Below are 72,089 nucleotides of genomic sequence, written 5' to 3'. Positions count from 1 at the left end.
AAATAGAGTATTCATTTTCTGGGGATCACCCCAATATTTGTTAAATTTTTCCCTCATTTTTTAACCCATTAGAATAATTTGTTGGTCATCACTAACCAGCATTTCATCCAACATGATAGAAATGTGTTAACAATCTCTTGAAAATGCATGTTAGATGTGAAATACAAAGAGCCAATTATTCTCAAAGTTGTGACATATAAATAGGACAAGCAAGTAGCAAATTTCTTCACATTTTTCCAATCAACAGAAATAGAAAGCATCCACCCATATCGGACCTAAAACTCTCATAAGATTCTTCATAACTCTAAAAAACATATTGGAACAAGCAAGCAGTGCCAATCATAAGATAAGTGGAGTTCCACCTAGTTGCAACATGAAGACATAGGGACGTTTTGGTGCTAAGTTTAGCATCAACAACAAGGTCTTTAAATTTCTTTAGTGTTTATGGACTGTTCCTAATGTAACAGATACAATCTCTAACTTTCTTAACAGAGTTATGCATTTCTTTCAAACCCATCAGACACAACAAAATTAATTACATGTTCTATACACCTCATATGAAAATATTAACATTTACAAACATCAGTGCCCGAAGAAATTATTTTTTTCTTAAATGCAACAATAGCAGTGTTATTATTACCAGCATTATCCATAGTCACTGTGAAAACATTCTTAAGACGCCAACAAAGTAAGCAATTTTCAAGTGTTTTACTTATGTAGTCCCCTTTATGCCCACAAACAGGTATAAGATTAATGATTCATTTATGAAGAATCCAATTATTATCTATCTAATGACAGGTAACACACATATAATTAACACATTGAATACTAGTCCATGGGTCTGTTGTGATACTAACTCTTTGACTCCCATTTTTCAAAATATTTTTCAACTTCAATCTTTCATTAAGAAACGTTTATAGCAATACCTATTAAAAAGTCCATCTAGAAGGAATATGAAACTTTGGGCATGGAACACTCATAAATCTCTTAAACCCCATACTCTCAACATACTTAAAAGGAAATTAATCTGCAATGAGAATATAAGACAGTTCTTTCCTAATATCATCTTGATTAAATTTCCATACCCCCAAATTTCCCTTCCCCTCATTTTCATTATGACATGCAAAAACAGATATAGAGTTGACATGGATTGTCTTGTATCTTTACTATGAGGGTTCTTAAGACATGAAAGAATGTGGGCTCTAAGTATAGAAGCCCTATTAACTTTAGTATCAGAATTATAAAATTTTGCACAATACAAGAATTTAGCCATAAGTAATTTTCCATATTCATCAACTAGCGCTAAAAATGATCCCAAACTTTAGATGTAACAGGAATTTACTTATGTGTTTTTATCAACTGGATTACGTCCAGTAGCAGCAGGATTAGCATCTTCTTGTTTCTACTAAGAAGGCTTAGATGAGCCCTCAGCAATAGTAACATATTGCTCTTGCTAAGTTGAAAGGGGTAATTCAGGAGATGAGCCATTAACCCCCTCAACAAAAGCAATAACAACTTGATGTTGGTCAAGGTTTGACATCTGTGTGAGCAAAGAACCACATTTAATAAATACAGAGGTATCAAGGAACCACCTAGATAATTATCATCCAAACCACTTTCATTTTAAGTTTTAAACATTTTATTCATGAAAAATCACTTTTATTTAGGCACAGAAGCAAACAATTGACCAAACAGGGCATTTAATATATACCGAGGCATCACTTAATAACTTCCAAACCACTTTCATTTTGTATGTTTTAAACATTTGAAACCTGATAGGCAATGACATTAAATCAATATAGAGGCATCGCTTGATACCTTCCAAACCACTTTCATTTTGTATGTTTTAAAATTTTGAAACATGATAGGCTGATAGCATATAAACCAACAAACAGACATAGACAATCATAATTGTCAAATTCACAGAATACAAAGCAATCCATCAAACAATTACAACTACTATTCAATAAAGATTATAAGGAATGTACATACCCAGAAGATGCAACCCAAACAACAGGTTAGATCAAGTGATTCAAGTGACTCAGTCTGAGATTTGGGGCCAAGAATCCAACAGTCAGGGGCTTCCACCATAAAAGATTCACTCATTCACTTATTGAGTGAATCTTTTAAATTTTTGCAGACATGCCATGAAGATAAAAAAAAGGCAAAATTCATTAGATTAAATAAAGACAACTTAGACAAATGAGTAACTAGTAAGTAGTCCACAAATCAAAACCCCTAAAAATATAATTACATGTTCTTGTAAAATCAAAGCCAAAGCCGAAAGAGTTTTTCATAAATCCCAGTTTAGAACATTGAGAAAAGAAATAAACCATATCAATTACAGGGATAATTCAAAAAATTAGAACAAACAAACATAAATCGCAATGTAAGAACAAGAAAAAACTGAAAAATAAATAAGTATTACCTGATAATTGTATGGACATCCATAAATTCCACATTTTGCATATGAAAAGGAAAAAAGATTATCAAATAGGGCAGAAATCAAAATCCTAAAACAAAAATATTGAAATAAAACCTCTATGACCGAGGATAATCGAAGATATAGTCACACAATGTTTAAAAAACTCAGTGAGATACTGAGACTTTCAGAGATTATCAGTTCAGTCTTGTTTAGGATCGCATCGAAGGTTGATATCCATAATTTTTTTTTGATTCCATGCACAAAACAATTGATGAATACACAGATTAGGACTAAACAAAGACTCTATTTTGTTAGATCTAAAGTGAATCAGTGAGAAACTAAGAAAAAATATTATTTAGGGTTAGGATTTTCATAGGAGAGTTCGAGAGAGAGAGAGGTTGCAGGTGAGTGTAAGAGAGGTTAAATGATTTAGGGTTTGGGAAAATTATAAGGTGGTTTAAATATGTAGGGGTAGGCGATGTCGTTTTAGGGTAGATTAAGGAGATATTAAAATGACATAGTTTAGGAGACTTGATTCAATCGGTTTTTTGGTTGGTTCAGTTTTACAAACCCTCAAACCAAATCATAAACCAAAGTCCATACTTCCCTTATTTTGAAACCAAACTAATCCAAAATCACCGAACAATTGAGAACCAAAGTAAATTTCGGTATGGTTCGGTCTGGTTTTTCAGTTTGGTTTGGTTTATGCTCACCCCTAGTTGAGTTTATATGTACTAGGGAGAATATTATATTATTTTGTTGATATTACCACAAAATTGCCATTATAATCAAATTCGATGTTTTTATGAAATTGCCATGAAAATCGATTAGGAAGCATGTTAAGAGCTAGATTAATGTGTTTTGTATGCTTAATTTCAGAATCCTGGTATATTAAAACCAATAGAGTGCATGTTTAGGTTGTTTTTAAGGTTATTTGCCATGAATATATTTGTTTATAGGCTACTGTAAGCTTTAAACACTCTTTAATTGGCATATTTGCATACTTTGTTATGTTTTTTTCGTTGTTCTTAATTTTTACACGAAAAACGTAGCTGAAACAAGGGAAAACGGAGCTGAAATGTATGAAAAGTGACCTACTGTCCCCATACTCCAGACGTCGTCGCTGCCATCCCGAACTGCCGGCGCCAGCAATACACAGTGCCTCCACCGACACTATGGGTGGCGGCACCATGTTTTCATCCCCCTTCCCATAATCAAATACCAGATCCATAGACTTTGATCCAGACTTGAAATTAGGTTTCCGGGCTCGTTTGGGCTCGGATTAGGCCAAGTTTGATCAAGACGAAGGGAATTTACTGTATTTTATTCTGGTTTAATTCCATAAAAGATTACAACCTATACATAAAGTTTTATTTTAATCACCACTTCTAAAAGTTGCCATATAAAACCATAACCTTTTATTATTTTACAAATATATCATTTTAGTGTATTTTTATTGACTAAATTCTTCACTAAACCATTAATGAAAGACTCAAATTATAAATTGACACCAAATATTATTATCTTTCAATTAGAGTATGTAGGATTATAAATTTTTAATCAGAAAAAATATACCAAATTTTACTTCAGTGATATATTTGAAACAAAATGAAAGGTCGTGACTAGAGGTGGCCATGGGCCGGGTCAGCCCGTGAACCGACCCGGAACCGGCCCGATTAAACCAGGCTCGGAACCGTTCAAACCCGCGACCGAACTAAAACCGGCCCGGAACCGGCCGGTTCCAAATTTTTTGAACTGTAAACTGGCGGTTCCGGGTCGAAACCGGCGGTTAAAGAGTCGAACCCGTCGATAAAAATTATTTAATTTTAATATATATATATATATATAATTTAAATATATATAATTTAAATATATATATATATATATATATATATATATTATTTTAAATTTTTATAGTTATCTTATATTTTATATTTATATATATTATATTATGTATTTATATAATATTATCTCATATATTTATTATACGATCCATCAAATCACACCACAATATTATAATCTACCATAATCAAACATCAAATTGACAGATCTATTACTGAACTAAATAAAAACAGCAAAATAAAAAAAGATCAACACCCATTTGCATTTTGGAGCATTGCTCACGGTCACTTCTTGACCAAATGCAAAACTGATTTGCAAAAGATTGCAAACGGTCACCTGACCGTTTGCAATCTTTTGCAAAATGATAAAAAATAAAATTATATATAACAGTTAAATTATTAACAATGACACTATAATTTTAATAAATATAAATTGTAATGGTAACATTACCTATTTTTAATTTATAATATATTTTAATTAACATATACATGATAAAATTGAATCAAAAATTTAATATTATGAATTTGTAAAAGATTTTATAAAGATTATAAATAAAATTTAATAGCTCTATAAAAACCCACTACACTAATTAATTATATTTTCACTACAATTATTTTAAATATCTCATCAATTCTCAAAATTCTTACATTCTTAACTATTCCGATTTATTTTATTCAATTAAAAATTATGGCCAATTTGAGTGAAAATTATGAAAATCTTATGGGTGAGTTACAAGATGACTATCCAAATAATCAAGATGAAGCTTATAGTGACAGAGTTGTGGATGAACAATCACAAAATGTTCAAATTCCACTAGAGCAAGTGCAAAAAAGAGATACCCAATCCGATATGTTTTTGGTACACTTTAAAAAGAAAAAAAAATCGGATGGTTCTATGGAAGCTATATGCAACTATTGCGCTCAAAGTTACAAACATAAAGTTGGAGGTGGTTATGGCATATTACAACGACATTTGAAGAGCAAACATCCAACGCAAATAGGTAATCAAAAGACGCAAACTCAAATGTCTAGGTATGGAGATTCTTCTTCTTCAATTTTATTTAAATATTCCAATGAAAAAAATAAAATAGAATTAGCTAAAATGATTAGTATGGAACATTTGGCTTTTAGTTTTGGTGAAAAAGTTGGTTTTGTTAATTATTGTCAAAATGCATTAAACCCTTCTGCAAAACGTATACCTAGAAATACCTTAAAAAGAATAATTTTTAAACTATAGCAAGAAGGAAAAAATGATTTAAAAAAAATTCTTTTTAAACTTTGATGGACAAGTTTCAATTTGTAGTGATATATGGAGTGATCATTGGTAAAAACATTCTTACATGGGAATAACTTGTCATTGGGTTGATGCAAATTGCCTTTTACAAAAAAGAATAATTGCATATAGAGTTTTTGATGAACGTCATACCGCCGATAATATTTTTCGAATAATTCAAAATATTTTACAAGAATATAATTTAATAAAAAAAAAATTTCGGTGTCATTTGATAATGCCGCGGCAAATACCGGTTCAATTAATGATTTACAAAATATTTGTCAACCAAATATTGGTGGTAAAGTTTTTCATATTAGATGTGCATGTCATGTTTTAAATTTATGTGTAAAAGATGGTATTAAGTCACTTGAAATTTATATTGCACTAATTAAAAAAGCACTTTCATATTTATGGACACATCCACAAACAATGAAATCTTGGTTTAAATTTTGTAAAGAAAATAAAAAAAGACCTAAATTTTTTTCAAAAGATGTTCCAACTCGTTGGAATTCAACTTATGAATTACTCAAAGAGTCATATGAATATAAACAATTATTATGTACATTTATTTCTAATAATGTAGAGCAAAATAATTTATATCCACAAAATTGGAGTGTTTGTACAACACTTTTGGATATGTTAAAAGTTTTTAATGATGCAACTTATATTTTAAGAGGTGAGTATTATCCGACAAGTCATTTATTATTAATTGAATGTATTAATATTGCCGGTGCATTTAAAGAATATGAAAATGAATTTGTTTTAAGAGAATCTATTCAATTAATGAAAAAAAATGGTTAAATTATTTTAAAGAAATTCCATTAATTAATCTTGTTGCATGTATTTTAGACCCTAAATGTAAAATAGATGGGTTACATGATTATTAAAATGCTTATTATGATTGTTTAGAACTTGATGCTACTTCCAATAATTTTAATAATATTATCGAAATTGATAAACAAATTAATGATGCTAAAAAAATATTAGTTGATATTTATGTTGAATATAATGCTATTTATGGAGTTTCATGCAATTCTTTAAGTTCTAATATTGTTCAAGTTCGGGAAGATTTCGAAAAAATTAGTGTGGGTGATCTATTAATTATGCAAAGGCATAAAAGATCTAGAGGGTCATCCAGTTTTTCCGATTTATCTCCCGAACTTGATTTTTATCTAACAACTACTTTTGAGTTTAGTGGTAGTAAATCAGGTAAAGATTTTCCAGTACTTGAATGGTGGAGTCGACATCAAAATACGTTTTCAATTTTATCAAAAATTACAAAACATATTTTATCAAGTCCGACCTCACCAGTTGCGGTTGAACAAGCTTTTAGTGCCGGTGGACATATATTAGATGAGAAACGTTCAAGCATAGCTCCTGATTCATTAGAAGCTAAAACTTGCCTAGATGATTGGAACAAGGCATCAATAAGAATTCAAGAATTTATCAAAGAATCTGACGATGATTTATTCGATATTACCACCGATGGAACTACAACTTCCGGTTTATTAAGTGATTAAGAATTTTTTAGATAAAATGTAATAGAACTACATAAGCTTTGATTCCTCTAAATCCAAGAGGATACGTAGGCAATTTATGTTTTTGATAAAATTAATAAAATATCAAAAAAATAAGTTTCAAGCTCTTTTATTGTATTTGTTTTTCAATTAATAAAATAAAAATAAAGTTTGTTATAAATTTCAATTAAATTATGCTTTCTTATTTTTGAATTCTCTATTTTTAATCATTTTTTTACTGCTATATAAAGTTAATATATATGTATTATTTAATTTTATATAATTAAATTTTGTCTTAGTTAATTTTTCGGTTAATATAATATTTAAGAAATTTAACTTTTTTTTTATTTTTTTTACAATATAATCTTCGCGCGTTATTTTATTATTAACTTATACTTCTTAGCTTTTAAAATTAAATTTTAGTTTTATTTTAATTTTTTTTCGAACCTTCCAAAACCCGGAACCGGCCCGGAACCGTCACTTAGGCGGTTCCGGGCCGGTTCCATTTTTTCTTGAACCGCGACCCGGCGGTTCTGAACCGGAACCTGCAGGTTGTCACGACCCGAAATCTCGAGTCGAGACCGGCGCTAGGGAATGGGAGTGGTTGCTCCGAAACCCGTAGCAAGCCTTAAAAAAACACTATAAATTTTTTCGCTTTGAAAATAGACATGTATGAAATATTTATTAAATAACTGATGAGACAAAACATCAGAGTTTAAATGCGCTTTAAAACATTTGTATACAATAAGACTATACTAATCTACTGCGGACAACTAGAACTTAAAACCTTCTATACAGTCTTTTACCAAAATAGACTTCCGAGAAATAAACATTCGAAAGCCTCCTTCAAAATTGGACCAGCTTTCCCTGAAAATGTTTGGAGGAGTGGGTCAGTATAAAACTGAGTGAGTTCATGCTGTTACAAATAAGTATTACATAAAGTGAAAACCGTTTTATATTTAAAATAACTTTATGTATTTTCGAAAACCTTTGAAAACATTTAAAAAACCATTGAAGCTTGAACTCACACTTAACATATTTTGACAAGACATTCCATATCAATAAAAGTCAACCATTCACCTTGACTTTTAAATCGAAAACACATTTCTCAATTCCATACATCTATCATTGATGGAAAAACTAACAGATGTAATATACACACATATTACTATGGGATCGATAGCATAGCTAACCGATCAACCATATTCACCTGACATCGATAGCACAGCCAACCGATGTAACACACACAAATAAACTGACATCGATAGCACAGCCAACCGATGTAACACACACAAATAAACTGACATCGATAGCACAGCCAACCGATGTAACATACATACACACACACACACACAATATTATGGGACCGATAGCACAGCCAACTGATCAACCATATTCACCTGAGACCGATAGCACAGCCAACCGATCTAACACACACACACAAACAATATTATGGGACCGATAGCACAGCCAACCGATCAACCATATTCACCTGAGACCGATAGCACAGCCAACCGATCTTTCCTAATCGCCTGAGACCGATAGCACAGCCAACCGATCTTTCCTAATCGCCTGAGACCGATAGCACAGCCAACCGATCTTTCCTAATCGCCTGAGACCGATACCACAGCCAACCGATCTTTCCCAATCGCCTGAGATCGATAGCACAGCCAACCGATCTTTCCTAATCGCCTGAGACCGATAGCACAGCCAACCGATCTTTCCTAATCGCCTGACATCGATAGCACAGCCAACCGATGTAACACACACATAAACTGACATCGATAGCGAAGCCAACCGATGTAACACACACAATCCTGACATCGATAGCGAAGCCAACCGATGTAACACACACACACAATCCTGACATCAATAGCGAAGCCAACCGATGTAACACACACACACACAATATCCTGACATCGATAGCGAAGCCAACCGATGTAACACACACACACAATCCTGACATCGATAGCAAAGTCAACCGATGTAACACACACACACAATCCTGACATCGATAGCGAAGCCAACCGATGTAACACACACACACACACAATCCTGACATCGATAGCAAAGTCAACCGATGTAACACACATTCAAGCATAAGCAAATGCATAAAAATTCTCAAAACTATGTGTGTACCTTTGTATATCAAAATAATATATACATATAGTATATACATAAAACATACATCCATACAAGGCATGTAAACATATAACACCGCAACACATATATCACGCAGTATGTTAAAATATGAGACTTTACGAATACCGAAATGTAAAAACATGTACTCACAGAAACCGTTTAACTACGGTATTACTCCGTCAAGGCTCCTTAAGATAAACTCCGTTAATTCCCTTGGTCCTCCGACCCGATAGCTCGACAACTTGTCGAATCTAGTTAGGATCAAAATATTAATTCTCTTAATTAATAAAATCCTAACTCTAGAATTAATTCTATACCATCTTAATTTAATTTAATTAATTAATTCCAACTCCCGAATAATTTCTTATTTAATAAGGCTATATTTTTATTCATGCAATTTTTCTTTACTTATCTCTTTTTACACATAAAACCATTTTTCAGAAATATTCATTTAAATATTTTTCATGAATATACTTTAATATATAAAATATATTTCTTTATATAGAATAATACTTTCCACTTCAAGATTATTTATTTAAATTTATTAAAACAGCCCCGCATTAGCTTACATTCCACTTTTGGTTAAAATACCAAAATACCCTCAAACTTTTCAAAATTAACAGTTTAGGTCCTTTCATAAATCAATAAATTTCAAAATCAACAAAATAATTTTATCTTAAATTATTAACTTATATAATCTGGAATCTTTGGCTAACATACCATGTAATCCCTCAATTTTGGAAAAAGTGCAATTTAACTCAAAAACTCTAGTTTTCGGCAAACATATCCAATTCTTTCCAAAAATCATCAAGCTCGTCTAAAATCCAAAAAAATCATTTCACATCAGATTATATACATCAATAATCTGGAAATATGGTTAAATACTGGTTGATCCTTCATTTTTACAAAAGTTACATTTTAACCCCTAAACTTTAAATTTTGACAATCAAGTCCAAATCTAACCAAATTCAGTAAATCATCAAATCTCAAACTCAGAATCCCAACTATGGTTTGATCACTCCGGTCACCAAGTTCCGGTCACCGGATTCCAGTCAAACTCCGATGAGCTTTAAAAACCGTTAAAACGTTCAAAAATCATTTTTACACAATTTTAATCACCCAAAAATCAACCAATACATATTTTAATTTAATATTTTTAAAACAGCAGCCCCTAAATCAAAATAAATTATTTTCTATAGTTTTGATAATTTTTTAAACCATTTAAATTATCAAAACTGAACTCGATTTAAACAACCTTCAAAATTCATCAATTAAACATTTTAATTCCACAAATATTTAACATATAATTTATTAGATAACAACATCAGCCCAGAAATATAAATCAAATCAATTTTTCATATTTTTAACAATTTTAAGCATTTAAAACACTTAAAAATCGAAACCCATCTTTAATTAATAATACCCACAATTTTTAATATTTTTAATCCATAAAAATCAACCTTTTAAAACATATTTAAAAATAATATTTAACATCAGCTCATAACTTAAAATTAATTTAATTTTCCATATATAAAAATTAATTCAAACCGAATATATCAAAACTATACACAAAAACCGAATTAAACACAATTAAACCGCAAATTTCAACAACTAAAACACATACTTTAAGCTTATTAAACATCAAAAAATAAACACAAAGATTTGAGCTAGCAATTATATCTTGATCCTACATGCAATTGTAGATTACTAATTAGCGGGTGATTTCCAACGTTTTTCGTTGAGGAATTATTGAGAAATAACAAATAAATAATATAGCTAAGGGTAAATGGTGAGTTGAGAGCATTCAACAATGGAGGTAAAAGAAATTTGCTGAAAATGAAGTGGGGAAGAAGACTTACGATATTTATTAGTTTAGGCAAAATTACAAGTTTGCCCTTGTGGCAATTTCGTAAATAAAAGTAACTTTTGCAATATTCGAAATTAAACTTTCTCAATAATTTTCGAATAGTATTTCATGAATAACAACCTCCAAATTATTATCTCGGGATGTCTATTTTATTTTATAATAAATTTTCTTTATTAATTCTGCAGTCCAATTGCAGTCCGGCTAAAATATACTTTTTCGTCCAAAAATTCTCAAATTTATTCCTTGGACTCCAAATATATTAATAAGCTTACTCGATTATTTAAATTCTCAATTTGAACTTAAATAATACGTTTCCTTAGTCCTAGTTACCTAAATCCTGACGAACCCAGCGGTTCGATTTGAGCTGCATTGTTCTTTAAATTTCTGCACTGTTTCTCATTCAAATTTTATGAAATAAAATTCATAAAACCGAAGAGGACGTCGATAGCTTCGATTTGACATATAGATCATCGAATTCTGATGTCGGAATAGGAAGATATGAATTTTGGAAGTTAGTCATTCCAAAATTGTCATATTATTATACTTATCCAAAATAATTTCTTATGATTCCAATATTTTTATAGGCTTCCCTAAATATTTAAATTCTCCATTTAAATTTAAATATCACTTCTTATAATCCCGATCGTCCAAATTACGACATATAGCTTAATTTAATAATTCAAAATTCCGGGTTATTACATTCTCCCCTCCTTAAAATAATTCGTCCTCGAATTATAATATCACTTATACTCCAACATTTTCTTTTCCACATCATCAATACTTCTTTGGAGACTTTTCCATTTAAGTCTCAGAAGGTTTCATACCATGTTGTTCATTACTCTATACACATATCTCCTTATTTAGGCCTTACAAGGTATATTTTCCTTGTCCTATTCCTTTCTTTACATTACAGAGCCGATGTCTCAGCGTACTTACTTTTAAAACTTATTTAATTAAAATCACTTTGTTTTTTTCACTTATAAAATCATGCCATAATTGTGCACCGGTGTGATGACTTCTCTCATCACCAAGAGTTGCAATGACATTCGTCTTTTCTTTTCAACATACATAATGTACATGATGCATGTCCTAATAGTGAACACAATATGGATGTAGTGATGCAATTCTATTCGTGCCAATGCAATACCGGCATAAATCGTCTCCGGGCACAATCATGTGTTCATAAAACATTCCTTTTTCATTAAACACATTTGTTTTTATAAAAATGGCGTCATCGTAATTTTCTATAGACATAGGGCTCTGTGAAATCACTTATTCCAAAAGCTTTTTATCGTCACTTCTCTTATTTGCCTTGAAGTTTGGTTTCCATAACCAAAACATTCATCTCTAACTTCGTTCAGTTGTGAGGGGTCGGGAAATTTACCAAATTGGATTAATGTGCTTTCCAGTTGTCTTACACCGTCGACAACTTGCACAAAATTCCTGTCTCTCTGACTCAACAGTCCTATAAACTGAGGTCATAATCCCTTCACAAACATGGGGTTTACTCCGACTCGATCTGTCATCAAGTCTGGAGCAAATATGCTCAATCGATTAAACTCGGTAACATATTCTTATACAGATCTGTTACTTCGAGTTAACGATAACAATTTGTCTGGATTACCTTCCATTACTGCTAACGGTAGGAAGAAATCCTTCAATCGAGTCACAAACTCTGCCCATGTTATATGACCCATTACTGGTCCAATTACTTGTCGAAACCAATCCTTGGCTGGACCTTTCATCGACATCTCCATTAACAACATTGTCTGTCTTTCGTTAGCTTGAAGTTTACGAGCATTTTGCTCGACTTCTTCCAAAAAGTCTAACGCATCACTTGATCCATCAAAATCTTTTGGGTTCAGTTTTGCGTATGCTAACACCAGATCTCTATCAACATTTCTCTCTTCTCGTTGATGCTGGTGTTGCATCCACTGCCCCATTATTAACACACAACTCCACAAATCAGTAACTTATGTTACCAAATGATTTATATCAATATTGGGTTGTTGCGGCATTCCCAGTGCCTGCACATTCCCGGCTTGATATACTCTAGGTCCTTTTCGACCTCTACCTTGTCCACGGCCTCTATCCGCCGGTTGAACTGGTACACGTTCATTATCTAAGGCTTCTCCTAAAATCTCGTTTAATCGTCGTGCGCCTGCACGCACTCGCGTATTTCTTTGCTCGGCCATTTTAAAGCACAAAGAAATCTAAACGTGTTCTCAAAAACATGATATACGTATCATGTTCGCAAAGTCTTTATCATATACGTAGTCGCGTCTTATTCTTACTTTACGTATTAGGCTCTAATAACAATTTTATTTGTCTATGTCATATATGGCTATATTTCACGTGTTCTATACGTTTCGTATACACTATTCCATTGCATGCACACAACAATCAATCACATTACATGCACATAATCAAATCATAGCCATCACCAATACATAAAAATTAGGTTCAAAGAAAACCCAATTCATTTATGATTTACTCCATCATAACACATACCATAAGCCTCGAGAGTGTACTACTCTACATAGACTAAACAACAATCAAAGCATATAATCATTCAATTAACAATTCACAACGCACATATCACCATATGTCATACATATAAGCCATATCCTAATGATAATCAACTCATTTAGGAATTCTCGGTTAAAGCACATAACGCAAGTCTCGTGAGTATATCTCTCTACGCAGACTTTATCATATTCGAAAGCATATCACTCCTTTCAGTGATCACGCTATAATCATACCACATCAATTAGTCAATCATACTCATAATAAACACACATTTCATAGATAGTACGAGTCTCGAGAGTATACAACTTCTCGCAGACTATATACTCGGAAGCGTAATGCTTACTCGAGTAAACACAAACATATATTATGTTAACTCACACATCTAACACATATCCTGACACCACACATAGGACAGGACGTTTTGAAAATCATTTGAAAAACCGATGAAAACGATGAAAACGTTTAAAAGACATGACTGGAAATCCTATAATCCGCAATAGTTCCTAACTTAACCTAGTGACATTATACATTACTCCTAGGTTCACACAACATCTACACAGACTAGCAGTGGTATCTCTGACCAACTGCACTCAATTCACATATTAGTAGAGGTAACTGGACCAACTGCTCTGATACCACCTTTGTCACAACCCGAAATCTCGAGTCGAGACCGGCGCTAGGGAATGGGAGTGGTTGCTCCAAAACCCGTAGTAAGCCTAAAAAAAACACTATAAATTTTTTCGCTTTGAAAATAGACATGTATGAAATATTTATTAAATAACTGATGAGACAAAACATCAGAGTTTAAATGCGCTTTAAAATATTTGTATACAATAAGACTATACTAGTCTACTGCGGACAACTAGAACTTAAAACCTTCTATACAGTCTTTTACCAAAATAGACTTCCGAGAAATAAACATTCGAAAGCCTCCTTCAAAATTGGACCAGCTTTCCCTGAAAATGTTTGGAGGAGTGGGTCAGTATAAAACTGAGTGAGTTCATGCTTTTACAAATAAGTATTACATAAAGTGAAAACCGTTTTATATTTAAAATAACTTTATGTATTTTCGAAAACCTTTGAAAACATTTTAAAAACCATTGAATCTTGAACTCACACTTAACATATTTTGACAAGACATTCCATATCAATAAAAGCCAACCATTCACCTTGACTTTTAAATCGAAAACACATTTCTCAATTCCATACATCTATCATTGATGGCAAAACTAACAGATGTAATATACACACATATTACTATGGGATCGATAGCATAGCTAACCGATCAACCATATTAACCTGACATCGATAGCACAGCCAACCGATGTAACACACACAAATAAACTGACATCGATAGCACAGCCAACCGATGTAACACACACAAATAAACTGACATCGATAGCACAGCCAACCGATGTAACATACACACACACACACACACAATATTATGGGACCGATAGCACAGCCAACCGATCAACCATATTCACCTGAGACCGATAGCACAGCCAACCGATCTAACACACACACACAAACAATATTATGGGACCGATAGCACAGCCAACCGATCAACCAAATTCACCTGAGACCGATAGCACAGCCAACCGATCTTTCCTAATCGCCTGAGACCGATAGCACAGCCAACCGATCTTTCCTAATCGCCTGAGAACGATAGCACAGCCAACCGATCTTTCCTAATCGCCTGAGACCGATACCACAGCCAACCGAACTTTCCTAATCGCCTGAGACCGATAGCACAGCCAACCGATCTTTCCTAATCGCCTGAGACCGATAGCACAGCCAACCGATCTTTCCTAATCGCCTGACATCGATAGCACAGCCAACCGATGTAACACACACATAAATTGACATCGATAGCGAAGCCAACCGATGTAACACACACAATCCTGACATCGATAGCGAAGCCAACCGATGTAACACACACACACACAATCCTGACATCGATAGCGAAGCCAACCGATGTAACACACACACACAATCCTGACATCGATAGCGAAGCCAACCGATGTAACACACACACACACAATCCTGACATCGATAGCAAAGCCAACCGATGTAACACACACACACAATCCTGACATCGATAGCGAAGCCAACCGATGTAACACACACACACACAATCCTGACATCGATAGCAAAGTCAACCGATGTAACACACATTCAAGCATAAGCAAATGCATAAAAATTCTCAAAACTATGTGTGTACCTTTGTATATCAAAATAATATATACATATAGTATATACATAAAACATACATCCATACAAGGCATGTAAACATATAACACCGCAACACATATATCACGCAGTATGTTAAAATATGAGACTTTACGAATACCGAAATGTAAAAACATGTACTCACAGAAATCGTTTAACTACGGTATTACTCCGTCAATGCTCCTTAAGATAAACTCCGTTAATTCCCTTGTTCCTCCGACCCGATAGCTCGACAACTTGTCGAATCTAGTTAGGATCAAAATATTAATTCTCTTAATTAATAAAATCCTAACTCTAGAATTAATTCTATACCATCTTAATTTAATTTAATTAATTAATTCCAACTCCCAAATAATTTCTTATTTAATAAGGCTATATTTTTGTTCATGCAATTTTTCTTTACTTATCTCTTTTTACACATAAAACCATTTTTCAGAAATATTCATTTAAATATTTCATTTTTCATGAATATACTTTAATATATAAAATATATTTCTTTATATAGAATAATACTTTCCACTTCAAAATTTATTTATTTAAATTTATTAAAACAATCCCGCATTAGCTTACATTCCTCTTTTGGTTAAAATACCAAAATACCCACAAACTTTTCAAAATTAACCGTTTAGGTCCTTTCATAAATCAATAAATTTCAAAATCAACAAAATCATTTTATCTTAGATTATTAACTTATATAATCTGGAATCTTTGGCTAACATACCATGTAATCCCTCAATTTTGGAAAAAGTACAATTTAACTCAAAAACTCTAGTTTTCGGCAAACATATCCAATTCTTTCCAAAAATCATCAAGCTCGTCTAAAATCCAAAAAAATCATTTCACGTCAGATTATATACATCAATAATCTGGAAATATGGTTAAATACTGGTTGGTCCTTCATTTTTACAAAAGTTAAATTTTAACCCCTAAACTTTAAATTTTGACAATCAAGTCCAAATCTAACCAAATTCAGTAAATCATCAAATCTCAAACTCAGAATCCCAACTATGGTTTGATCACTCCGGTCACCAAGTTCCGGTCATCGGATTCCGGTCAAACTCCGATGAGCTTTAAAAACCGTTAAAACGTTCAAAAATCATTTTTTCACAATTTTAATCACCCAAAAATCAACCAATACATATTTTAATTTAATATTTTTAAAACAGCAGCCCCTAAATCAAAATAAATTATTTTCTATAGTTTTGATAATTTTTTAAACCATTTAAATCATCAAAACCGAACTCGATTTAAACAACCTTCAAAATTCATCAATTAGACATTTTAATTCCACAAATATTTAACATAAAATTTATTAGATAACAACATCAGCCCAGAAATATAAATCAAATCAATTTTTCATATTTTTAACAATTTTAAGCATTTAAAACACTTAAAAGCCGAAACCCATCTTTAATTAATAATACCCACAATTTTTAATATTTTTAATCCATAAAAATCAACCTTTTAAAACATATTTAAAAATAATATTTAACATCAGCCCATAACTTAAAATTAATTTAATTTTCCATATATAAAAATTAATTCAAACCGAATATATCAAAACTATACACAAAAACCGAATTAAACACAATTAAACCGCAAATTTCAACAACCAAAACACATACTTTAAGCTTATTAAACATCAGAAAATAAACACAAAGATTTGAGCTAGCAATTATACCTTGATCCTACATGCATTTGTAGATTAGTAATTAGCGGGTGATTTCTAACGTTTTTCGTTGAGGAATTATTGAGAAATAACAATAAAATAATATAGCTAAGGGTAAATGGTGAGTTGAAAGCATTCAACAATGGAGGTAAAAGAAATTTGCTGGAAATGAAGTGGGGAAGAAGACTTAGGATATTTATTAGTTTAGGCAAAATTACAAGTTTGCCCTTATGGCAATTTCGTAAATAAAAGTAACTTTTGCAATATTCGAAATTAAACTTTCTCAATAATTTTCGAATAGTATTTCATGAATAATAATCTCCAAATTATTATCTCGGGATGTCTATTTTATTTTATAATAAATTTTCTTTATTAATTCTGCAGTCCAATTGCAGTCCGGCTAAAATATACTTTTTCGTCCAAAAATTCTCAAATTTATTCCTTGGACTCCAAATATATTAATAAGCTTACTCGACTATTTAAATTCTCAATTTGAACTTAAATAATATGTTTCCTTAGTCCTAGTTACCTAAATCCTGACGAACCCAGCGGTTCGATTTGAGCTGCATTGTTCTTTAAATTTCTGCACTGTTTCTCATTCAAATTTTATGAAATAAAATTTATAAAATTGAAGAGGACGTCGATAGCTTCGATTTGACATATAGATCATCGAATTCTGATGTCGGAATAGGAAGATATGAATTTTGGAAGTTAGTCATTCCAAAATTGTCATATTATTATACTTATCCAAAATAATTTCTTATGATTCCAATATTTTTATAGGCTTCCCTAAATATTTAAATTCTCCATTTAAATTTAAATATCACTTCTTATAATCCCGATCGTCCAAATTACGACATATAGCTTAATTTAATAATTCAAAATTCCGGGTTATTACACAGGTTATGAACCGTGGCCACCTCAACTCGTGACTTTAAATGCCAACTTTTAAAAGTCGTGATTAAAATGAAACTTCGTGCAAAGGTCGTGATTTTTTTTATGTAATTAACCCTTTTATTTTTATGCACTGTAGCAAGCTAGACCCGATGTAATCAGAAACTCGAAGTCCATTGATGTAACATAAAATATTAACCGGGCCCATGAGCCCGTAACCGGAAAACCCAGCCACATTAGGCCGAGTTCAGGGACCACCCAATCTAATAATAGACCCCGATTAAAATCGATAGAACTGTATCGACGAGATGAACAACATCCGTGCTCTGCCTAAGAACCAATTCTAACCACACCTACAGTCAAGCACGTGCGAGTGCAATGCACTCAAAAGTCAACGAGGTTTAAAAGTATTCCTCACCTTCTCTGCATACCAACTGCCTGTGAGCACGTTTGCAATGTTTACTGCTTTCCAAATGTATGCCAAATTCAGTATTAACAGGTTAAGCGACTAATCACGTAAATTAGTGTCACGGCCTAAAATCTCGGGCCGTGGCCAGCGCTAGGAAATGGAAATGGTAGTTCCGAAACCCATAGCAAGCCTTAAAATATACCATTAAATTTTTTCAAGCTTAGCGTTTAGTAACATTTGAAAACATTTTCATATTAGCATTTCCAAGCTTAGCGTTTACAGACATTTGAAAACTTTATATGGAACCCTGGTCTTATTATGCGATGTCTCACATCGGCATAGCCCTTTTCACTTTCAAAATAAATGGTTAAAGCGGAATTTCAAAGCCATATATACATATCAAAATATAGGCAAATCATTTTGAAAACCGTTTTAAACTACTTTTATACATAAGGGCCCTGACAACTGCAGCACTACTGATAGACTTCCTCTTACAAATCATACTTCAAGTACAGGCTTCTAGACAGAGTTAGGAGTCTGTCATACCAACAGACTATATATACCTGAAAACACACACTATTGGGAGGTCAGTTGAAACTGAGTGAGTTCATAAGTTTATAAATGCATATTTAGTAAAAACATTTAATCCATGTAATCAAATCAATCAATTATATGCATCCACGTAAAATCTTATGAATGAAACCCTAAACCTCAACTTATCTTATCTTATCCCACTCCAAACCAATTCCGTTAATCCAATCAATTTCCTTAGTCCAATCCATTCACTTCCTTAATAAGTTATGATTTCTCATTCCTGATGGTTTATTCCCGAGATGGCTCTACCGAGTTAACTATTACCATATAGTATATTTCCGAGATGACTCAACCGAGTTAAACAAGTACTATCTCTTTTGTCCAATCCATGAGGTGAGTCCCGAGAGCTTCGCTCAATCGAGTTTAACTCCCTAGACAAAGGTCCCAATATGTCTCTAACGAGTTTAACCTATGCCTGTCGTGTTCTCGAGAAATTGTTTGCCGGCTTCTGACACTCTGATTTCTAATGCTTATAGAACCTTTAATCGTAGGTGATCACACAGTTCCTATTGCCGCTCAATAAGAAAGCTCGTTTCATCGGATTCATGCAGGTTTCAAATCCATGATGTATTTGAAACAAGGCATTTCATTTAAAATAACTCTATGCGAACATATAAAACATTTACGCAAGAAGAAATGCATTTAAATACTGCAAATGCAAACATCCACAATAAACTCACAACTTGCTTTTCCCCAAAATCTTAGATTAAACGATTATTTGCGTCAAAATCCCTGCGATCCTTACCCGTCAGTAGATCGCCTCACCGGATCTAAGACAATCGTCAAATAATGCTCGAGTAAGAATCTATTTCTATAGACATATTAAACTCGAGGTGAACACGTATTTATAAGTTATCGTGTTTTATTTGCGTTTTTTTATTTGTTTTTATTTGTTCGTTTATCGATAAAATTATATTATATTCCTTTCTTGCCTTTAGGTTTAACAATTAAACCTAATATCCAATCATTATTTGATTTACTTATCAAATAATTAACCACGTATAAAATTTCGATGTTTAACGTTTTAGCGCATTTATTACATCGACTAGCTAGCGTTGTATCAAATAGCTCATTATATCATATTTACTTTACCTCATTCATCGTATCCATTTAATACTTCAAAGTCCTCTTAACAAATGGTTTTTAAACTCAATTTAAAACCAAATGGCATCGTATAGCAAAAAACGCCACTTAAAGCGTTTTTGCATTTTTAGCGTTATTTGATTTTCCTTATCAAATAACCTATCATTCTATCTCAATTGACATTAACTAATGCCTTAATTCCATATAGGCAAACTCACTTTATAATAGCTTACACTTTGCTTTTAAAGCCTTATAGCACTTAATCGCAAAAACGTCTAACTATGGTATTCGAACTTAATTTGAATTGTCAAACCGTCGAGCTAAGCTTTCTCCATCGAAAACCACTCCCCCTCTTCCCCATAGGGACCACGTAAGCAGCCCCTCTTATCTACCATTGCTGCCCCGTCGGAGCAGAGTACAACTCCATTCACGGCGGAAATTCTGCCGTAGCAGAATTCTGCTACGGTGGCAGCAATTCTGCCATGGATGGCATAATTTCGTTGCTCACCGAGTTAGGACATGGCTGGCCAGAGTATCGCCGGATCTAGGGGCAACCTACACTTTAATTTAACACCAAAAACTCTCACAACTCACCCCTCAATCCATTTCATACATCAATTAAATCATAGGTACAAAAAATCATCAAAATCCATTATGAATCCTAATCATTCAAATCCATACATCTCCAAAATTAATCCATCAAAGCTAAAATTGATGAGTTATAATTCTTCACCTTTGCTTGGAGTTTTGGTGATGAAATACTTAAGCTATGGTGATGATGGTGGTTCGGCCAAGTTATCTTAATGAAATGAAAGAGATGATGATGATAACTACTTCATAATGAAGTATTGGCTAAAATTCCACTTAGAAATAACTTCCTTAGGAAGTTTGTGCCTAAGAGTCCACTTTACCTCAAACGTCAAACCGACGTGCTTAATTCTGAAAACGACTTTATATCATACTTTTCCGATAAATTCTCATTTTTATTTCACGAATCTTAACGTGAAATTTAATAGCTAGGGATTTATATCTTGTCCTTATTTTTTTTCTTCTTTAATCACGCTAATAACTAATTTATCATATAATAATTTCCATTTATTATTTTACGATGAATTTACTTCCTTATTTCGATTTTCATTCTTAATCCCAATCTCTATTCCGATCTACTTGACCTAAATTCTCAATTTAGATATGAAGTACGATCTAACTTATCAAAATACTTTTAGGATTATTACAATTAGCTAAATCAAATCAATTCCATTTAATCACTTAGACATCTTAAGACTGCTATGAAAAATGTAGTAAATGGTTGTATAGGGCATTCAAGATCACCTAATAAAATCAATCAAACTTAGAGTCGCGGTTTAGGCTTTGTGCATGTAATCAATCCAGACCAGCAAGACATTTGTTATTTGTTGGAAACCGCAAGGTTTAGATGTATGCTTAGGAGAATTTGCTACTGGCTTTTGATGACCACTCCAAATCAAATCATATGTGCGTCAAACGTGTTTACTGCTTTTCCAAACTTGTTTATATTTCCAACACTATATCCTATGAACTGCTATTGTAAGTTGAGATAAGAATAAACAAATATTTCCATTCAATAAAACTATTAACTGATAAGCCAAGCATATATGTCTCAGGGAGGTTCGCGAACTCTATCTTTTACTCCGATCCATGATAATCTTACCCATAAGCGAGTAAGGTAATCTAGTTAGTATATAAGGCACTTTCTAGTTGAGCTAGGTGGCAACTCCATTTTTGAAACCTTTCCAGGTCCGAAGTCGGCCATAAGCCTAGACTAGCGGTCCCAAAACCCCGCTTTGCTCACAGTGGCAACTTCACTGGGATTAGAATCAACTACTTTATAAACATAAGACACAAAAATATTTTCAGAATTGTTTTCAAAAATACTTTTCATGGAGCTAAACCGCACGGCTTGCGCCTTATTGATCACAAGTTTTATTTACCATACATATTCCCACCTGTTGCATCTTCTCTTATCACCTATTATCTATCCCCGATACTCATAGCCAATCTCACGCTCTAGCGTTGCACTCCAACGTCCAGAACGTCTTATGCAGAGTAGTATCATTTGCAGCCTAGTACCTTGGTCGTTTAAACTAGTGATTGAAATATATCAACCTGTGGGAGCCTAAAACTGGTTAAAAACCAAAAAGTCATGCCTAAGCCCACATGCATTCAAGCCTAGACAATACCCTCTAGGAACATACCTAATGTAACAATTGTATTTGGGGAAATGTTCTTAATGTAATGATTCTAAATCCAAGTTTTCAAAACACTTTTATTTCAATCTCAATCTTTGTCAGGCCTAACAATATTTTCTAGTTTTCAAAACCAAATTTTAAAAATATCTTGTTTGGCCAGACCTAATAGAACAAATTCGATCAAGTGAAACTCCTTCGCTTGATCAAACCTCCAATAACCAATCTAGTGAGAACTCCTTTCACTAGATCAAACCACCAGGCTAAATTACTCTCCAGATTTAAAAAAGGTAGATCCACATTTACATGTTTACACTCATTCTAGAAAGGGATAAGTAATCATCACCTGAAAGAAAACACTGTTAGGGGGTCAGAAAACGGTTAGTTCATATAATACTGTAGAAAATTAATCAAAAGAAATACCTTTATATGCATCCAAATACTGAACCAAATGAAACCCTATGTTTGTTATGTTTCATACTCATTTATTTCTTATTCAAATTTTTCTTTCAATTACGATCATACCGATGCGATTAGGATCATACCGATGCGATTCAAAGTTTAGTTGTTGGTCCCAAGTCCCAGGATAGTTCGACCGAGTTAATTGGGCAGATGTAGGTCCCAGGATAGTTCACCGGGTTAACTTTGTATCTCGCTTAATGCAGTCTCGAGATAGTTCACCGAGTTAACTAGCATTAATCATTTTCTGATGCAGTCCCAATATAAATCAACCGAGTTAAACTAGCATCATCCGATCTTAAAGGGGGATTCATTATGGCTTTATAACTTATTCATTATTGGTTGAACATTATGTATATATAATGTACTATCAATCATAGCTTATGTTTATTGAGTTTGTTATAACTGGTGTACACGGAGTTCTATTAATGCCCAATAGTTAGCTTGTTCCATCGGATCTATATTAGGTTTTATAATATTTAGTGCATTATGAAGTTCATAAAAGCATTTCATAAAATGATGCAAGTATTAATAAACTACATTATAAATATAAACTCACCACTTGCTATTCATAATTTCTAACAAAGCAAAGTGACTTTACATTCCTTGAGTTCCAGGTCCCATTGGTAATTGCCTCTCCGGGTCTACGCAAATATGATAACTACTCGTAATTAAAACGTATACTAATCCAAAGACACATCGATCATCAATCATATGATAAATAAATTTTGTTGCATCATATCTATCCTGAAATAAAACGATAGCCTTTAAACTAACAATTTTGTTTATTAAATAACAGCAGTCCGAATTATATATATTAGCTATCCAATTAGCTAAAATAAATTGATTATAAAGTTGGTTTGATAAATAATTAATTATATTACTTTTTCATGATTTATCATTAATCTAAACTCGAAACATCAATTTATTACTCAAATCATGAATGAGCTAAATGTTTTTTTAGCTAAAACTAGTTTTCCCAAAACAATCTAAATCGTCGACTTTGTGATATTAAAACAATTAGTTAAAACAGCCCAACTCCCTAATAAAATTGACAATCTTAAAGTTAAGAGTGCCGTCCACAATATATTTTTAGACCTTAAACCGAGAATAGCATTCTATGGTGTCGGAAATAGGTCATTAAGTTGGTTACTTAAAGCTGTCAAAACAGCCTACTATGGGCTGCTCTTTGAGCTTATAAACATGCATATAAAGTATTCGTAATCTAAAACGATTCTGACATTTATATACTCCATAATTCCATCTATAATTATCGTGAAGACTTCAACTCGTTTCGATATATAGTTAGTTCACAATAAATTCATAAAATTGGATCTTTAACATGTTTGGATTATTTTCTTTAAACTTTCTATTTTTCACTCAACTTCAAACTTCAATAACTTTTAATCTAAGTTAACAACATTACTATTAGTTTACTCAAAACTCATCTATGCAATACCATATATATAATCCATTCATTTCCGAGTTAAATTCACTATGGTTAGAGGTCAATTTTTATAGGCAAAGTAGCCTTTGAAGCAAGCATTATTTCATTTTCAGTTTTGACTTAACTATCTCACCTTCTTCATCAATCAACCCAGCCATTTCTAACTATACAAATCCTAATCCGACTATCACATCTCACTCTTCGTATATCTCTTACGATATACAACTCAAACCTTATCAAAAATAATCACTCAAAGTCGTCCAAAACTGAGTTGAAACTCAACCCCTTAGGCTGGTTGGGACTGTATTTTTGCAGTCCTTGTTATCACCTTCCCCAACTCTGCTCAGGGAGCAGAGTTGGCCGACTCCAATGGAGGTTTCTCTGCTAAAAGAGCAAAGCCTCCATCTTCCCTAGAGTAGATAGAGCTTCTGCTCCAACGAGAAGAGGTTCTACTCCTTAGAGCAGAGCTCGTGTTCTGCTCTTGATAAGCAGGAACAAGGCTTTTCGGTTTCCATTCCGACAAGCTTGTTCGATGTATAATCCGTTTATAGTTCAGACAACAACACTGCCCTAAAAACCCTCCCCCAAACACATCAATTAATCTCAGATTTCCAGCAGCATGTAGAGTAAAAAATTCGATCATCTTAAACTCAGCAAACAGCCCTCAATTCTTAACCGAATTCAAAACAATTTATTTTACCTTGATCTTATGTGAGTTGGCTTTGAAATAGATCTTGAATCACTAAAATCGATGGCTGAATCGCTGAGTTATTGATGCCACCGTGGTGAGAGCTCTAAGTTTAATGGTGATATCGTGAAGTTTCGGTGAAGAAGATGAACTTTGGGGTTTTCTATTTTCTTTTGATCTCTGATTATAATTTGGCTTGTTAAAGAAATTAAAGAGGTGGAGTTCCAAGTGTTTTAATTTCATTGGCCTTGTAGGGACAAATGACCAAATAGGTTCTTAAATTAAGCACCTCTTGTTCTTAAATTCTTAGACTTTCAATCCTTTTAATTTAATTCGAATTTGTTTTATAATTAAACGGAACCTTGACGATTTCTATTTATCGATAAACAATGGACTCTTCCGCATTATTTTTTTATCCGGGTCTAATAATTAATTTATATCATTTTCTTTTTCGGTAATTAAAGTTGCGATTAATTAAACATTTCCGTCCAATTTATAAAGTTTAATATTAGCTCCATAATTTTATTTTAAGAACTTTATTGTGAAATTTATTAGCTCGGGACTTTCATTTATTTTATATTAATTTATTGATTTTTCTTTAATCCGTTAAATTCCAATATATCGAATGATACATTGCACACAATTTATTATTTTACGATAATTTTAATAGACCGCTTTGGTCTAACTCTTATTTCTTGAACTTAATTCTGACGTCCTTGATTAATTTCTCGTACTTATGCCTCATGGCAACTTACTTGGTACTTTCAGAAGTACGGGTTATTAGAATATTATTTTCAATGATCATTTCATATGCATGTATGACATTAGGTCCATCAAAACTTATGCATTCAATATTGGTACAAAGGAAAGTCCTAGAAAAATTTATGTTTCCAGTTATCTTACCCCTTATGCGAGAAAGAGAGTTGAACAAGTCATTCTGAAGAGAAATCGGTATACGAGTGGTCTTACAACGACATGCTCGGGATCGACAGGGAAATAGCAGAACACTATCTGCCCATGAAACCAAACGCGAAGCCAATAAAACAGAAGTTTCGGAGACTCAGACGCGAGTGGGCATCCTTACTGAAAGATGAGGTGAAGAAACAGCTTGAGGCAAAGTTTCTAGAAGTGGTCTAATACCCAGAATGGCTAGCAAACATACTCAATTACAAAAATCTGCATGGAATAATTGATAACAGGGTACAACCGCTTGAAACAGGAAATATCTCAATTGTACAAATTATTGAATGAACCGGTTAAACATATCTTTTTTTATATATGCATATCGTAATTATTAACAAGCACATGTTCCTAAAAAGGCTAGACAAAGGATCATGAATTTTTACAACAAAAATATTTGAGACAATAGAACAAAAAATTCAAAAAAGCTTTTCAAAAAGCAAAATTTCCTCAAGCATTTTCCAATTGCTCTATGTAAAATGTTGAAATGCGCATAAACTGCCATAAAAACAAGCACAAGTCTGCCAGGATAAACAGCACCGCCTGGACAAAACTGAATTAAAGACCAGACTATTCATCAAAGCATCCAGTTTCCCTGACCAGAAAACTTAACGCTCTGATGAGGGGAAAACACAAAGCACAGACGCAAGTAGAAGAGCTCACTCCACTAGGAAAGTGGAAAACAAGGCAAAGTTTTGCAAAATTGTGCCCCACAAACATAAGAACCAACAGGCGTCAGGCCACTACCTTCAAAATGCAACATCAATCAGCGGGCGGCAAACCCACGTTCTCTAGAAACACACAGAATAGGCGACATGCCTTCACTACACAGAGAAGAAATTCGAACAACAGGAGCCATCAAAACCATCGCAACAGGCGTCAAGCCTCTATTTAGGGAACCTCCCTCCAGGAACACCATGCTCTGAGCCTCCATTTTACACCAGAATCAGAACAGGCGCCAGTCTTACTACAAAATTAAGAAAGGCGCCAAGCTCACTACGGAACAAGAACAAGCATCGGGCCTCAGCTTTAAAAGCCTACACCAAAAATAGGGGGCACCGGGTCCCCAAGAACCGGAAATCATAGGGCATAAAGTCGACACAAACAAGAAAGCAGGGGGCATCAGGTCCCCACCAGCTAGAAAGCAGGGGTTATCAGATCCCCACTAGCCAGAAAGTAGGCAGCCAACTAGAATCCTGGGCATATCAGATCTACTATAGCTAGAAATCAGGGGGTATCAGGTCTCCACTAGCCATAATTTAAGGGATGGAATTCTCCCTTAACTCAAATGTTACGCCCACACTATATCATGCATATGCATTCATGCATTTTATTCATTTTCAACAGTAGTGAGCATATGAGTGAAAATATATAAATTATACATATTAATTATGAATTAAATAGAAGATATTATTATGATATGTAAAAATGAGAATAAAATATAATAAGACTCAACAGCACTAAAATAAAGGTAATTGAACTTATCGATAAGGGCTTAATTGAAAGAATTAAAAGTTAGGGGATTGAATTGTGTTTAGGTGAAAAACAAATAAGTTTGATATATTTTGTTAATAAAATAATAAAAAATAGAGAAATGATAAGATAAGGTTTATCATATGGTAATTAAGTGAAGGTGCTAGCTTAAGAGGCAAACTTTGTGTCCTTTTCTTAAGGATATATCTACTTAATTCATTATGTTAAAAACGTGAGAAACACCAAGTGAAGAAGAGAATAGACACCAGCCATAGAGAGGACACGAAATTGAGATTCCTAAATCAAATTGAAGTCATACGAAAGCTTTTGCTAAAAATTCATACAACTAGAAGTTTTTGGAAGCAAATTGGTGAGTATTCTTTACCTCCCTAAGTATTTGAATTAGGATTCTTGGGGGAATTTGGGGGTAATTGATTTAGATGATTTAAATAAGAGGCTTGGGGTTATAAATATTTGAATCAAATCCAATTTTATCATGAACATGCCAATTAGGTCATATACGAAAAGATAGTTTAAAGTTACTTAAAATTGTCCTCATCATCAATTAGAAACAGCCTCTGTATTTTGTATGTTTCTTCAGTTATATAACTCCACATTAAATTGATTATTGAGTCTATGAAAACTATATCATGTTTACTACAATATCTATTCTTTGTGTTTCATCATTTGAATTCGTTATGATAGCCTAATACTCCACACCATTTTGTTGATTTGTCTACCTATATAGCCTGATAGGGTGTCATCAAAACATGAATATCTTATTGTATAGAAATATAATTGAGTTGGTTTTTTTATATGTTTTATAGACTCATACACCTATAACAACACCGAAGGGTTTTATAAAATTACATTTTAATTGATGTGTGGATAACTTTTAATATAGGCTATATGTTCTGTATACTTGTAGAACTATAGCTGCAACTTTAACTACTTGTAAAATTGATAAACTGAGTTATATATGTCCAAATGATGCCATTTTTTATTCTATGGATTCTTTAGTTTGTTAAATAAAATTGTTTAATTTTGACAAAAGACCAATTCCGCCATTTGGATTGTGAATAAGGAGAGAATATTTAGTTATACAATATGAGACAGTTTAACCTAGTTGTATTATAAATTTTATAATTTTCTATATTCTAATCTAATTGATGTTCTTCAAATTGAAAATGAAACTAGACTCAAATTTCCAGGACTCATATCAATATTATGCATATATGATGTTTGTGTTAGGATATGTACCTATTTGACGTTCATACATGAAATCTACCTAGTAAAGAGGATTGTTATTACTAGTTTGCTTATTTATGTAAATTACCAAAATAGTTATTCCTTGTGAATAAATTGAGATAATATATGTGAATATGTACTTATAGAATATAAGGTAATATGACGAACAAGCCTGGAACTTCACGCGTTTGAGACTCGGTGAATTGAGTAAGTAAATAGATAGTTTTATACTTGGTATATATATTTGTTTGCAATTGCAAGTGTGTGTTGATTTGAGACGTAAATGCGCTTATGAATTATGGTTGAAATGTTAGTGTGAGTCATGTTCTGGTTATGAGAATCATGTCATGCTTATATTTGTATATTCAATGAGCATTAAGATAGCCGTTGGTTGTCTAAAATGGCGATTCGGGTCATCGATGTGAGATTGAGTTATTGGTTGCCTAAAGTGCAATTTGGGCCAATAATGTATGTTGGTTGCCTATATGGCGATTTGGGCCAACATGTTAATTATGCGTATGATTGAATACCCTTTTATAAGCTTGATGTTGATTGGAACTGTGTGAATATGTTTGGTTTGATTGACCTTTAGACTGCTCTGTTGGTTATGATTATTGCTTATGTTGAACGGATCATCTCTTGAGTTATATATATTAGTTACATGGAATTCTTATGAATGTGTATGTTTAGTATACATATATTTATTTGCTTATTGAGTTGAAGGCTCACCCCTCTGTGTTATTTTTCAGGATAGAAAGAGTTAGATTGAGTTGACATTTGCATCTGATAGAGGTTTCAAGTGGACCAATGGAGAGTTCATTGTACGTGCATATTTTGAAGTGGTTATGTAAATAAGATAGATAAATGAAATGTATGTACTGAGTGTTAGTGTTTTATGGGAGATAATAAGAATGTATATGAATATGCTTTTAGCTTAAACTTTTGTGTCGAAACATGACATGTATGAAATGGATTTTTGTTCTGTTTATTATAATTGTATGAGTAAATGATGTTTTAATTAAGTGGATGTCACATCAAAAAGAATCCAATGTGCTGAATCAGCTATCTATATGATTAAAGAATCCACCAATGCTACAAGTAGCTTGCTTGTGAAGAAAACTGAAACTGAAGATATCATAAGCTATAATTTGTGTTAGGCTGCACAAATGCAAAAATTGTTAAACCTAGTGTGGTTGCGTATGGCCGAAAAATAGTTGAAGCTCTTCAATATGATAAGATCATTTGCGAGAATGGATACGTCGTCAATTGCTAACAGATTGAGGGCTGTTACCGATACTTTGGATTACCTAAAAATTATCATTGAGGATTGTTTTGAGTGTCTAGATGGTCGAGATGTTAGTTTTAAGTTTATCCATAGATCTTGCAACCAAGTTTCCCATGCTTTGGGTAAATGGGCTTGGTAAGGATTACGTATTTGACAAGATTGTTCCCTTTTCGGATAACATACTTGTAAACGTTATTAAAGTACAATTCTTCTTTTGAAAAAAAACTCTCCCAAAAAACCGGTATACAACCAAATGAAAAATCTTTACAATTATTGGAAGTTAATGGACAAGGGAAAAAAAGATCAAAGATCAATTTTGACGTCATGATCAGTAGCTGTAGCTGGTATAGGGTGTGTCCTGGTTTGAAGAAATTCTTTGAATCGCCAGGCCGAGTTTTTGTAAGTCCTTTTCAATCCATTATTATGGTCCACAGAGACGACTCCAAAACGAGCTGAAAAACCGAAACTCCATTCCCAATTGTCTAACAATGACCATGCGAAGTATCCTTTCACTTTCACTCCACTTGCTATTGCTTTTTGTATGTAAACCAAATGATTGTTGATAAAGTCTATTCTTATGTTATCGTTTAATGTCACCGTACCAATAGGGTCATTGATTCCTGTAAATTTCAATCACAACAAAAATTGAATACATTTATAACCAGTATAGGGTCAACGTGGTTTTTAAACTTGTAATTCGGAGTCAAATAATTAAGTCTTAACCACTTCCATCAATTAAAAACAATATATTTTTAGATCAACTAATGACAAAATTGTACCATATGCACTAGTAATATATGCGTAATTCTATCCATAATTATTTTTTTCAGAATTTCTTTAATTTCATTTTGAATGCTTTTTTCACGAAAGAATGAGATTCGTACAGTAGCTGTACCTAGAGTAATTTGTGGTACCGTTATAATCTCATTTTTTCCGTAATTGATCTAAAAAAAAGAATATTGTTCCTAATGGATTAAAATGACTAAATATGAGTTATTTGACATCCAGTCAAAAATTTAAAGATCGAATATACCTTTTACTCTATTTATAAACATGAACATCATAAAAAGATTATGCAGACATCGTACCGTTCTCTGTAATGTAGATGATCGGATCATTAAAATTTGTTTTGGTGTAGAGAAGAATTTGTTCAATCCCCGGCGCATAAACATATAGCCAAATCGAAGCCTGCACATATTTATTAGAGTTTCGGAGTAAGCTTTTACTTTTCATTTTTTATGAATCTATAATCCTTGGAAAATCATTTGGAATTTTTCATGTCCATATACTTTTACTTTTTCAAGTGTCGAGTCCCTATCTTAAGCGAAATAAAAAGATTATAATCACGCCTTGTTAATTACCATCTAAAATATATGCATCAACGGTTATAAAAATAATTTACACGTCGTCAAATAATCTATTCAATGGATTATATTTTAATAATATATAAATTATTTATTCAATGTTGATATATAAATTGTTGGAGTTCAGTAATAGCACATGATTCAAATATCTTATTTTTGCTCCATTTTTGTTAGAACAAGGACCCTTAAACTCAAAACAATTAATATACGAAATCTTGAGAATTCCAATTGATTTTTAAAGACATGAATAATGGATAAAAATAGTATTTACCTGATAACCAATAGGAACCCCATTTCGTACGCCTGATGCAATGAAAAATATATATAATTTTTCAAAAATTGAAATATAAATAAATGGAAAAAAATATATGATATAACGTTAAAACATGGGTAATTGATTTATGAGGTATCTAAACTTTTATTTTTAATTCATTTTAGTCCCAAAATTTCTTTTTTGTTTTTGTTACCATACTTTAATTTGTTTTCAACGGAAGGTTTTTCTGGCAAATATGCTAATGTGTCAACTAGATTTTTTCACGTGACAATCGGTTTCTGCTAATTTTGTCTTAAAAACTTGTCACATATGGTAACTAAAAATAAAAAAAGTTAATATTTGGTAATCAAATTAAAACATAACAAAATTTGGATACCGTAAAGATCAATTATCCATTAAACCATACTTGTAAGACTGGCACATGAGTCGGTAATGTAGGCGTGGTTGACGGTAGGGCAAGGAACATCACTTGCATACTGTGCAGTATAGTAATTAAGGCCAATGAAATCATATGATCCTTTCACAATCCATGATTGCTGTGTAGAAAATCGAGGTAAACGATTTCCGACTCTCGTAACCATTGCTGCCGGATAAGTACCGGATTTCAGTGGTTCCATGTACCTTCATCCATATTTCAGTACTATTACAACAATTGCACCTTTAATTTAGAATATTTGTTAATTAAAGCATATGTATATAATTACTTACCAATCATATTGGAAAACAATGGCTCGAAATGCTGCATCTTGATCTTGTTTGCTCGACTCGGTGTAAGGTAAAATCCATGCAAAATTCAGTGTAATTCCAATTTGACCTTTTTGAGTTTTCTAGGAAAATTATGAAATCAATTTTACATTTCTGCATGGCACTAGTGAGAGGTAGTTATAGATGGGTTAAATATACCGGTGGTGGTTATCGAATTATGTTTTAATTTTTTTTAAACGGTTACCGAATTATAAAAACTTATAAAATATAAGAAGTTATATGACTATTATCAAACTAGAGCATTTGTTATGAAATAATTGTTGGCATGCAAAGATTGACGAGGTAATAATATATATTCAGACAACAAGTTGGTAACTAGCTATTTCGTAAGAAAGATTATATTTCGCTAATCGCTTTATAAAAAGAATACATAGTTTAGTAACCGTTTTATGATTTTTTTATAATTCAATTGTTGTTTCATAAATATAATATAGTTGATAACCGTTTTGTAACTATAACATGGTAACCTCTTAGTAAAAATTTATAATTCGCTAGCCGTAAAATTATAGAAAAATGGATTCACCTGGTACTTATCTCTATAGATTCTAACAGCAGCAGCATGAGCAAGAATTTGATTGTGTGTTACAATGTATGGTTCGGTAGAGGAATCACCAGCCCCGCATGCTTTATGGTCTGAACATCTGGCTGGTGCAAATAGGGTTGATGAATAACCATTTACAGCGTAATTCTGAGGTTCATTCAATGTGATCCAGTGCTTCACCCTATCTCCAAATTTGCTAAAGCACAAATCTGCATAGTCTCTGAAATCGTCGCTGCAATACCAATTTTTTTATTAATCACATGAATGAATTTTAGATATTTAATAAATTTATTTGCCTGTTCGAGTTATAATCGAGGCACCACATAATAATTCCAACAATTGCAATGTATTATTAGCAAAATATATTAATGTATCCTAGATTTGAAAATTAGAAAAATATATTAATGTCGCTGCAATAACCATTTTTTTATATAATTGCGGAGAAAAAGCGCTCGTGGAAGAAATTGAACGACGACTTTAAAAGTTTGTTATCGAGCGTTTATATTATTTGAACTATAACTCATTGGTAAAAATTCCATTGATATAAGTATAACATAAGAAGTTCGATAAAATTACATTGATAATCTATGAATGTTTTTACGATTTCTTTTTTAATATGAACTAATCTAACATTAATATAAATAAAAAAATTAAATATATTTTATTTTTATCAATTAGACCATTTTATCATTTACTTTTAATATAATTAACACAAATCAAAACTAACAGGTCAAACTGATTAAATTGTTTGTTCATACTAATTTTGGATCTATTAATTTATATTACCTTTGTATAACTAAATAATATAATGACTACTTACACTATTTTTATATTTAAGAAACCCATGTATTCATCTTCAAGTGCTTGTGGAATATCCCAATGAAACAGAGTTGCGAACGGTTGGATTCCTACATAGAAAGATTAGCTAACACTTTAGAATAAAGGTCGTTAGAGAATTGGGCATAACATAATTAAAAAATTCTTGTCTCAGTTTTATTATTAAATTTTAATTTTATTTCAAAACAAATCTTTCCAAAAAAATGCATATATAGCTGCACAATATTTGTTTGACCTAAAAACTTGACATGTATGTATAATTTAGCTGAAAATCTCTCTATGTAATTGAAATTATGAGTAAGTGACAAATCTTAAAAATTACTAAAAAAACGATTGCACATAAAAAATCCGACTTACACGTTGTCGTTTTGACTGGAAAAGCTCTGCTTAAAGTTTAGTAAACAAAATAAAACGAATTAAAATTTAATTGGCGAAATATAGTAAAATAACAATTTGGATACCTTAAAAATAATTACCCACATAAGAATAAAGTACATACGTACCCTTTGCCAAGAGTTCATTAATGAGATTGTTGTAATAATCTATGCCTGCTTGATTTACTCCTCCGCTAAGTTTACCATCTAGAATTAACATCAAATAAGTTAACGTTAAATATTATTGGCAGAAGGTACAAAAAAACTCTTGTAGTTTTTATAAAAATACATATCAGCCCTTTTACTTTTTTGAGGTATAATTAAGCCCTTTTTGTTTTCAAAAAAAAAAACAAAAAACCCCTTTTATCCAGCATCATTAGAAACACTCGTTAATTAATGGCTGACATGTCTCTCATAATCATATAGGAAAAAAATTCAAAAATAATTTTAATGTTTAAAATATTTACCAAAAATTTGAGGGGGTAAGCGTCCCAAAATTAAACTAAAAGGGTTTATTTGTTTGATTTTAAAACAACAAGGGTTTAATTGTTCAATTTTAAAAATATAAGGGCTTAATTGTGTCCAAAAAAGTAAAAGAGCTTATTTATACTTTTGTAAAAAAGTCGAGGGTTTTTTTGTACCTTATGCCAATATTATTGGATCACAAGCTTTGTACATCGAGCGACTAATGAATAATCACTAGAGAACTACTTTTTGGTCAAATACTTGAATAGCAATAGAGGTAGCTCTAATTAATAATTTATTCTAAATTGGTACTCGAAATCCAATTCATATCTTTCTAGTGCATAATTTCTCATCAGATCCCTCAATTTCTATTTACCTTTCTCAAATCTCTAAACTTTCATATTTTTTCATGAATTCCCTCAACTTTTATTTGATTTCTTCGGATTCCTAAACTTTTGTTTTTCGGTTCATTAGGTACCTAAATTTTCATTTTTTTGGTTCATTAAGTTCTTAAATGGATCTCCGTCTAAGAACATAATGAAACAAAAAACAAAAGTTTAGTGATCTAGAGAAGTCAAATAGAAGTTGAGGGATCTGATAAATCAAAAGATAAAAATTTAAAAACTTGAGAAAGCCCAATAAAAATTTAAGAACTTGATAAACTAAAATAGTATAATTTAAAGACTTCAAAATGGGTTTAGCTTATCATCAATTCTTCATGAATTTATCTCAAAAATGAATGACCTAGCCTAATATGAAATAGTACTTACGAGGCAAAATTCGAGACCACGATATAGAGAATCTGTGTGCGTTGAAACCGATATCTTTTATAATCGCTACATCCTCCTGATATTATTAATCAGTCAAATAATATAAAAAATCTTACTGAAAATGAAAAGTGATTTGCAGAATGTATATAAATATATATATCAAACATTGTACCTTGTATCTATGATATGAATCTACGGCAATGTCTGCATTACTACGATCCGCTACTCTTTCTGCATCCAAATTCTTATATCAGATTCATGCTCATTTTTATAATCCACCGTATTTTCGGTGTTAAACTCATCCAGCGATATTTCTCAAATTCTCCGTTTTGGCGCCTGCACTTTTAATTTTATCGTATCATTAATTTAACTTTTAAATAATGTATCAAATTCGTGTTTTCATTTATTTTCCGATTACCAAACCACCAATAAGGCCAAAAAAAAAATCATTTAACAGATATCTAATTCTTATTAAAATCTTAAAAGCAGTCCAAGTATTTTTCAAATCGTCAGACTGTTATTGTGTCACTTGGCCGATAAATTGCCACATAAGTAAAATTCGTCCAGAAATAACAGAGTAACATTCTGTTTTTTGAAAATGAATGTCGGATTATCAAAATATAACAAATTCAACGTCGATAACCAATATGTAAAAGTAGTACTTTTTTTAAAATAATATTATAATTAGATAATCGTAAAAATATTTAATCCACCATAGTATGATCATTAAAAGGGTGGAGAGAGACCTGGATGTTTTTGAACGTAGGTGTCCCACATGCTTGGTCCTCTGCCATCCACAAGTGCACCCCCTTCATACTATGGAATCATAAACTTAAGTAAGCTACCAAAAAAATGTAAAATATTTATTAATTAGGGTTTTCAAATTTAAAAATACATTAAATAAACCTGGTGAGAAGACGATGCACTTCCAAATAGAAAATCTGCTGGAAAACTGCTTCCAGTAACAGAAGCAAAACCCTTTTGAGTAGTAGCTTGACCATCAACAATTGACACGATCCACAAATTGATAATCACACAAAAAATGCCACTAAATTTCATTGTTAAATATTGCATGTCGAATAACAAAAAAAATTAAATTTTCATTTAGAGATGCACACATTATATATACGTGGAATCTTCTGTTAACCTAATTAATCATGCATGCAGTGTTAAGGAAAAGTAAATCTTTATTTGTTAGTATATTGGTTGAGCTATTAAACAGGACATATGTTATACAAATAAGTGGATCTTGAGCCTAAAATTAGCATAATTTAGAAGAGGTCAATATATTTTTTCTAGTTTTATGTTAAGCTTAGTGAGTTCTTTAAAGTAATATAAAATGTTTTATGGCAAGAAACTTTGTATTTAAAAAAAAAACATAACAATTCTTAATAATTTATATAGGATATCTATACCAATTCATTTAATCGATAACATAAAAACAAAAAAAAATAGATTTCGTAAATAACATTACTAATTTCTATACATAAAATAAGTTTGTTTCCACCTTTTTATATAGCTCACATTCAACAACTGTTACATTGTCTATTGCAGCGGTTTCAATTTGCTACATTTATTGTAACAGAAATAAAACTGAGGCAATTTATTGTAAAGATAACAGTTACAAACCTTTAAAATAACTATTTGAAACGCATTTTAGGTAGATATTTTTTATATATTGAAACGAATGTTGTACGTTATACGACATTTATGTTCTATTATACAATGGTTTAATTATTTTTAATCGTTTCACAGAAGCAGTTTTTTATTATAAAATTTATAATAGGAGCTTTAGTTTACTCTAGTTTGGATTTTATTTGTAAATCCAACTTCTATCTTGTACTATGAACCTTCACTGGTTTTTTTAGCCACTTCTCTATTACGTAGCCTCTAGTGTGCCAGGTTGAGTGCATCATTTTCTGTATAAAAGATTACAACATTTCTCATGGCTTGGCTAAGGCGCATCTAAGTGCATCAAGAGGTTGTGGTTCGAACCACGCCTCCGTAACTAATAAACTAACAATTGAGACTCTAAAGAGTCAATTATCATCTTTGACAAAAAAAATAAAAAATTCTCGTGGCTTTTAATATACATATTATTCCTAAAAATAATTGAACAATAATTTACATAAAAAAAGGTGAAAGTTTAATATATTATTAAAAAAAATAAACAAAAGTTCTATCACTTCAAAATTATGTTGTGGTACCCATTTGTAAAATGTATTTGACCACCCTAACTTTTGTCAATTTGGCCAAATACATCCATTTTTAAAATCGTATCATATTTATCATAATATTTTCAACCCTAAAAAAACCTAAATTTGGTGACGAAATTTGTGATGGAATATATCTGTCAAAACATTTGACGGATTTGTGAATAATTTGTGACCGATTTGTATATTGTGACATATTTATGAACGAATTATCCATCACATCACAAATCCATCACAAACTTTTGTGAAGGATTTGTAGAATTGTGATGAATTTGTAAAAGAATTATCCATCACAAATCCGTAGCAAACTTTTGTGACGGAAAAATCACAAATTTGTGACAACATACTATTCGTCATATATTTTTGGGGGATTTATTACTGATGGAGTCTGCCTTCTGAACCTGTGAGTAAGACCTGCAAAACAAGGTAGAAGCTAACCGGACGGTGTTTGTCCGATTAACTCTCCGATGCTAAAGTCAGTTTAGAGCTTTGAGCAGCGTTTTGTGTATATGAATGTAATTGTGATTCTAGGCATACCTCGTGCTCCTTTTATAGTAGTCGAATATACCTAGTAGAGTTGTATTAGGCAGGTGAATCCTACTTTGTAGGAATTCGGCGATATCGTAGGGATTCTCCTGATTTGTTGTGATCTACCTTAATCTGATAAGAGTCCTATTTAGGAACGTCTTCCTAAATAGTCTTATCTTCCTAAAGTAGAGCTTATCCTTCCATATATAATGTTTGTGTCCAAATAGGACAATACTTCAATTCTTAGTCGATTACCCGAATCCCGGACCTAACGCGCTTTGGGCGGATCATGTGGGATTCGGTCTTTACTGGCATATCTCCGAATCTCTAAGGATTCGGTCTTTATTAGCATATCACCGAATCTTAAGGGATTCGGCGCCTCCTTCATATCTTCAGATCTTCAGGGGGAGTCCGGTATCACCTGAGAGTGGATCTCCTGTGACTCGGCTCCATTATATTTACAATAGGATTCGGTATCCATCATTAGCCCCCCCCCCCCCCCCCCCCCCCCGCAAGTGAGCGAAAGCAGTTGGTATTCATGCCTTAGTGGATTTTAGCTCTTTTGGAGCTGAGTCCCCTTATACGGGCGAGTCGCTTTGTATTCCGGGCGAGTCGTTTCATATGTCTGTGGGCGACGTTTCTTCTTTAGTAAGATTCCGCGTTTGCCACGCGTCGTCTATCAGTAGAGGGTTGTGGCTGGATGAAGGACAAGTGTCTTCGTGTGCTATTAGTTGGTCCTTATTTGTAATTATGGGATCCCGTCTTTTCAGTTTCTTCGGTTTAGGCTATATAATTGCTCATTTTCCTTCTTCTTCCATCTTTGCTCTTTCTGCAACTGCTAAAACGAATTTCTTCAAGCTTTCTGCGGGTTTCCTTCTGCTTTCAAGATTCCTCGTTTTCAAGTTGCTCCTTATCTTTCTTTCGATCCTGCGTATTTGCTTGCGAGGTATTTTACCTTTTCGCTAATTTGATTTCTTGGTAGTTCTTTGCAGTTTTGATTTTGTTCTTCTTGTTCTTCTTGTTCTTCGTCTTTTTCTCTCTTTTGATCTTTTAGAATTTTAATTTCACTATCGTTCCGTGTTTCCCCCCCCCATTTTAAATTTTTTTAAAATGTCAGAAGTAACCGAGGGGGCGAAGGGTGCTCGTGACGAGCTAGAATATACCCGGAGCTCCTTGTCAAGAGAACAGATACTTGGCTATGCCGAGGAATTTAGTTTTCCTGGGTCATATGTTATTCTAAGTCCTGGAAAACTGTATCGGGCGAATCATAGCACCGATTCGTCTTCCAAGATAGTAATTTTTCATGAGCAGCTTTTAGCGGGTCTTAGGTTTCCCTTAGAATCTTTGATCGTAGAGGTCTGTCATAATTTAGGTATTCCTTTGGGTCAACTTCATCCGAACGCGATTCGCCTTCTTTGTTCTTTTATGGAATCGTGTAGGGTTCGGATGCAGGAGCCTTCGCTTGCTCTTTTTAATTATTTTTATGTTTTCTCCCGCCGAAAGGGAGAGGAATTTATTTTTGCTGGTGGTCGGCCGAATCGGTCTCTTTTTAGTCTTCCGTCTTCTTTGAAAGGTTGGACCCCTAAGTTTTTCTTGGTTCAACATTCCTCTTTTTCTACTTTTCCGCGGAGTTTTACTTCTAGTAAGGTTTCGCTTTCTGATGTACCTGATCTGACTGATGGGGAAAGGGACTTCGCCGTGTCCTTGTTGTCTGATTGTCGCTTTGATAAGCCCAAGTACAGCGTTCTTTTAGAACGATATTTAAGTCGCCGTGAAATACTTTTGGCGGGTCTTCCCTTAGAAGGTATTTTTCTAACTTTTGCTGTTATGTTTTTGTTTTGTAGGATGTCGACTTCTCTTGAACATTTTCTTGATAATTTTCATGTCGATATGACTGTAGATATGGGCGAGGTCACTAGCGGCGTTCCTAACCCTTCTACGATTGCCGTGCCGAATCCGTCGCCTGATTCGGTGGGTCTTGATCCTGCTTCTGGCGATCAGGTTCCTACTGCGACTCCTGAGTCGCCTCTGCATCCTTCGAAGGATTCAGTTCCTTCTCTGAAGGAGTTGCCTACCGCCGGCAAAAAACGTCCTGCTGAGGACCAAGCTGGAGCTTCTTCCAAGCGTCCCAAGAAGAAGAAATCTTTTGGGGTGTCTGTCGATGAGGCACCTCGGTTTGCAGCTTGGGCGGACGCGCAAAATCCGCCTCGACTTTCAAACGTCGCTACTCTTCATGCTTGCATGGAGAATATTATTATAAAAGAGGACATCGATTCCATTGATCGCGAACATGGCGATAGTTTGGCCGAGTTCGCCTGTCTTGGCGGTTTTTCGGTATGTTTTTCTTCTTTTATTTTATATTATGATTTGCTTCTATATTTTTCTTATTTGTTGCTTTCTTTCGCAGGTGGTCCAGTCCATCGCTGTTTTGGAGCGCCGCCGAAGGGATGCGGTGGATCAACTGAAGAAGCTTCAGAAGGATTCTGAATCCTGGCTCTCCGAAAAGCAAAAGATGGAGGAGGAAGCTAGCGAGGCGACTGGTCTGATCCAACAGCTGAGGTTTCCGCCTTAGAGGCTTCCGCCTTAGAGGCTCGGGTTCGAACTTTATCCGATGAAGTCGAGTCTCTAAAGTCTTCTTCAGATGCTCTCTCTAAGGAAAGGGATGATCTGAAGAAAGAAGAGGGGCGTCTCCGCCGGCGCTTGGGTGACTCTGGGAGCTTTTATTCCCAAGTCATGACTCAATACCGGTTGGCGATCGGGGCAAAGCTGCGGGAGCAGAATCCTGGCGTCGATCTTTCTGGAGTCAATCAGTTGGATCCTGGTTCTTTGGCGAAGGAGGTGAAGGCGAAGCTTGATAAGCATAAACAAGATGCTTTGAAGAAAGCTTAGTTTTTATTTTCTTCTTTTTGTATTTTTTGCTTTTTGTATTTTTTGCTTTTGTATTGGATCGTAGGCGGATCCTTTGTAATTTTCTTTTGTGAATATAATGATCTTTTGACCATTGCTTTTCTTTAGCTGTAGAGTTAATCGAAACTCGTTTGTTATTTTGAGAAGTTAATCTAAACTTCTGTTGGTGTGATTTATTTGTAGGTCCGAATGGATCCTTTTATTTATTTGACTCAGACGAGTCTAAATTGTTTTTAACTAAGATTCGAACGATTCTTGTTAAATTGCATATATTAGGTCTCGAGCGAGCCTGTAAAATTTACTTCTTATCGCCAAATCGCCCTTTTATTTCAAAAATGGAAATAAGTACATGCCATAAATTAATCTATTGATAATACTTTCTCAAGTGCTCTACATTCCAATATCTGGGTACCATGGATCCAGTTATTGTCTTTAGTTTATATGCGCCCTTGCCAGTAACTTCTTCTACAATGTAGGGGCCTTCCCAATTAGCTTGCATTTTCTTTACTCCTGCGTTTCCTCTGCCAACTTCCGCGTTTCGTAAGACCAGATCGCCTTTTTGAAATTCTCTTGAATTCATTCTCTTGTTATGGTATCTTGCAGCTTGCTTCTTGTATGTGGCGGCTCGGACCGCCGCTTCATCCCTCCTTTCCTCTAGTAGGTCTAGACACAGCCTTGTTTTAGCCTCGTTAGTTTCTTCTTCTAGATAGTTCACTCTGATACTAGGTATGCCAATTTTTACCGGAATTACCGCTTTAGTACCGTAGGCGAGTCTGAAGGGTGTTTCGCCAGTTCCTTTTCTAGGAGTTGTTCTGTATGCCCACAGAACGCTGTATAATTCTTCTGCCCAGTTCTCCTTATACTGAGAAAGCCTCTTTTTTATTCCTTGTGCTATGGTTCGGTTGGTGACTTCCGTCATTCCGTTTGTTTGAGGGTGCGCCACCGAAGTAAATTTCAAATTGATCATCAGTCCTTTGCAAAATGCCTTGAACCGCTTGCAATTGAATTGTTTGCCGTTATCTGCTATTACAGTGTGGGGTATGCCAAATCGGCATATTACTTCGTTCTTGAAGAATTCCTCTACTTTGGCTCAGTGATGGTTGCGACTGGCGCTACTTCTACCCATTTTGTGAAGTGCTCTATTGCGACGATTAGAAATTTCAATTGATGTTTTCCCGTTTCAAACGGTCCAACTATATCAATCCCCCATGTGGCGAACGGCCAAGGGCTCTCCATTGATCCTTGAGGTACTGCTGGTACACGATTGATATTGTCGTGTCTTTGGCATTTATCACATTTCTTGACTAATGTTTTTGCATCTTCTTTGATGGTCGGCCAGTAGTATCCTTTGAGTATTGTTTTTCTTGCTATGGTGACTGCTCCTTCGTGTGCTCCGCATATTCCTTCGTGGATTTCTTTTAAGATGGATTCTCCTGTCTGGGGCGAGACGCACCTAGACCATGGATGAGTCAAGGAGGTTCGGTAAAGAACTCCGTTGTGAAATGAGTAGTTGGCAGATTTTCTGATGGTGCGGATGGCTTCGATTTTGTCTGTTGGTAATTCGCCGTGGTCTAGATATTTGATCAATGGGGTCATCCAGGAGTCGGCCTCTTCGATTGCCATGACTTCTGCTTTTCTGGTGCTTGGTGATTCGAGAATTTCTTTTAACTGCATTTTAGTGAATAGATCTCCGAGTTCTGATGCTGATTTGGCGATGGCGTCGGCTTCGGTGTTTTCCTCTCTTGGGATTTGAATGATTTCCCATTGTCCTCCTTGTGCTTCCAGCTGTTGGAGCTGTGTCATGACTTGTCCCAGATATTCGATCATCCTTGTTTCTTTGGCTTGATACTCTCCCTTGACCTGATTTACCACCATCTGGGAGTCGCTATAGATCCTTAGGATTTCCGTTCTTATTTCTAATGCGAGGCCGAGGTCTGCGATTAGGGCTTCGTACTCAGCTACATTGTTGCTGGCGGTGAATTGGATGTTTACTCCATAGTCGATTCTGATTTTTTCGGGTCCTTTGAGGATGGCTCCTGCTCCGGCTCCTTTTTCATTCGACGATCCATCTACGTGAAGTTCCCATACTAAGGCTGGTTTGGGCTGACCAGTCTCGGTTGGAGTTATTTCTGCTACAAAGTCCGCCAAAGCTTGTGCTTTTAGAGTCGGGCGAGGTTCGTATCTTATGTCGTGTTCGCTGAGTTGGATGGACCAGTGGACTAATCTTCCGGACGTTTCTGGTCGTTGGATCGCCTTTCGCAATGGTTGATTTGTTCTTACCACAACGTTGTGACTTTGGAAGTAGTATCTCAGCTTTTTAGCTGTGGTTAATACGGCCAGTGCCATTTTTTCGATCTCTGGTATCGTGTCTCCGCGCCTTTCAGGACTCGACTAATGTAGTAGATTGGCTTCATCTCGTTGTCTTCTTCCCTCACCAGTACTGTTCCGATAATCTCGTATGTGGTGCTAATATATAGATATAGCGTCTCCCCTTTCAGCGGTCTGCTGAGCAATGGAGGGGTGACGAGGAACTTCTTTATTTCTTCAAAAGCATTCTCACAGTCTTTATTCCATTCAAATTTTTATGTTCCTTTGAGGGCTTTGAAGAAAGGCAAGCATCTTTTTGCTGAGCAAGACATGAATCTACCGAGTGCTGTGATTCGCCCGTTGAGTTTTTGAACTTCGTTTACGTTTCTTGGTGCCTTCATGTCCATAATTGCTTTGATCTTCTCGGGGTTCGCCTCTATTCCTTTTTGAGATATCATAAATCCCAGGAATTTCCCGCCTTGTACACCGAACGTGCATTTGTCAAGGTTCAGCTTCATTCCGAACTTATTCAGTATGTTGAATGTTTCTTCAAGATCTTTTGCATGGGTTTCCTCGTTCTCGCTTTTGATGATTAGGTCGTCTACATACACCTGGACTCGTTTTCTTATCTCGTCTTTGAACATGAAATTCATAAGCCTTTGGTATGTCGCTCCGGCGTTTTTCAAACCGAAAGGCATCGTCGTGTAGCAGTAAGTTCCTCCCTCCGTGGTGAATGAGGTTTTTTCCTGGTCTTGCTCCTTCATCTGGATTTGGTGGTAGCCTTGAGCTGCGTCGGCTAGGCTATCCATCGCGTGTCCAGCAGTAGAGTCCACGAGTTGATCGAGTCTGGGAGAGGGTAGCTATCTTTAGGACACGCTTTGTTTAGATCGGTGTAATCTACACACATTCTATTTTTTCCGTTGGCTTTCTTTACGATAACTACGTTAGCTACCCACTCGGGGTAGTGGACTTCTCGTATGAATCCCGCTTTCTCCAATTTTTCTACTTCTTCAGCGATTATTTTCTGTTTTTCTTCCGAGAACTTCCTTTTCTTTTGCTTCACAGGGTTCGCCGCTTCCACTACATTTAGATCATGAGTAATGACTTGGGGGTCTATCCCGACTATTTCTGACGCGTTAGCAGCGAAGGTTTTGACGTTGTTTTTCAGCATGGCCGTGATTTCGTTTTCGATCTTTGGGTTCATGTTTGCGCCGAGATTTACTCTTTTCTCCTTGTCGAGTTGGAGTTTCTTTGTTTCGCCTTCGGGTGCTGTTTCTTTTTCTTCGATGTCGTGATTAAGGATTTCTTCTATTGCCATTGTTTCGCCTGATTCTTTTATTGCTCGTTCGTAGCACTTTTTCGCCTCGGCTCGGTTTCCTTGTATCGTGATAATTCCTTGTTTCGTTGGTATCTTCATGGTTAGTGCCTTTACGCTCGTCACGGCGGCTGAGTCGTGGAGGAATGGTCTCCCCAGTATCGCGTTGTACGGCAAGTCGATTTCTACGACACTAAACCGTGTAGGTAATTCCTCGCTTTTTCTTGTCCTTCCTAACTTGACATCAAGTGTAATTGTTCCGTTGGGCTTAATTGGCGAGCCCCCAAATCCTACCACAGGTGTGGCATTTCTTTTTAGTTCTGCTAGTTCTCTTCCTAGGCTTTCGTAAGCCTTTCTTGTTATTAGGTTTATTGCGCTTCCTTCATCGATCAGGATTCTCTCAACGTTCCAGTGTTCGATGATCATGGCTACCACTAGAGCTTCGTTATGCTCTTCAGCTATTCTCCCGAAGTCTTCCCCGTCAAAAGTTACTGGAGGAGGAGTTGAGAGTTCTGTTGCTTTCCGTTTTCTCTGTGACGTTTGATTCTTCAGGTTTACTCTTTCAGAAGTCATCTTCTTCAATGAGATTTGTTTTTGAGTTCAGAAAAGCTCCTTCTTTTTGAAGTTTAGTTAAGCTTTTCCCACAGGCGGCGCCAATTGATGGAGTCTGCCTTCTGAACCGGTGAGTAAGACCTGCAAAACAAGGTAAAAGCTATCCGGACGGTGGTTGTGCGATTAACTCTCCGATGCTAAAGTCAGTTTAGAGCTTTGAGCAGCGTTTTGTGTATATGAATGTAATTGTGATTCTAGGCATACCTCGTGCTCCTTTTATAGTAGTCGAATATACCTAGTAGAGTTGTATTAGGCAGGTAAATCCTACTTTGTAGGGATTCGGCGATATCGTAGGGATTCTCTTGATTTGTTGTGATCTACCTTAATCTGATAAGAGTCCTATTTAGGAACATCTTCCTAAATAGTTTTATCTTCCTAAAGTAGAGCTTATCCTTCCATATATAGTGTTTGTGTCCAAATAGGACAATACTTCCATTCTTAGTCGATTACCCGAATCCCGGACCTAACGCGCTTTGGGCGGATCATGTGGGATTCGGTCTTTACTGGCATATCTCCGAATCTCTAAGCATTCGGTCTTTATTAGCATATCACCGAATCTTAAGGGATTCGGCGTCTCCTTCATATCTTCGGATCTTCAGGGGGAGTCCGGTATCACCTGAGAGTGGATTTCCTGTGACTCGGCTCCATTATATTTACAATAGGATTCGGTATCCATCAATTACGGATGATTTCGTCACAAATATTTGTGATGGAAAGTATCCATCACAAATTTATGGCTAATTTATTACAGACGATTATGTCACAAATTTTTGTGACGGAAAGCATCTGTCACAAATTTATAACCGATTTATTACATATGATTCCGTCACAAATTTGTGTGCTATAAAGTATCTGTTACGACATTTACATCACAAATCTGTCTCCGAAATTTATGAAGAATGTAAATCCGCCACATATTTATGATTCACACGTCCATCACAAAATTTGCGATGGAAATGGAGGCTTCCGTCATAAATTTTAATTATCTAAAAACAGAATAATTAAAAAATATTTTAACAAAAGTAACTAAAAATAGTTTTTTAAAAGTTTCTTTTTCAATTAAAATTTCTGAAAGCATAATTTTTATTTATTTATATTTTGTTTAAGTTTTTAATCATTTTAAAAAAAAATCCTTTTTAATTTAATTTGTGAAGTAATTTAAAAAAAAATTGACTTTTGAATTATTTCTTTTTAAAAAAAAATTAGTTTTTAAAACATTTATTGACTTTAATATTTTAAAATAGAACTTTATCAAAAATAAAAATTATTGGCTTTTATTAATTATGGCTGACTTTGGATCTGTAAGGTTTAAAAAATGGAGTCGCCACCTAATTCAACTAGGAAATGCCTTTTATACCGACTTGATAACCTTACTCGCTTATGAGTAAAATTATCATGCATAGGACCAAAACACCAGTTTCGTGGTCCTCCCCTAGACTCATGTACATGGATTATTACTTACTGATTTTATCGGTTATTCTCATCTCAACATACAATAACAGTCCATAGGATATAGTGTGAAAATATAAAGAATTCTGGAAAAGCGGTAAACACATATGTACTTCTAAGCATACATCTAAGCATATCAATTAGCAGGTACTTCTCAACATACATCTAAACCTTGCATTTTCTAACAAGAAATAGAAGTTTGTCAGGTCTGGATTGATTACATGCACAAAGGCTAAAACCGGGTTTCTACGTTTGATTGATTTTATTAGGTTATCTTGAATGACCAATACAACCATTTACTACTTTTTTATGGTAGTCCTAAGATGTCTAAGTGATCGGTTGGCATAAATTTGATTTAGCTAATTTAATGTGGTAGTCCTTTAGCCTGTTAATACTGGATTTGGCATGATTTTGGAAAGAGATAATCATTGTAAACGTGCTCAGGGGCCGTTGGTATGCATATAAAGTGAGGAATACTTTTAAACCTCGTTGAGTTTTGAGTTCCTGGCACTCGTGCGTATTTGGCCGTATGTGTGGTCAGAACTAGTTCTCGATCAGAACATGAAAGTTGTTCGTCTTGTCGATACGGTTTTATTGATTCAAAGCAGGGTCAATTCTGAATTTGGGTGGTCCTTGAACTCGTCCTGGATGTGGCTGGATTCAGCAGTTGTGGGCTCACGATAATAAAAAATTTGTTAATTTTCAATGTTAATTAACCATTAGTTAACTATTACTAAAATTTTATTATTTAAAACAAAATTAAATCGTTTTTTTTTAAGAAATAAGTACAGCTGGTTTAAATAAATTGTTATTGTTTTTGAAGAACCATATATTTGAATAATCATGTATTTGGCGTTTTATATGAGAATCGCATTTAAATAAATTGTTATTGTAATTAATGATTCTTGAAGATTCTTAAAAATCTTTTCTATATATGTAAGTTTGAAATTTTGTAGGACCTTTTGATTTTATAACAGCTGGTTTTCTTAATAATAGTTGACCGTATTTTTAATTAAATAATTTATTTGTGCAATTTCAAAGTTGTTAACTTTCTTTTTCAACTATTTTTTTTCTCTCTAGTAAAATTTAGAATATTTTAACACATGTTGGTATTTGTTAAAAAACTCAAAAACTTAAGGGGCCGTTTGGTTCACGGTTGGGGATTGGAACGGAATAGCAATCGGATTATAATAAAAAAAAATATTTTATTAAGATTTTTTTTAAAAAAATAATTATTAATATTTTTTAAAAAAATAATTTTTTTAAATAAATAATTATAAGATTACTTTTTAAAGAAAATATTAATAAATTATTTTAAAAAAATATTAATAAAATATATTTTAATTATTTTAATTAAAATAAATATTTAAAAATAGTTTTTTTTAATAAATATATGTGTTTTATTTTTTATTTAGTATTAAAATATTTTGTTAAATTTTGATTTTCATTTCCAAAAGTTCATTCCCATATAGTAGGGGGGAATGGTGATTTGTATTTGTGGAAATTAGGCCCAGCACCACAATAGGCCTAAATATTCTCACGCGTACCACCATATTTCTTTCATTGCAAAATCACTATATGAAATAGTAAAAATTAGACTCAGCACTATCAAAAGCCAAAATATTCTCCTCCATACGGACACGCTATCTCTTTGCAAAGATACATCATTCTCCATCTTTTTTTTTCTTTTTTTTTCACTATCCAAAATATAAAAAAATTCGATTTGTGTTGTTAAGTAGAAAGAGTGATCCCTTTTATATGATTTAGATGGGGAATCGGACTGTGGCAGATTTTCTTGAGGCTAGAGCGGAGCTGCCGCCGTACTGGTTATCAACATCATTGTTGCTGTCTGACATGGCAGATTCCTTCGATGTTTTATCTGTTTTTATCGGTAGACACGACTATGAATTGGGTTTTCTTAGTTCTTGATTTTGATCGTTAGATTGTGAGTATTGGTTTGATTTAAGTTGGTTTAAATCTCATATGTCATAAGAGAGCTCACTCGCAAGTGTTGTTGTCATTTTCTACCACTATAGATTATGCCCGCCAACTGTTTGATCAAATTACTGAACCAGATATCTTTATGTGGAGAAGTTAAACGATGCAAATAGTACAAAGAGAAAGAAATATAATAAAGCAAAGACCAAGTGCTGTTGTTTCATTTTCTTACTTTGGTGATTGAGATTGTGATTTTTTACCTGAATAAGCTTATGTTAAATTATTCTGATTTAAATGGAATTAAGTGTTGTTCATTATTTGTGGAGATGAAGAGTTTGTCCAATGATACTAGAGGTTACTAAAGGTTTACTAATTTATTTTTTAGTAAATCGTTAGTATACTGTTAGTAAATTAGCTTAACTTTTTTAGTAAACTGATAATTTATAAGTGCATACAGCAGTTGACCCTGAAATAATGTGGTTGCATTTTGTGAAGCTTTGAGCTGTTGTAATGGAAATGTTGTCTAGTTTTTGCTAAGGTGCGAAATGAGGTTTCGTTAGGCATTGATTCTTGACATTTATGTACTATGAAGCTCAATGAAGCTCTTCGTTCCAATGTTGGTTAACCAATTGTTTACTAATGGTACACCAATTATTTTAGTAAATTAAATAATAATTCATTTTAGCATATCGTATCGTGTTAAGCCTACATCCAAACTTAGATTTTAAGCCAATACTATTTTACATCCCTTGAATATTGCTATAGGTTTACTAATAGGTTACTCAAAGTGTCTTGATAGATTAACAAATGTCAATTACAACCAGTAGACAATTACTACTGTTGTTAGTATATTATATAAAAGTTTATTAAAAGTTTACTATCAAGTTACCAAATAGTTACCAATAATTTTTTATAAAGAAAAATACATGTAGTTTACTACAAGTTCATTAACAGTTTACTAAAAATAACTACTGAATTTATAAAAACTAAAATAGTAAATAAAATTGTGTAAGGGTATTGTTACTATTAGTTAATAGATTTTTAAGTGTTTACTAACATATTATCCAATAAAAAATAATAGATATCCCAAAATTCACCAATTTTGTATCAGTATACGGGTTAAAGATTCTGGGGGTCACTAAACTTTCCCAAAGTTACAAAATGGTCACCGAATTTCAAAACGTAACAAAATGATCACTATACTATTGATAAGTGAACTTCCGGTGGTCTGTAAATGAATTCCGGGCAAATTATACAGACGTGGCTATCAGTTGCTGACTCACCTCCACTCCTTCTTTTCCATATCATTCTTATTTTTTTTCTTTTACACATCATCAGCTACCTCATTTCCCTCCAATTTTTTCCCTGACACCGTTTTCTATTCCCAAAAAACGTTTCACTCTTACAAATTTCTGATCTTTCACTTCAGTTTGCCTCAAACTCTTTCCTTTTCATTTCAGTTTCTCTTTAATTGCCGGTGTACTGATCGTTTGGTTGCAATGGCTATGGCTCAGTGGGTCTCACGCTTTGACCTTGAAGATGGTCCTTTGTTTGGTAAGTTAATCGTCTCTTTTGTTATTCTTTTGTTTTTCATTATTTTGAAAATGGGGTATTGTTAGGTGTGTTCTGAATATGGGTTTTGTTTGAAATTAGGGTTTCTTTTGAAATTAGGGTTCTGAATGTGGGTTTTTTTTGAAATTACGGTTCTGAATGTGGGTTTCTTAATGAAATTAGGGTTCCTAATTAGGGTTTTATTTTGAAATTGGGGTTCTATTTTTAAATTAGGGTTGCATTATTCAATTTCGGTTGCATTTTGCATTTAGGGCTGTGTTCTTACTGGTTGCATTGATTGTGTTATGATTGCAGCTCTTGAGTCTGAATATTTTACAATTCGATATTTCAAAGTGACTATTGACACTGCTAGTTAGACAACAGAAAGAGTATTAGGATACATTGATTGATGTTGTGCAGATCACTTGTCAAGGATTGCAATCATAAATATGGGACAAGCTTTAGGAGTAGGAGATGGTGACTACAAGTACTTTTGGATGCTACTAGGTGATAATCCTTTAAGAGAGTTGCCGACGGACAATGATGTGCTGAGAATGGCTGCATCAGTAGGCCTTTTAGGATTGTAATTGTTGAGGCTAGGCTCCTAACCATGGTACCAACTGTGAATTTGAATGGACCAGAAATTGTGGATATCAGCGAAAGTGATCTGTATGATTCTGATTATTCATTCAATGATGACGAGGATATAGAAGCCATTGTGTCACTGGATTCTGAGTCTTTCAATGTAGGAGAAAAGGGTTCATAACCATGAATGAAATCATTAGGACCTTATTAATGAAAAGGATCAAAAAGAAAAGGAGTGTGATGCTGAGATCAGTGGAGGAATTTCGTCCTAGATTTTAAAGAAATTAGAGAAGGCTAAGAAAATTAGCTGGTACTACAGGGCAGATTGGTCTGGTGGGGACAAATACCAGGTTGTAGGGGGTGATGGGCAGTTTGTTGTGGACAAGAAAGAGCAAACATGCTCCTGCAGAAGGTGGCAATTGAATGGCATTCCTTTCCACCATGCCATTTCTACCATGAACCTAATAATGACAGAAGCCCAGAAAAGTACCTGCATGAATGCTACAAGGTAGAAACTTACTTGAGAATTTATAGCCATTTCCTCAATCCTACAAATGGAAAAAAAATGTGGCCTAAGAGCAATTCGCCAAGTATCATACCTCCAGAAGCATTTAACATGAAAAGAGGAAGGAAAGCATTGCTGCGAAAGAGGGAAGCTGATGAACTTCAACGTGGAGAAAATGGTCCTAGAGGAGAAGGAGAGGCCATAGAGGCCATAAAACCTGTAAGAATTTCAAGAAACGGTCGTATTATGAGATGCACTAACTGTGGAGGGAGGGGCCATAATAAGAGAAGCTGCACAGGTCAGAGTATACCACGTACAAGTGTGAATGCTGGAGTTCAAAGAGGACCTACTAGTCAAACTGCTGGAGTTCACACAGGATCTACAAGTCAAACTGCTGGAGTTCACACAGGATCTACAAGTAAAACTGCTGGAGTTGCAAGAGGGTCTAGAAGTCAGATTATTGGCCCTCCAATGACAGTTCAGTGGATGCCTGATGTAAGATAAAATCAATGCTTCTCTTGTTTAACATAAATATTTGGTTATATTTATACTAAGTATTTGGTTTGTTGCAGGGTTCAAGTAGGTATCCTAATGCACATCCACCACCAGCACCATCACCTCCTCAAGTTGAAGCTGAAGCACCTCCTGCACCTGAAGTTGAAGCACCACCTGCACCTGAAGCACAAGCACCTCCTGCACCTGAACCACAAATGCCTGATATTATAACACAAGAAGTCCTTCTGTCACAGGTAAGCATATTGTACAATCATATTTTAACACATTCCTATACATACTTGTCAATATAATGATAATTTGTTGAGTTTTAGATGCAGAACTTTGTTGGATTTTATAGGTTCATAACGCAGCGGAATTTCAAAAATTTATCTAAAAACCCAAACCAAGATCCATGTAATTCGAATTAACAGAATAATTACTTACTTGTATGTCGAATTCAACAGCAATGTAGGAAGGAAGGAGGTGGTTCACTTTGGTGATACCTGGCCTCGGATCAGAAACGCCTCCAAAAGAATGCGTCCTCTACGAGTATCCACACGAACAGACCTTAGCCAAAACTAGTGCTTGTGTGCTAGCACTATTGCTTCACAAGCAATTTCGAATTTTAGTGATTTAGTGAATAATGAATTTCGTAATACTCAAACCAACTGCTTAATGAGTATTTATAGTGATAAATAACACTAGGGTTTGAGACAAATTCGAATTTCAATCTCATTGAAATTCTACAAGTTTATGTTTATCAAAAACTCCTTTTTGATAATTATCCATATATATTAATTACTATATTTATTATCTTCCAAAAATAATAAATTAAGGAAAACACTTATCCTTAAATTTCGAATTAATATATATATATTACGAATTATATATATATATATATATATATATATATATATATATATAATCACTTAATCACATTGGGCTTGTACAACCCATAACTGTTTTGGGTCTGTTCTTAGTGTGCGACCCTGTAGGTTCATATAACGTTGGCAGTAGGCTCGAAATCCCTATTTCAGCCCACAAGTCATAAGTGGCCTCTAGCAAGACATTATGACTACCCAAGTTATATGAATATCGATAATCCGATTTAACCATTTACAATAATATTTTAATCCCTTTGTCTCTCGATATCCAGATTGAATATAAGGCATAGTTATGTCATCCTTATAACATTCAATCATTAGTTTCTTGACTCTAAGTAGACTGAAAATGATAACTTCTTATCAATTAGCATGGCCATGCATTTACTTCAGTCTATCTTCTTCAAGGGGCCCATAGATATCTTACTCAAATAAATGAGGGACAAATTCCTTCTCAGTCACTCACATTTCTCACATAGTTACTTTCATATCCAATGACAATCTATTCCATTATCCTGTTAAAGATAATGTAAGACTATATCAAAATATGAAATAGCTATGTAGAAATCCATGATGATTTCAAGGTCAAAGGATTATACTAATAGAACTGTAATGAGAATTACTTATGACAGTGATCTATGTAGTATTCTCACAGTGGGTCATCCAGTGCCTTATTTCTCAAATAGCACCTATGATTTGACTTAATATCTCATATACATGATTAGTAAAACATAATCATCAGTCAACATCATACTAGTCTCAATGTTCTATTAAGACTAGGGATAGATGGTATATAATTCTTTTATTAAACTTAAGGGTTCTACTATCAAGTCACATACTCGATGACCTTAGAAAGAATTGACCATTCAAGTATTTTAATCATTAATATAAAATGATAAAAACTGCCAATCAATAAATAATAAAATGATAAAGTCAAAACATGGTCAAACATGATTGACCTAGTGCATATCACTAACAAACTTGACACCAGATGAGGATCCCTTGTTAGGGAAATGGAAGAATTTGGCTGAGATTGTAGATTTGGCACATGAGGCAGATCCAAACAGGATAACCACTAAGCCAACAGCAAGGAGATTATTTGCAAGTGACAAGCTGAAGGGGAAGGCTAAGGAGGCACCATCAGCAGCTAAGAACAAAGGGAAGCAGCTAAGATCACAGGAAGAAGTTATGGCAGCACTCAGAGCTCCTCTGTCCACTTACAAGAAGGATAGAGAGGATAAGAAAAGGAAGATCTGGATACCAACAAGAAAATGAAGAATTTATTGTGTTTTTTGATGCATTTACTCATACATATGGTGGTAGAGCCCACTAGTTAATGTTGGGGACCATCTTGACTGTTTTGCCAGCCTTGTGTGCTGTGCTATTTTGTTGGTTGTGCTATTTTTTTGCTAGTATGAGTAAATGTACGGCCAACCCTTTTGAATACTTTACACTTTCTCCCTGTCTGTTGCTAGTGGGCAGAATATGATGTTTATGTAAACTTATTTTTATAATATTAATTTCTATTTTTCTTATTTCAAGGTGTTAGTGCTTTGTGAATGTTAATTGTTAATACAGTTTAGCTTCAAGTAACAAGAGACATGATTGCAAAGATAACATGTTTCTTTCTATTATGTTAAATTCAATTACAGCCAACAAAATGTCACCATTTTACAAGCTAAGAGCAAATCACCATTTTACAAGCTAAGAGCAAATCACCATTTCATTACATTACAGCCAACCATACATTTTTCCTTATTCTAACATGCTAATCTACAGCTTAGAGTTAGTTTGCATTACAACCGGATGCAGAGCTCAGTCTGCCAACAACACTTCCAATTAGCAGCACAAATAGCAGCTGCATCCATGAAAGCTTCTTAGTCTTCTGTTCCTTGCTCTTGTGCTCACAACAGGTATCATCTTTGTGCAGCAACCCCATAATTTTATATGGCATTGGAGGATAAAACCACTGGAAGAAATCACAACCCCCTCCATTCTAACATGAAACATGTCAAATATTAACATAATTAAACAAAATCAAAAACGGCAACAACTGAACTGAAGTGACAAATTCTAATCTCAAACCCTCATCGATTCTAACATGACTGGACACAAAATTGAACACAATTCAAATATACCCAATAACAAATTACCTCATATCTGTTGCAACCGAAAAATCTTCGGCCTGGGTTTGCTTCGGTCCAAGACGTTCGCAAAATTGATAGCTCGCCGCATCTACATTTGGGAAGATAGAATCTGTCAGCCATCGATTTTGTTAACAGGTTAGGTCGCAAAATTAAAGCATGGGATGATGACAGTCCGGGTAGGGATGATGAATTGGTTTTGCGATTTAGGGTTAGGAGTTGGAATTTGGGGATTTTAATTTGCCATTGAATTAAATAGAGGAGAGTGAGGTGGTTGGTGATGTGTAAAAGAAAAAAATAAGAATGACATGGAAAAGAAGGAGTGGAGGTGAGTCAGCAACCGATAGCCACGTCTGCATAATTTGGCCGGAATTTATTTACAGACCACCGGAGGTTCACTTATCAATAGTATAGTGATCATTTTGTTACGTTTTGAAATTTGGTGACTATTTTGTAACTTTGGAAAAGTTCAGTAACCCCCAGAATCTTTAACCCATCAGTATACTATAAAAATGTGTACTAAGATACCCAAGGTTTCGGATATTAAACTATGTAGATCATTAGACTTTACTCAAATTACAGAAAAATCACTAAAAAACTTTTGTTACAAAATGATCATTGAACTATACCTTTTACTACAAAAATGTTTATGTTGTTACAAAAACAACACTAAACGTTTCGTGAATTACAAAAATGTCACTAGATAATACCTCTTATTACAAAAAGGTCATTAAACTATGTTCCTTTTTGTAAATTTGGCTTGCCACGTAAGCGAAAATGTTGCGTTTTTGCTATAAAATGCAACGTTTTAGATGGATGAACCCCTTTGTAATAAAAATTATAGTTCAATGACCATTTTGTAACAAAAGTTTTTTTAGTGACCTTTCTGTAATTTAAAGAAAGTTTAGTGATCTACGGAGTTTAACATCCCAAGGTTTCCGACAAAATTTACTAATAGGTTTCCTAATATTCATTGATAATTAAATAATTTAAATCGAGATAGTGTTGCTTTACGTTTGTTAATTGATTACTAAAAGTTTACTAAATGGTTACCAAATACTTTTACTGTTAGGTTACACTTTCAACTATTAGGTAACCCAAAGATAACCAATAAATATCCCTAATGTTTTCTAATAGATTTCTAAAAGTTAACCAATAAAACTTATTTTACATCCCTTTAATATTTTATAATTTTAAAAAAAAATAAAAATAGTAAATTGTTTTTTAAGTAAACTGATAGTAAACATTTGGTAAATTTATATTTAATAAACCGATATAAATCATAAGTTTAATATTTTATAACTTAAAAAAAATAAACAATAACAAATTGTTTTTTAAGTAAACTGATAGTTAACCGTTAGTAAATTTATATTTAGTAAACCAATATAAACTATAAGTTTAATTGGCAGCCATTTTACCTTCAATTTTAAAAAAAGTCGAATATGCAGATCAATTCATGGATGGACGTGAGAGAGATCAATGGAAAAGACAGCTAAATTTGGGAACTATCATAGTAGCAATGTCCAAATAAAAAAGAGAAAAGATAATCACATATTTGAATTGAAAACCTTAACACATTTTTATTGAAGTATTTTATCAAACACAAAGAATATATCTACTATAAACAAAAAAAAATCATAACAGATAATTGCAAATACAGAGATAAATAAGCATCGGCAAAATCCGTAGAATCAGATGCACTACTTTTGGCATTGATATATAGTTTCTTCTTGAATTTTCAATTCCAACCCCAAAACCCACCATCTCCGTTGCCGCCGAATTCTTCCATTAATAACACCTTCTTCTAATCGTGATTACAATTGAAACTAAAGACAATTGCTTGAATTTCCAGTTCCAACCCCAAAACTCACCATCTCTGTCGCCGCCGATTTTGAATAGATAGATGAGGACGAGGAGGAAGGTGACGGCGAGATGCTTTCGCCGCACGAGTTGGTGGCTAGGCAACAGTCTTCTCTGGTAGCGTGTTCAGTTTACTTAGCTAGGAGGAATCGTATTTTTCAAAAGAAACTTATGTCAAACGGTGTTATGGTTATAATTAAATTCTTACAGTAGCTGTGAGAATATTTATGTGTTTTAGGTGTATTTGTCTAAAAATCTCTTCATATTTAAGGGGTAATCACATTCTCATTCCCTAATACAATTTGACAAAATAAACATAAATAATGCAGGAACTATTCCCATTCCCATTCGCATTCCCTCTTTTTTGGCGAACCAAACGGCTCCTAAATTCAATTAAGAGGTCGTTCTTTCAACAAAAACTCAATCAAAAATTCCACATTAAATTAGTTTGTGGCTTAAATGCACAAAAAGCCACCAACTTTCGCGTGTTTTTGGTATTTAATATAATTTTTAAATTTTGGCATATTTAACATGAACTTTCCAATTGTTTGCAATTAAGACCACGTGTGTTTTCCTTTGAAAAATAGTGTTATTTTACCTCCAGAACGGCGTCGTTTTAATTTAAAACGATGCCGTTTTACATCCAAAACGGTGTCGTATCTTTAATTGCAAAATTTTGAAAGTTCATGTACTTTTTTGCCAAAATTAAAAAATTATGTTAAATACTAAAAATACGCGAAAGTTGGTGATTTTCGGTGTATTTAAGCCTTATTTTATTTAACCACCAAATCGTCAAATTTATATAGTTCATGCAAACTCTATTTCAGTACATATGCACTCCATATTAAATACATATATATATGCAGTTCACACTTCCGAGCTCGGATATATTCATATGAACTACGCAAGTAAATTTTCAGCTCGAGAAAATGTTTTTCTATTTCTCAAATTTAAGAAATTAAGAGAATCTGATTGATTCCTTGATTCCAGAAAATTCTTAAACCATAAGGCTGATTTTTTCAAATGCCTTCGCAATCCGTCCTTGTAATCTACATACACCATTCCGAAACGAACTGCATAACCATCATTCCATTCAAAATTGTCTAGCATTGACCATCCAAAATATCCCTTCACATTTACACCTCTCCTGTTCAAAATGTACATTAATTCATGTTAGTCTGTTCAAACTATAAATATTTGCTTGGACTGATCGATAATACTTCATTAGGGTTCGAATACTGAAACTTCGATAATAATTGAATAAAGTTACCTTACCAGTAAAGCTAATCAACAATATTTTTAACTGGAAAAGAAAGGTATCAATAATCTAGTAAATTGTCAGTTATTACAGTGCACGTACCGAATTGCTTCTTGTACGAATAAAAGATGATCATTGTAGTAATCTACTCGCACGTTGTCCTCCAGAATCAGCATAGAATCGATATTATCAAGCTGACTAACTCCTGAAATGGAAAATGGCATATTCAGGTTAACTTGTCATTTTACAACTGCAATAAAAAAACCATGATTCGTATGTATAACGGGGCACCTTATTTCTTACCATTCTCAGTTAGGTATATGACAGGATCATTGAACTTGTTCTTGGTGTAGAGCAAAAGTTCCAGAATTCCTCGTGGATAAACATAAAGCCAACTCGATCCTGTCTGCAAATTCCGTCATAATGTCCGTGAAATAACTTTTGATCTCTACAAACTCTGTATTAAGTGATGAAGTGCATGATTGTATATGAAATTCAGAAATTGTACCTTTGGCCCAATTGGAATCCCATTTCGAAAGCCTGATAAATATAATACTCGGTATTAAAGTGAGTAAATAACATAATTTATCATAAAAAAACTGGATAAAATATAGTACTTACTAGTAATCATAGCACAAAAGTCTGTGGAGTAGCTAAAGTTTTCCTTTACGCAAGGAACATCAGCGACATAATTTGCAGTGTAATAGTTTACCCCAATGAAATCGATAGATCCTTTAAGCATCAACGACTGCTCTTGCGTAAATTTAGGCAACCGTTCACCCACATAGGTAATCATTTCAACCGGATACGAACCAGACACTAGTGGCTCCATAAACCTTCATCATCACAAGGGATTACAATTAGGTACTTTTTCTACATGCAGTCGTTTCGAATGGATATGAACTTGTACGGGCAGTGCGTGTAGGTACTTACCAGTCATACTTAAAGGCAAGGGCTCGAGAAGCTGCAAGAGAGTCTCTCGTTAACTCAGCATTCATGGGGACCATCCATTCTGTGTTCAATGAAATACCAATTTGCCCTTTTTGTTTCATCTAAATATAAATGTATAAAGTTGAAATCTTAAACAATTAGATAAAATTTACAATCACAAGAATGCTAGCAGATCGAATGAGTTCAGTTAATTTTATCATCTTAACCCTCAGTTGCAATAAAAACAATCGACATAATGCCAAGTGCGCGACTGACCAACAAGTTCAATATTTCTAACTTACATTGCACGGAAACGGAAACGCTGAAACAAAAAATGTTAAAACAAAAACGGAAAAATGATATTCTTTTACAGGATTAAATTATAAAACATATAGCTTAGCTGACTATAAGTATTTTTGAAAATGGAAATGGAAACAAAACGACGCAACATAGATTTCGAAAAGTGTCCGTGCAGCATAGTTTCCAACATATAACAACCACCAGCTATCAAATTCTGATAACTCCATTAATCGGTAGGAGCTGACAGAGTAAATTACAGCAATCTAGATCTGCTTTATCGAACATCCACATAATACGATATCGAGGAACTTTGAATTGTCAATTTTCAAATTCGACATGAACCACTTCTCTATTACTATTTACACTAGATTCTTGTTAGGTTCACCACAGCATAGCTTAATGTAATGCAATCAAGTTTAGGCTTTGCCTTCTAGTATCACCACTTTTTTGTAGAGAAAACTTATTTTAGAGTGAAAAGTCATAGTGATAGAATACCTGGTACTTGTCTCTGTACACTTTAACTGCAGCTGCATGAGCAAGAAGTTGATTATGTGCTACTATATATGGCTCAGTACCAGAATCACCACCAGTACAATTCGAAGAGATCCACTTCGAACATCTTCCAGGCGCCTTGATACCCGTTGTGTACCCATCATTAGAAATGGTTAGTGGCTCGTTTAATGTGATCCAGTGCTTTACTCTGTCTCCAAAGCTGCTAAAGCTTAGCTCTGCATAGTCTCGAAAATCATCGCTGCACTCCAAGAACATCAGACAATTAACTAAAGATTGAGTAGTTGACATTTAATAGTTACTTTTATTATAACAACATATAAGTGTTATTAATCAACCAATGCTATTTTATTCATAAAGGAAATTTACTTACACAAGATTGGAGCTTAAGAAACCGCTGTATTCGTCTTCAAGAGCTTGCGGAAGATCCCAATGAAACAAAGTCACAAAAGGTTCCATTCCTTCATAAAGCAACATTAACATTCACATGTTGACATGATGTAGTCCGAGATAACAACTAAAAGTACACGATTTACACATAATGATACCAACCATTTGATAGCACCTCATTGATTAAATTGTTATAGTAGTCGATGCCTTGTTGATTTACTCCTCCGCTAAGATGGCCGCCTAAATTGCATGAGCATAACATGAAATGCGCGGTACTGAACAAAATCTGTAAAGCGTGAATGGGTTACGAGTACTTACGGGGTAACAGTCTAGACCATGAAATCGAGAATCTGTAAGAATCAAATCCTAAGCTCTTCATGATAGCCACATCTTCCTGAAGTCAACACTTCATGTCACTCAATTTAAGCAAATACAAAGGAATTACACAAGTTGCTGCATGAATCTCAGATAATTACGGAATCCTTCAATCCGAAAGTTCAGATAATTACGTAATTTCGAAAGTTTCAACTTCTAGATTAATGATTCTTTGTAACATTATCACATCTATACACTTAAGAATCTAAAGTTGAACTTCTTGCTCATTCATTTTTTAACTAAATTTCTATATATACTACAAAAAATAGTTCAGTAATAACAAATATGACTGCATCTGGGAGAAGAAAATACCTTGTACCTATGATACGAGTCAACGGCAATGTCTCCATTACTGTGGTCTATTATCTTATCTGTACAATCAAAATATTCATGTCTGCTCAAATCATACTAAAAATTATCATAAGAATTAGTGAACAAGTAGTCTTCAAAGTTTTTGTGTTCAAAAGCCTAGATTAAAATCTAATAAAATCAAAGGACTACCATAAATTCTAATAAATCAATTAAAATTTTATAATTTTTATATTTATATCACTCTTAAATTCATTTAAAAAAAATATTTCTAATTGTTATTTACGTTTGAAATTTTAGCAAAATTAATGAATTTTAGAATATAAGAATTTTTTTATAAATGATAAAAGATAACCTTAATTAAAAAGAGAATAGTAGTAGATCTAAGACACACTAAATAATGTTTAAAAACACTAAACATTTACTAAATTTAAATTATTTCAAATTTGTATTAATTTATTTTATTTTACTTAAACTACTTAGCATTATTTCGAATTAATTTTCGATGCCTATATAGATTTTGTGTCTCTATTTGAAATGATTTTAGTCAATATTTTATAGCTGCTAGAGCAATTTCAACCTTTCTAACCGGACATCAATTAGGACTCATATTGATATAACCATAATACTTTGTTCTATATTCTGATTTATCTTAACATTTTCATTTTTGATACTGTTAATTAACTAATATTAAACAACAACAAAATTGATATTTTGAAATACCAAAAAATATTGTATTGAAACCCCACCAATATAATCTTTTTTTTAATCATTCTCAAATTGGAATCTTCTAAATATTAATTGAAGGTCTACTCTACTCCATTATTATTGTATATTTTAATAAAACAATTAACATTAAAAATTTAAATTCGGATAAGCTTGAAGGTTTGTTAGATTATTTAATTTTGATCATAATAAGAAAATAAGGACAGCAATAATTTAATAGTTTATTAGTCTCAACTCTTCACTAACATTAGGAGTTGCTTGAATTAAGCATACAATAATGGTTCATTTGTGTTATGGCATATTTAGTCTAATAGTATTGAAAGAGGTGGTCGTCACGATTAACAACCGGCGGTTTTAGTTCGGACTGTCGGTTTACAGTTCAAAAAAAAAGTAAAACCAGCCCCTCAACCGCCAGTTTCAGCCGGTTCGAAAGAAAAAATTTATTTACAATTAAAATTAAATTAAAATACTAAAAAGTATTTAACTTAATTTTTAACTTGTATAAATTTGCAGTAGTGGCCGCCAACCTATTGCTTTGATGGTTTGATCCGATTTGGTACGAAATTATTTATTTGGGCCACTAAAGCTGTTTGGTTCGGTCTCATATTTTAAAAATTTTGGAGTTTAGTGAACGGTTCGATTTGAATGCTGTAAAATTGACATAACTGAAAAACCGACTGAACCGAACTCTTCAACAACATTAAGTAAATTTTTTCACTTATAGTCTAAATTCTGGTATTTTTTTGTTATTTTACCATAAAAATTAGGGTTAATTACATATAAAATCACTACCTTTACACGAATTTTCAAAAATAACACAACCTTTAAAACGTGTCAATTTAGGGCATCACCTTTCATTTCTTTTCAAAAATAACATGGGCACGTTTTTAGATAAAATTTTACTGACTTGGACACTCAATGTGAGTGCCACGTGTCATGCCATGTAAGCAAAAATACCACTAAAATTGTGTCCATGTTGTTTTTGAAAAGAAATGAAAGGCGGTGCCCTGAATTGCCACGTTTTAAAGGTCGTGTTATTTTTGCAATTTCGTGTAAAGGTGGTGATTTTATATGTAATTAACCCTAAAAATTAACATTGAATTCAAACCGAAATTTAAAATCAAACCAAACCAAACCGACAAAAATTTTGGTCAAAGAAAAGTTCAAAATAACTACGTTTAGGTTTTAGATTTAGAAAAGTTTGGCACTGATGGTTTTTGTCGATTTGGAATCGAACCGAACCGACCGATGCTCACTCCTTCCGGGAGGTCATGGTTCAAAAATTTAGAACTGGCCCGGAACTGATCTTTCCACATTTCCGGGCCAATTTTAAGTTGAACTGGTTTGACCGATTCAGAACCAGTTCTGAGTTTGGCCGGAAGTACTGATTACCATAACCATTACCTGGGTATGTATGAGTGAATGTATCCCAAATACTTGGACCTCTACCATCTTCATTTGCAGCGCCTTCATACTGTCAATTTACATTCGTCAAAAAACCATTCCTTTCACAAATTAACAACTAGCTCAGCACAAACCTGGTAAGCTGCCGACGCCGTCCCAAATTTAAATCCTGCCGGAAAACCGCTCCGGTGAACAGAACCCGACCCTTCTACGGCTGAGACGGCTACAAAAATAATAAGTATTATCACGCGATGGTGGGTGGCCATTCTCATGTTTTCGGTCATCAACCATTCTGCAACCCAATCTATTTATTCAAAGTAATTAAGATTATGGGCGTCGACTCTATTTCTTTCCTTTGTTTGTCAGGCTAAATTCCATACTTGCCCTCGTAATGTGAGGAGAATGTAATTGCTTTCCAAGGATGATTTGGGTATATTTTGAAAATATATGCTAAATTTACATTTAATTTGTGCACATCTCTTTAAGCAAGGTCCACCTACTTTCAATTTTTTTTATCCAATCTTTTTATAAAGTTTATTGTCTTTAGGCCAAATGTCATAAAAAGACCAAATTTTTCATAAAAATTTTACAAAAATCCCGACCTTTTAATTTTGTCGATTGTGGCCAAAAACAGATTATTTGGTTTCAATTGTGGCCAACTCTCAATTTAATTTCAATTTGCCTATGTGGCGCATACGTGGCATGCACATATATTGAAAGGTCAGGACTTTTGTGAAACTAAATAATCAATTTTTGGCCAAAATCGACAAAATTGAAAGATCAGGACTTTTGTGAAACCAAATAATCAGTTTTTGGCCAAAATCGACAAAATTGAAAGGTCATGACTTTTGTGAAACTTTTAGCCTTTTTACGACATTTGACCTTGTTTTTATAATAGGTTTAATGCCTTAAAACAACTCCGACCTTTTATTCCTTTTTCAATCCCACCCTGACATTGAAAATTTGTCGATTTTACCTTATTTTGTATTTTTTTCATTTCAATTGTACTCTGAAGCATAAAATTGACTTTTAATTATTTGAAAAAAGGTTAAAAAAATTCTTTAAAAATGGTCAGTTTAATATAAAAAATTAATTTAATGTAAAATAGAGATTTTTTTTGAATTTTCGCCAAATAAAAAAAAGGTAAATTTTATGCTTTAAGGTACAATTAAAATGAAAAAAAATACAAAATATGGTAAAATTGACTGATTTTCAACGTCAGAATATGATTGAAAAGGAAATGAAAGGTCGGGGAACTTTAAAGCATTAGATCTTTATAATATTTATTTTTTATTTAATAGAATTTTTTTGGGCGGACTTAAACTATAAACTGTAATTTTGTGGCCGTTAAGTGGCTGATAATTTTTACGTTGAATTTAGTTTGCCTAGTAACTCCTTCAAAGTTCTTATCCAATATATTTATATATCTAGAAAATTTTATTTATTTGATTCTTTTCCAATTTCAATTATGTGACTCATTTTGTCAATATATCAAATTAAGTGAAATTTAAGTTTGATCTCACATGCGTTTTATGCCGAATCGAATGCATATTTCTTTTTGTTCAAAAACGATTTAAAATTTTTAAATAAATTTACCGAAAAAATAATTAAAGATAATTTTAAAAAAAAAATTATCAAAGGCTAAACTTTTTAAAAAAATTGAATTGGTAAATTTGTGAAAGTGTATTATAAAGATGGTTTGACCATCTCTTTAACAGTTACGTGATTTAGTGATTGTTTATAACTCTATGATTCTATATTTGCGATTTTTCAATATCTTTTGGCTCCACACTCCAGCCAACAAAAACAATGATTAATTGTCCCACACGGTATATCTATTCAAGATCTAATCAAATTTTGGATTAGAATAGAATTGAGATTCAATAAAAAAATCTCATTTATGGAGTAATTTTAATCTATTTTAAATGGGTTTTTTTATGAAATTAATTTTTCTTTACACCATTTACTTTTTTACTCAAAATTTTTACATTTCACACTAGATTTTTTTTATATTAAATTTTTTTAAGACTTTATTTTTTATATTAACTTTTATTTTTTAAAATTTTTTTTGAAGTCTTTTTTAAATTACCATAATATTTCTTCACTTAATATTCATCATATTGTGAGCGGAGGGCGGTCGGACTAGCCCAAACTTGTGGCAACCTCGATCTGGTTTAATTTAAAAAATAGAGTCGCCGCTTAACTTAGCTAAAAAATACATTTTCTACCGACTATACGATCTTACACGCCTATGGATGAGATGTTGTGCGTTAGACAAAAAGATTCGGGTTTGTTGACACAACTAACTATTTATAGACACCTATTTTTCGGACAAATAAAAAAGGATAAGGGACTGAAGTGTTTAATGTTGATTTCCAGACAAATTTGTCTAGTTGACGAGTTTGCGGTCCACTTGTCGGATTCAAACTGGTTAGATCTATGTACATTGCAAAACTTGAGGGACTAAAACGTAATTAGCCATAAATAGCCTTTAAAAATTCAAAGAAATTTTGATCTAAGTTAAGAAACTGGACTAATTATAGTATCTAAGAAATTTATCGCCAATATGCAATTTGGACGGGCTAAATTGACCATGACACATAGGGTCTTAAAAATCTTTTTTAACACTTTTAAACTCCAAAAACAACTTTTAACCACTTTTCATATGGCTCGCTTACTTAATTCCGAATTTTAACTAATAATTAATAAGATAAATGTTAAACTTAATCCTAATCCTAATTAGACTTCAAAAGTTATCACTCCACACACTCTCACATTCCTCATCCAATACGAACACCTAGTAAACCCTAGGTCAACCTAAATCATTATAAATAGGACCTTGGGACAGCCTAGCAAGAGGTTGGACCATAAACACAAAAATGTAGAATCAAACACCAAACCCTAGAAAAAATACTAGTTTGGTCGAACTCTACTACACCACCACGCACACATTAGTCAATTCTAATCCAGAATCAAGCTAAATACGCTTTACATACTTAAGAACGAACTATTGTGCATAGATTCGAAGCTGAATTCCACATTGGGACTACTAAAAAACGAGTCAAGGACTTAGAACAGTACTTTTGAGGACCCTCTATTCATCTTTATCACTTTTTCACAATGTTGCATGCTAGATCTCTAAGATTTGTTGTTGTAACTGATGAATTGCTTAAAATGTTATTTTTATGATTGGTATGATTACTAGAACTGATAATTCTGATAATTAAGTCATGTTTAGACCATATATATGTTACAGACATATGGTTTTATATGTTTTAATTGCTCTCACATGCCAGATCTGATCAGATCTGTATGTAGAATTGCCATGTTTAGCCATATACTTCTGTTTTTCCATGCTTAATGCTTTTGATATTTTTGCCTCTAGATCCGCTAAAAAATCTATTTTTACGATGTTTTTGAGTGTTTAGGGCGTTTATATTTCAATTCTGTTACTTATATTGTGCGTTTTAAGCGTATTTTGAGCGTTTTGCCTGAAAACCTGAACCAAACAACGAACTGTTGCCATCCCCCTCACTGGCGCCGCCAATCCCTTTGGCACCATGGTGTCCTGTTCCTCGTTCCCAAATCGTTCCCAGATCTTCTACAATCAATTCAGATCTTATTTTATGTTCGTTTGAACTCAAAATTGAGCACCGTTTGAGCTCATGGACATGTAATTAGTTGTAGGATCTTAATCAGTATTGTAATGGGCGTTTCCTAATTTATTTCGGGTCTCAAAGTCCATAATTTTACTCTTTCTAGCTAATTGGGTCTTGAAGCCCAAACCTGACTAGAATAGCTACTTCTAGAAGCAATTTTGGGTTCGTTTGAACTCGGAATCGATCCAAGTTCAAACCGGTGGATCCATATTGATGATATAAAGAAATTCCATGTGTTGGCCAAGTCCTAATTTGTAATATCCCAAATATTTAAAGTAATTAAATTGTGCCACGTGTCGCAAATTCCGATAAATTAAATTAATGTGGATTTAATTTAATTTTATTGAGGACTTAGACTAAATTTTCATTAAGCGTATTAGAAGGATTTGAGGAAAAGATTAGAAAAATTAAAGTAAAATAAAATATAAATCCCGTAATGGAAATTATTTCGCCAAGGTCCGCGAAATGTTTTATAGTATCTGTGGTAAAAGTTTCGGGTCAATCGAAGACCTTTTAAAATTTGAACGCGGATACGTTTTGGGCTAAATTGCAACTTTTGAAAAGTTCAAGGACCAAAATTTAAATTAGCCAATTTAGCCTCAAGAATAGAAATTAAAAGATTATTTTAGAAAAATAATAATAATTGAGTTAGTATTATTTTTTGGATATAAATAATACATACGTAATTGAATTAAAGTAAATAATTAACTGTTTGGTTAAATTAGAAAGTTTAAAAGAGAATTGGTTTAAGTTAAAGAAATGAAAGATTAAAGTGGCTAATTAGCCAAGATATTATATATATACATATAATATATATATATACATGAAGAAGGAAAGAAAGGAAAGGATCAGAAAGAATGATCCAGAGAAGAAGAGAGAAAATGACGATCGTTGTCGATCCGCCGCCGTTTCGCCGTTTTTCGTCCAAATCACACGTTCTTTATATCGATTTGTTCAGAATTCGATTCTCTATCATCTTTGAGCTTCAAATCAAGGTAAGCTCGACGTTTCTATTGCGGCAATTAGTAAATAAGGGCTGTTTTATTTTATACGAATCGAACGAATTGTAATCGTGTTTCTATTATCGTTTTTGATGTTTTCGGAAAGCCAAAACTTGAGTTTTGTTGAATTCAGTGGGTTATGTATCGTAGAGCACGTCGGAATGGCCCGAAAGTGAATTCCGGGTCTGTGCAAGACCGTTGTGTGCGAACGCACACAATGGTATGCGAAACGCACACAACCCCTCGTGCGCTCGCATAACTAATGAACCTACCCGTTTATGCGTTCTCGCCCTATGATGACCTAATTTTCCGACTTTTAGAGTGTCGGACATTGAAAAGGAAGTACGGGCCCCGAAAAATGAGAAATTTAGATATCGAACATAACGTGTTCGATTAGAATTTCGAGATAAAAGGAACTTATGTTTGAAAAGCGATAAATAAAGGATATAACGAGTATCTCAACTAAACGTTAGAACACGATCAAACTTAAGAGTCGTATTTGGAATACGATCGCGCTAACCTAAGTTTATAGCTTAGGGTTTTTGTACTAAACCTACGTTTATGGATTTACGTACAGGTAACTCGACTAAGTAAGTGACGTACCGACAAGCTACCAAGCCGTCTAGCTGGAATAGCTACGTGATCGAACAACGCATGGAGTTTACACTTACGGGATTATAATATTGCATATTTGGATAGCGGTGACTGTGAGTTGCATTTTACTTTTGCATATTGTTTATAAAAGTTATTTTCGTATATTATGATTTTATACATCGCATTTATATGATTTGATTACTTGAATGATTGTTTTGAGCTGAAACTCTAGTATGCGATCCGAAGAAACTAGCTACCTATTGGGTGTCAATAGGCTGTGTGATCACCAGTATCGAGTCAATCTAGTGTTTCTGCATATGAGAAATGAATTGATATATATATATGCATGATATCAATATGAATATGAATTTCGAAGTTGGACAATGAATTCGATACGAGTGAGCACTCAGTTACGGTGTAACCTGGATTCCCCGTATCTAGTGAGTTGGAGTCACACTATGGGATTAAACGATTGGTCGCGATCGACGTGGTAGAGTGTGAACACTCCCGGGTCGGACCATTTGGATCAATATGATTTGAATATTCGTAAGTTGTGTCACATTTTAGGATATTAGTTTCGAATGGATCAAGTACTTGCTTATATGTATTTTTATATTATTACTTGATTTGAAATGTGATGTTATGTTTTTAACAGTACCGTTAGTAACTTGCAAGCTCATTCAGTATTTTCCCAAATATTGACCCCTCACCATTGTTTTTCAGGTTATCGGAGTCGGATCAGACAGACCATCTCCTTTGTGTCGGCAGCCTTTTGGCTTACACAAAGTACGAGTCTTTATAGAGCTGCAGTAGTCAGTGGATGTCAGTATAAAGTTTATGATTTGATTTCAAACGGTATTTGAAGTATAAACTCGAATATAATTTTATATATAAGTTGTTTACAAAGATGATGTGTTATCCGTTTGAATTTTGTACCAATTTCCTTGAGAGGAATTGGTTATGTTTATGACTAGAAACAGGGCGGTGCTGGATATGAGATATCGCTCGGTAAGATCCTGGTTTCTAAGAATTGTTTCGTGAATGTTTTCAGGAAAGGAATACGATATTTTGATATTTGTAATTATATTACATAAAGAAGATTTCTGAAAATGTATTATATATAAAGATATGTTTTAATCGCGAAAAATTTATAGTGGTTTAGGCTTACTACGGGATTTGAGCTACCACTCCCATTCTCTAGCGCCGGTCGCGGCTCAATAATTTGGGTCGTGACATAATTCTAACCAGATCGACAGTCAAACCACATTGAGTGCTAGATACTCCGGTTTGACAAAGTTTAAAAGTATCTCTAACCTTGTATGTATATCGCATGCTTTATGTGTATGCTTTAAATGTCTAAATGTTTTCTAAAAGCATGCTCAAATCCAATATTAACAGGCTAAAGGACTTAAACACCTAAATTAGTAATCAAATTCAGCAAATCCAGCAAATCACCTAGAATTCATAGGATTGCCATGAAAATATAATTAGAAGGTTGTATAGGCATTCAAGATGACTTAAATAAAATCAATCTCACTTTGACATCCGGTTTTAGGCTTTATGCATGTAAAATGATCCAGACCAGCCACATGTCTGTTATTTGATAGACATTCCAGTGTTAGATGTATGCTTATGAATACCTGCTACTTGCTCACATGCCAATCCAGATTGAGTCATACGCGCGTCTTACATGATTAAGTGCTTTCTTTTATTACTTTCATATGTGTTTACTTTCCATTACATTATACTATAATTTGCATGAATGTTGAGATGAGAAATAAATGGATATGCCTAGTAAATAAAATGTAATCTATGAGCCAAGTACAAGAGTTTCGGTAAAATATCCCGAACCCGGGTTTTTCGTCCAATGTAAGGTGGTCTCACCCATAAGTGTGAGAGATCTGCCCATTTGGTATAAAAGGCATTTCCTAGACGAGCTAAGTGGTGACTACATTTTTCAAACCTTTCCGGATCCGAAATCAGCCATTAGTCTGGGCGAGCGGCCCCGAACCCTGCTCCACTCACACTCTTGTACTTGACTTATTGACTTTATCAATTTATCACGCACATCAAATTTAGAATAGATCATCTCATCAAAATAAGGCAGTCTAGACAAATAAAGTATTGAAAAGTAAATGACCGAAAAAGTAAAGTGCTGAAAAATAAGTGCAGAAATGTAAACATGCATTACATTCATGACTCACAAATGACTCAATTTGAACTTGCATGGTGGACAAGTAGCAAGTACTCCTGAACAAGCATCTAACCCTAGGGTTTCTAAGATATAATAGATAAATGTGGATTTTATTCCAATTACATGCATAAAACCTAAAAAGGATGTAAAAGTGAGATTGATTTTATCAATTACCATCTTGAATACCTAAACAACCACTAAGTACAGTTTTTATGAGGATTTCTATGTGGTTTGACTAGTTTAAACGAAGATTAACGTGATTATCAGATTGGTTCTGTTACTAATGGATTTGAACATACCCAAATGGCAGTTTACATACATGCAAGGTTAGATATACTTTTAAACCTTATTTTGGAGTGTGTGACAGTTCTTAGATTTAGGATCGGAACAAAATAAAAAAAATTAATTCCTCTAGTTAACACGACGAGTCCACTAGTTTAAATCGTGATCAATTTTGAGTCTGGATGAAGCGGGAAAGACTGCTGGAAATTGTTGGGCCGGCGATTGGGCTTTAAAGCCCATAATGAAATGGCATGTGTCTCTACTACTGACATAGCAGAGGGAGATGACTTGAAATAGTTCGAGTAATTATATAAAATAAATCTACAACTAAATACAAGCCCATGGGTTCAGACAGAGAGCGATTTCAAGCCCGAATGAGCCTAAAAACACGAAAAAAGAGATCTGGTGAAATTGAAGACAAAGGCACCCGACGCCACAAGAAGTGGAGGCGATGCCACTCTATATTGGCTGCGGCACCGGTCAAACTAGCATTGACGCTAAAACGCCAAGATCTGGGATAGGGTTAGTTTTCAGCCAAAAACGTGTCAAAAGACCGGGTTGAACAACAATGTAAACAAAAAATACAAAAAAAATACGTAAAACAATGTCGCCGGATCTTGAGAAAAAATCATAAATATAAAAAAAAATATTTAACAACAATTAAAACACCCTAAACATAGATCTAAAGAAAAAATCATGGAAAATCATGGCAATTATGGCGGTTTATGTCAAGAACGTAAAAAAACGTTAAGCATGCATCCTTTTCATCAGAATTCAAAAATAAATGCAAGGATTATAATAAACATGTGATAAAAATTGAAATAAGGTCCGCAGACATACCTTTTTGAATCATGGTGTCGTTTTCTTGTGATCCGGATGTATAACCCAGCTTAGATCGCAGTGTTTCATTAGTTGTTCTTGAAAAATTAGAGTGTAATAGCTCGATTTGATTGACTTTTGGTGGCTGGATTTTGGTGTTGGTGTGGCTAGAATATTTCGCCTATGGTGGAGCAATTTAGAGATTTCTATTTGCAATTATAGTTTGTCTTTGATTGTGCGTGCCTTTTGTGTTTGATATAACTGCCACTCCCTCAAATTAGGGTTACTAAGGGTATAAATTATAGAGGTAGGATTAAGGTTAGGTTAGAGGATAGGTTAGGTTAAAACTATATATTATTGATTTAATTATTTAATTTTCGTATTAATCACGTTTTCCA

General features: G+C 33.7%; 2 protein-coding genes and 1 long non-coding RNA gene across 4 annotated transcripts; all 3 read right to left on the bottom strand.

Moving 5' to 3' along the window:
• Window positions 1–7,727: 7,727 nt before the first annotated feature.
• On the bottom strand, window positions 7,728–9,646 carry LOC130014933 (uncharacterized). Its single transcript, XR_008789742.1, has 2 exons — window positions 9,349–9,646; window positions 7,728–7,923 (listed from the first exon to the last, which is right to left on the bottom strand). It is a non-coding gene; the product is annotated as an uncharacterized LOC130014933 (long non-coding RNA).
• Window positions 9,647–30,407: 20,761 nt separating this feature from the next.
• Window positions 30,408–36,811, bottom strand: LOC126660305 (beta-glucosidase 15-like). Its single transcript, XM_050353717.2, has 12 exons — window positions 36,557–36,811; window positions 36,397–36,466; window positions 35,823–35,881; window positions 35,651–35,726; window positions 34,545–34,622; window positions 34,025–34,112; window positions 33,187–33,436; window positions 32,607–32,725; window positions 32,305–32,519; window positions 31,896–31,927; window positions 31,349–31,448; window positions 30,408–30,880 (listed from the first exon to the last, which is right to left on the bottom strand). The coding sequence occupies exons 1-12, from the start codon at window positions 36,722–36,724 to the stop codon at window positions 30,564–30,566; spliced, it is 1,572 nt and encodes a 523-aa protein (XP_050209674.1). The 5' UTR covers window positions 36,725–36,811; the 3' UTR covers window positions 30,408–30,563.
• Window positions 36,812–57,672: 20,861 nt separating this feature from the next.
• LOC126660304 (beta-glucosidase 12-like) lies at window positions 57,673–63,432 on the bottom strand. 2 transcript variants are annotated; one of them, XM_050353715.2, is made up of 13 exons: window positions 63,277–63,432; window positions 63,143–63,212; window positions 61,016–61,074; window positions 60,647–60,722; window positions 60,491–60,568; window positions 60,312–60,399; window positions 59,924–60,179; window positions 59,132–59,250; window positions 58,820–59,034; window positions 58,707–58,738; window positions 58,502–58,604; window positions 58,301–58,403; window positions 57,673–58,087 (listed from the first exon to the last, which is right to left on the bottom strand). In XM_050353715.2, the coding sequence occupies exons 1-13, from the start codon at window positions 63,424–63,426 to the stop codon at window positions 57,841–57,843; spliced, it is 1,596 nt and encodes a 531-aa protein (XP_050209672.1). In that variant the 5' UTR covers window positions 63,427–63,432; the 3' UTR covers window positions 57,673–57,840. The 2 variants fall into 2 exon arrangements, with proteins under 2 accessions (XP_050209672.1, XP_050209673.1); XM_050353716.1 differs by lacking the exons at window positions 63,143–63,212; window positions 63,277–63,432 and having other exon boundaries at window positions 61,023–61,074.
• Window positions 63,433–72,089: the final 8,657 nt, after the last annotated feature.

Source organism: Mercurialis annua, linkage group LG8 (genome assembly GCF_937616625.2).
Source record: "Mercurialis annua linkage group LG8, ddMerAnnu1.2, whole genome shotgun sequence".
NCBI classification, from domain to species: domain Eukaryota; kingdom Viridiplantae; phylum Streptophyta; class Magnoliopsida; order Malpighiales; family Euphorbiaceae; genus Mercurialis; species Mercurialis annua.
Note: the sequence above shows the minus strand (reverse complement) of the source record. Positions and strands in the feature narration are given on the sequence as shown.

What these genes read in the sequence shown, in the direction of transcription:
- LOC126660305 (XM_050353717.2), bottom strand. Translation starts at nt 36,724, where the DNA reads ATGCAATATTTAACAATGAAATTTAGTGGCATTTTTTGTGTGATTATC. An exon ending in TCTATAGAGATAAGTACCAG is followed by an intron (nt 32,726 to 33,186) that starts GTGAATCCATTT and finishes TAATTTTCCTAG; the next exon opens with AAAACTCAAAAAGGTCAAAT. An exon ending in ATTGTTTTCCAATATGATTG is followed by an intron (nt 32,520 to 32,606) that starts GTAAGTAATTAT and finishes ATATGGATGAAG; the next exon opens with GTACATGGAACCACTGAAAT.
- LOC126660304 (XM_050353715.2), bottom strand. Translation starts at nt 63,426, where the DNA reads ATGACCGAAAACATGAGAATGGCCACCCACCATCGCGTGATAATACTT. An exon ending in TTCTTAAGCTCCAATCTTGT is followed by an intron (nt 60,180 to 60,311) that starts GTAAGTAAATTT and finishes CTTGGAGTGCAG; the next exon opens with CGATGATTTTCGAGACTATG. An exon ending in TTCGTACAAGAAGCAATTCG is followed by an intron (nt 58,088 to 58,300) that starts GTACGTGCACTG and finishes CATTTTGAACAG; the next exon opens with GAGAGGTGTAAATGTGAAGG.